The sequence below is a fragment of the Cuculus canorus genome, chromosome 2, assembly GCF_017976375.1.
Source record: "Cuculus canorus isolate bCucCan1 chromosome 2, bCucCan1.pri, whole genome shotgun sequence".
Classification (NCBI taxonomy): domain Eukaryota; kingdom Metazoa; phylum Chordata; class Aves; order Cuculiformes; family Cuculidae; genus Cuculus; species Cuculus canorus.
Window position 1 is genome coordinate 27,557,089 of NC_071402.1, and position 72,089 is coordinate 27,629,177.

The 72,089-nt window shown below is 39.6% G+C and overlaps 1 long non-coding RNA gene across 1 annotated transcript; it reads left to right on the forward strand.

The window, feature by feature from the left end:
- Nucleotides 1-1,405: 1,405 nt before the first annotated feature.
- Nucleotides 1,406-44,546, forward strand: LOC128851296 (uncharacterized). Its single transcript, XR_008448620.1, has 3 exons — nucleotides 1,406-1,535; nucleotides 1,984-2,057; nucleotides 41,715-44,546. It is a non-coding gene; the product is annotated as an uncharacterized LOC128851296 (long non-coding RNA).
- Nucleotides 44,547-72,089: the final 27,543 nt, after the last annotated feature.

Here is a 72,089-nt window from a genome sequence, read left to right on the forward strand (position 1 = left end):
GAAAAAAAAAAAACCTTCTGTGTCTTATTAGGAGATTCCTCATGTTGATAACCAAGTTCAGCTAATTAACAGGAGAGATCGATTATTGTGGTCAGGAGAGGAGTTCTTGTTCACAGTTTGTAATCTCCCTGACCCCCTCTTCCCAAACAGGGATTTGTGCAGGGAAACAAATGACTATTGATCTTTGTAACCTTGTGGACTCTGGTGGATGCAAGTAGCAAGGGGAATCACAGAAAAAAATTCTTTTCTTCTTTTTGCTTTCTTCCAGTAATGATTTATTTTCACTGCAGCTATCTGAAGAGGAGCTGTACAGTTTGGTAAGTAGGTTGACAGGCCATAATTAACACACAACTAGGCTGCAACTGTACTAATAAATTATGTCTCAACTGTTTGCTGGCCCTGAGATGTAGTGTTGTGAACAGTCCATGTCCATAACAGCTAAACCCTCTTGTCCTAAACAGGGTAGAAATGCCCAGACTGGATGAATTTCCCAGCCATACTAACTCCAAACACAACTTGAAAGCTTTTTAGGAGAGTGCCACTTAGCCAGGGTATCCTGCTGGGGACGATTTTAGTAATTCAGAAATATAGTTGACAGAGTGAATGCTCAAGATCACTCCGTATCACTTCTTAATTTTTCTGTTTTGAAAATCTATGTATCGTTTGCTTTACAGAAGTGAAAGGGTATTTCTAGAAGGACCATTACTGTGGTCAAGCTAAGGCAAAGAATCTGAAATAGGGGGAACAACTGCCAGGCTGGCGAATCATTCTCCAGCTGTGGAGTGGTTGAGGGAATACTAATGCTCTCAGGACAGTTACTAAATTTTCCTTCCCACGTATTACAGTCCCTTCTCCCTTCAGGCTGAACATCTTGATGCCAGCCTTTAGCCATCATACATGCCTACAGTCGTTCTCCTGGAGCAGAGTCTTTCCTCTGGGGACAAAGAGCAGCTCAGATAGTGGCAGACCCAAAGGGAAGCCCATGAAAGAGCTTGTTGCATGTGTATACAGCCTGGCAGAGTGTGCTAAACAAGAAGCAAACACAATTTCTTCCTGCTGCAGTTGTAGGTTACAGGAATACCACTGTAATCACAGATAAGTGATACCACACCCACGATAACTCTCATGTTAAAGCGACACTCACACACTTTTTCTTCTGCTGACTAACTCTTTATGTCTCGGTCTCCTGGCTATGTGGGCTTAAAATATTCAGGTCCACACAAAACTAATATATGTTTATTTACAAGCAAAGAAACCCGTCCTTCTGGAGAAAGGAGAACAGATCCATGGTAATAGCACTGCACAGAGAGCAAGAAATTTGAGGTTGAATCTCCCGTGTTTTGGGGGAAGTGTCTCTCAGCTTTTGTTCCTCATCTCTGAATAGAGAATGTTTCATTTTCTTATAGGCTTATGTTGTGTGCTTGTGTCAGTGTGGGCTTGCTTACAGTGCAAGCAGCTACCGACCCACTTTCAGGAAGTCCTGTAGCTGCGGGAGAACTCTACGCATTGAGAGAATTATGAAAAGTGATAACCAGGTATATCTAGCTCTCCAGATGATGGGGATTTGGGAATCTGCAATTTGATAGAATAAAAAGAAAACTCCCTAGAGGAAAAAGGATTTAATTTATGTTCCATTCTTTCAGTGTGTAAGGAATTTTCTCTGATTTAAGTAAGGAAGGCTTTGACACTAGAACTTGTCATATGACTAAATTGCTTGTAAGAGCAGGGAACTGCACTCAAGCAAAAGGGTGGGGGTAGCCATGTTTAGCCCAGCAAGACTGTGATTTAGCCATGTGTGTACGTAGAATTTAATCACTTGTCTACAGCTATGAAGCACTGAAGTCCTGCAGAAGTACAGTATCTGTATTGCCTCCAAAGAGAGATGCTGGCTATAAATGAAATATTCAGCATGCTTTCCTGCTGAAGAGAATTTGAAGGCATGCTGTTAATGTTGGTCTAACAATGTCCCATTTGATTTCACAGTCAATACGGTGCTAGAGGAGGATGCCACATGGACAGCTGATGTCTGTCAGTAGCTAGCTTGGGGACTGAGAATGGTGAGTAAAGGTAATTGGAAGAGTCATTAGATTCTAATTAGTAGCTGTTAAGGCATCTGCCTTCTCTGGCTTGTTTTCCCTTGCAATACTATGCAGTCTTCCTGGGTGACAACCCATAAACAGGTTTAATAAGCACTGTAGGTTTCAGATGACTCGCAGCTTCATGCTTTCACTTTTTGCAAACTAAAGTATTCAGAGCTTTGGCTGTGACACAGGAAGCACATAATCAATAATATCAGGTGTGTGTGAAGCAAAATACATGTATACTGATAGCACCATTGCCCTTCATGTTGTGCTATTGTCTTAAATAACCACAGGAATATGAAGGGAAAATGTAAACAGTTGCTCCAGCCTCCCTGACTTTCTGCAAAGCCTATGATGCGTATTCATGAGCACAAGATGCATTTGTTACTATCTGCCGGCTTAGTCCTGTATTATCTCATGTCTCCAGCCCTTTTCTGACCTTTCTATATGTGCCATGGCAGTATCTGACTGACCATCCTGAACTAGTGACTCCTGCAAGACATTGAGTGGTTTCAGCTATCTCTAGGGTCAATGGAGAGTAAGGTAACTATTTTGGGAGGTCAGCTGCCCAGTTGTGATATTAGCTGAGCATGTGTGTGTATCTACGTTGCAAACTCCAGTGCTTGAAAGGGGATGTCTTTGTGCTCATATGTGAGAAATCTCTTATATAAAGCACACCCTTCATAAAGCTATGAATATTTTTGGTTTTGAAATGTCTGAAACTGCTTTAGATTCCTGCATCTTCCAGTGCCCACAGTGATCAACAGGGTACCCTGAAGCTCGTGGATTATTGATCTGCTAGTCAAATACCTTTTCTGACTGTAGATTAAGTCCTTTAGGTTAGTACCAGTTAAACCAGATCTGTCATAAGATGGGAATTGCCTAACCCTTATGTTTTTCCTTGGTAGCACAAAGTGTGCTTTATTAGCTGAGTTGTTGCACTGAACTTTGTTGTCCTTATGTGTGTATACAAGTATATATAAGCAGGAGAGTAGGGGATGCTGTCTACCTCAGTTCAGCAAGGCTTTTGACGCTGTCTCCTGTCTCCTATAATACCCTCATAGGTAAGCTTAGGAAGTATGGTTTAGATGAGTAGACAGTGAGGTGGATTGAGAACTGCCTGGATGGCAGAACTCAGAGGGTTGTGGTCAGTGCCATGAGGTTTGATTGGAAGCCTGTAGCCAGCAGTGTTCCCAGGGGTCAGTACTGAGCCCAGTCTTGTTTGGCTTATTCATCAATGACCTGGATGAGGAAGCAGAGGGTATCCTCAAGGAAGTTTGCTGATGACAAAAAACTGGGAAGAGTGGCTGGTACACCAGGAGGCTCTGTTGCCATTCAACAAGACCTGTATAGGTTAGAAAGTTGGGCAGAGAGGTACCTAACAAAGTTCAACAACGGCAAATTCATAGTCCTACGCCTAGAGAGGAATCATTTCGTGCACCAGTAGGGGTTGACCAACTGGAAAGCAGCTGTGTAGAGAAGGACTTGGGAGTCTTTGTGCTCAACGAGTTGATGGTGAGCAAGCAATGTGCCCTCATAGCCAAGAAAGCCAATGATATCCTGGGGTGCACTAAGAAGACTGTAACAAGCAGGTTGAGCGAGGTTAGCCTCCCCCTCTACTCTGCCCTAGTGAGGCCACATCTGGAGTATTGTGTCCAGTCCTGGGATCCCCAGTTCAAGAAAGACAACTACAGGACAGAGTCCAGCAGAGAGCAACAAAAGTGATCAGGGGACTGGAGCATCTTTCTTATATGGAAGGGCTGAGAGACCTGGGTCTGTTTAGTCTGGAGAAGAAAAGACTGAGCAGGGACCTTGTCAATGCTTATAAATAGCTAAAGGGCAACGATGAGGAGGATGAGGCCGGACCCTTTTCAATGGTATCCAGCGACAGGACAAGGGGCAATGGATAAAAAATTGAACACAGAAAGTTCCACCTGAACATGAGGAAAAACTTCTTACTATGAGGCTGACAGAGCTCTGGAATAGGCTGCCCAGAGAGATTGTGGGATCTCCTTCTCAGGTGATACTAAGAACCTGCCTAAAAACGTTCCTGTGCAACCTGTTCCAGGTGAACCTGTTTTAGCAGGGGGGTGGACTAGAAGATCTCCAGAGGTCCCTTCCAACACCTCCCATTCTGTATTCTTTGGTTCTGTATGCCTTCTGTGACTCTGCTGCAACGACCCTCAACTAATTACTCTTGTTGAGCTCACCCAACTTGAAGTGCCTGGTTGGTTTTGTTCCCAGCAGATTCAGTGGCAAATAAAGTACAGTTCTTCTGATCGTATAGAATGTGTCTACTCCAGGATGAAATGGAGCAGTCCACAAGCTGTTCTTGCTGTTCTTGCCCCACTCCCTGCTTTCCACAGGACTGTGGAAGGATCCTTTGGTAACTTGGCTGAGATATATGTTAGGCATAACCCCCAATGAATCCCATCATTTACTGTCTGTTGCTTCGAGATCTGGAGAGTAAACTTCCTAGTTAACATCAAATACATGAGATCATGTTTCAGGGCTCACCTGATGACAGCATAAGGTAAATGTACAACTGGAATTAGAACTCATTGTGCTTCCTCTTAAATCTGACTGATGCAACTTAATTTCTACCTACATTCCTGAACACTGTCTTTTCTGTTGATATCCTTCACCAAGCCAAAGGAAATACTAAGCTCTGCCATCATCACAAGCAAGAATTCTTTAATGTTCTAAGTAAATGCATTGTGCTGTTTGTGTTTCACTAGTCTCTACTCTAAATAAGCTTGCATCCCTAACATAACAAGCCATCCTGAAACTTCGCTGATGGAGGTATATTGCTTGCTTGACAACCAGCTGTTCTGGGTACTCAGACTTTCCATTAGCTCAAGGATAGAAAATGCCGAAGAGTTAAGCACACATGGAACAAAACCTCTCACATGTAATACGAAGAACTGTAATAGAAATATAATTAACAAAAATTGTATTTTTCTAATGACTTTCAAGATGATTGTGATGCTTTTCTTCCATGTGATACCTACTCAATTTATTTTCTGATAATTAGGAGACTCTTTATTTTCCCCTTCTATTTCCAGCAATACACTCTTAGTCCATTGCCTTTTAGCTGGAGTGACAAAGTAAATACTGTAGCTAAATATGAGGCTTGCCAAGGAAGTTCTTGCAGGAGAAAACATTTTGCAGTATTTCTCAAGACTTCTCTGTCACTTGGACAGCTCATCGGTTCATATGCTGCTGCTGTTTATCAACTGCTTCTAAAACTCTGCAGGTGACATTCTTGTAATAATTTTAGATTCAGGTGCCTACAATCTGGAATATTTGGCTATGCCAGTATTCATAAACTAAACCTGTCTGGGAATGTTCCCCAGTAATAAGACCAACTGGCACTCTTGTCCAACTGTTAAACTGGTTTAGCCTTCAAAAGAGGATGATTGCATCCAGCTGCCTGCGGGGAATAGTTGTAATGTGAGACAACTCCCGAATCATCTCCACAAGTTGTTTGTGAAGGTGCTAGTTGGTCCAGGTCAAAATAACATTAGGAAATTTTCCAATAGTTAAGTATAGAGAAAATTGAGTTCTGGTGCCTGGAAATATTTCTTGGCACAGTTTAATATTTATCAGAAGGCCTATAGCTTTTGTTACTGTCAGCTTCATTACTTTTTTTTGAAACTTCAGCACTTCTTCTGTCCACTAACAAGGTGGTATTGAATCTAAATTCAAAATTTGTGTTTGCTTTCAGGCCCAAGTGTGGCCTTTGGTTTTTGATTTAGTTTGGTTTGGGTTTTTTTTTGGTTTTTGTTCATTTGAATCTTGACTGTAGATTGGATACTGTCTTTGATAGTATTGTGAGAGCCTTTCCCAGTGAAGTCAACAATATTTCTGGCTCTGGGGTTTGGTGTTTTGTTTTTTTTTTATCATTGGAGTTTTTTGTTTGTTTTTTCCAGGTCGCTTTCAGCACTTCTGATTCAAACTTGTATAGGTTAAATCAATATCAAGCCTCTTTCTTATCTGATGTTTATATATTACTTACGTTTATTACTTTTAAAAGATGAGATAACTTTCACTGTGGGTTAAACCAACATATCAGATCTTAATTTCAAACTCACGAGATTTACTCCCACAAAAATCTTACGCATGAATGTATTTACACACTGCAGTAATCTAATGCTCTGCTTTGGACATTTCACAATTTGTCCATGTCAGTGATTTAACGTTTTCTCACATTTAGCCCTTAGGCATATAATTTAGTGCCTGCTCTTTTACTTCAGGATATAAATTTTATATTTCCTTTTCCTGCTCTGAATCTCCTCTGTTCAGCTGTGATGGGACACATATAGCTTCACTGTTTGCATTCTCCAGTCAACATGAATATCAGCAAGGCTTGTTACAGCGCTTTCAGGATAAATGTCAAAGACGGAGAAGCCTGGCAAAGAGCAGTGAAACAAAGTGCTCCTACTGACTTTGAGTAGCTTTAAAGCAGAAATACTTGTGAGTACTTTTCCGTATGAGTATGCCAAGTAGTTGAGAGAGGGGAAAGTTTTTTTTTAAAATTATTGCACCTGGAGATGAAAATAAACATTTCCATCTTGCTGGTGTTAATTTAGAAAGTTCTGAAACCAAAATGCCAGTTAAGAAAATACCCAGTGTCCTCAGGAGAATTTCTTGTTTTGTATAGAAAGTAGTAAGAGCCTACAGCACAAATCTTAAAAGGTAACTAGTTTTCTACATCGGACTCCACTATACTGTCAGTCAGGTGTTGAAATACCTCTGAGTATATGGGAAGCAGTATCTTTTCTTAACTAGGACAAGGAAGAAAGAGCTTGGCCGTTACTGCAACATGAATTTTTGTCATGGTTTAATGTCAGTAGGCAGCTCTGCCCCACACAGCCACTTGCTCACTCCCCCACAGTGGGATGGGGTGAGAGTCAGAGTGGTGAAAGCGTGAAAACTCCCAGGCTGACATAAAAGCAATCTAACAGGTAATGCAAAAACTGTGCACATAAGCAAAGCAAAACAAGAAATTCATTTACAGTTTTCCATTGGCAGGCAGATGTTCCTCCAGGAAAGCAGGGCTCTATCACACCTAACAGTTACGTGGGGAAGACAAACACCGCCATTCTGAATGTCCCCCTTACTCCCAGTTTTTATTGCTGAGCATGATGTCATATATAGTATGGGATATCTCTCTGGTGAATTGGGGACAGCTGTTCTGGCTGTGTCCCTTCCCAGTTTCTTGCCCAGCCCCAGCCTGCTCGCTGGTAGGATGGTGTGAAAAGAAGAAGAGGCCTTGATGTTGCATAAATGCTGCTCTAGCGTAGCTAAACTAACTTCACTGTACTGTCACCACTGTTTTTATCAGAAATCCAAAACATAGCACCATACCAGCCACCATGGAGAAAATTAACTCCATCCTGGTCAAAACTAGTATAATCTTAATATTCTGCATAGGTAAAAGTTTGAATGCTCATAATGTAATCTATAAATTTATGACAATGCAGTGACAAAAATAATCCCAAATTCTGTTTTATTTAGTTTTTAGCTCTGCCTACGGATCAAAGCAATCTGGTGTAATAAGCAATGTAATGGTTATCATCTAAGAGACAAATAAGGATGGGGAATATGACAGCTTCTTTTATTAATTCTTAGAATTACCTTTTGGAAGTCTAAATCAAGAGGTTAAAGAGAAAACCATGAGAGATTTAAGCATTCAGGGATTAGGCAACTCAATGACAAACACATTGGTATCTACATAGGTCAGGCAAGTTAAGAGGAAAAAAAATTCATATATGGACACTGATTTGACCTTTGGAGTGAGGTTTAAATCAAAACATGACTTTTTTCATGTAGTGATTCAGCGATCTACTGGTTTTGTCAAACTCTAAGTCTATAATTGATACATTTCTTCCTGGACATTTTCGGAGTAATGATTTTAAGTTTTTTATTCTCAGAATGAAAATTTTTGGACCTCCATGTAGTGAATTTAAACATAAATTGCCTTCTCTTAATTAAAGGTCATGCATACTTTAGAATAGTTCTTGGATGTTGCAGAGGGAAAAAATATAGTTCCAGCTCGTTGCCTCCTAGCACTTCTGGAATCAGGATGTTAGTACAGATGTATTTTTGTCTGATCATATTGGTTTGGGGATTTTTTTTGAACTAAAGACCGTGCAACTTGTAAAAGCAGCTCCAGTTTGTAAGAGAACTTTTCAAGTGTGTTATAGTTTTTCCTCATGGTTTGTGGTATATTGGTCAATATAGGATACCCAGAGAGACAGGGGACCTGGTAGCTTCTTTTCTTATCTTCTGGAATAAGTCTGTGGGTGGAGGGTTGTTATAAAATAGGAGTATGAGTTGAGGGTACTTTTAAAGTACTTTAGTTTTTACTCAGGTGACCAAAAGTCTTTGCTTTCTTGAACTCCAATGGGAACATGCTGGCTCAGAGCTGAATTGCACGTGGTTTTGTCCCATCTCGGTATCAAAGCCTGAAAGAATAGGAAGATGAGCGCAGGGCAAGATGGATTTCCTATTGTGCAATTTCATCATACACAGAACTAAATTAACTAATCAGTCAACAAGGCACTGGACCAAAACTAAACATATTGGAAGCGTTTGCAGGATCAGAACTTAATATAGATTTCTGGAATGCATTAGTTGATTAAAGAGTGGCAAACAACAGGCAAAACAGAAGAGTATCTTCCTCTTAATACTATGCTTGTTTTTTTTTAATTTCACATCTCTGCTGATTTCTGTTTCTGCAAGTATTTATGTAGCTGCATTCTCCTTTCTGCCACATGAATAAGTATGGGCAAAGTTACACTATAAAACAATCATTGATATCTTCCCTGACAGAATAATTGAGTATCTGAGAACAGTTTGTGCTCCCTGTATATTCTGTGGAATTAAAGCTTAAATTTATTTTCTAAATATTAATCCCCACAAAATGGAAAAATAGGCCTAAAACGAGAATTAGAACAGATAGGAAGCTGTCAATAAGAATTATTTTGTCATTTTGTCATTTCCTCTGCACTTGTCATTGTTTAAGAATTTAAATGTGCACTTGTTGTTTCCAGAAAGAGATAGTAAATTAAATTTAGCAGTTTGAAGGTTTGGAAGCAAAGTTTCAAGGTTTGCTTTCAAACTAGTTTCATAATCCAGTGAGTTGAAGAACATTTGTGATGCATGTTGCTTAACACTTATGATAGAGAAATGCACTGAAGCAATACCTGGTTGACATTTCCATGAACTGTATTCCTATTAATTTTTTCAGATTGAGTTACCTGATGTCAGTTCAAATAAAGAAAAAAGGGAGCTGTATCATAACAAATATGTCTTCTTACCTTCGCAATTTAACTCATTCAGTGATCAACACATATGAGAAGCTGAGGGTCACAGTCTAGTAGTCCAGTTTCGATCATAAAAATTGACAGTAATTAGCAAAATAATATTACAGTTGAGGTGTAAAAATGGACTAAATATTGCTTTTCTAAATTGCTATATTCTTTCTGACCGACCTTATGTACATATTCTACAATAAGTTAAATCTCACATGGAATGAAATCTTCAGCTTAGTTTAAGAGAACCCCTTGATTCTGTTCATATGTGTTGCATGAACATCTATAACAGAGAAAGCCTTAGAAGTACACATCAAAGACCGTTCTTGTGCTGAAGGAGCTCAGTTTGAAATACAGGAGTATCAGGGATATAAGCTAAATGACCTCAGGTTTCTTCCATCTTCACTTTCCAACTCTCTATTAATGTTTCATCAATTCTCCAAGGCTTAAATTATTTATGAGTAAATAACTTTTCATTCCTTTCTCAAAAAAATCTTGTCCCTGTTTCCCACAGAATACTAGGTTTTTCTCCTGTTCCTACGTTGCAATTAATTTTGCATTGGCTATGGAGTTGCTGGCTGTGTAAATCCTGTGATGTATTTGCTGACTACCTGCAGAGTAGCTGGTAGGAAAACAGAAAAAGGCAGAAGTCAGAAGATAAGTCTGTGCAGGTATTTCTATAAACTTATCTTCATATCTTTGCTACTAAAGGAAATTACTTTTTGGGAACAAATTACCCAACATACACTGTTAAAAATGAACTGGCTGACTCTGATGAAGAATACTGATTTCTTTGTCCAGCTGCTGGAGTGTAGCTACTATTGTTATACAGATGCATATTTACAGTTGATGAGGCAGGACCGGGAGATGTGTCAAGGAAATTGGGGGAATAGAATCAAACTCTACATGCTAAGATGAATGTGTTTTTCTTTCCCTCTCTTTAACCACCCGTATGAGTCATATTTCAAAAGAGTTACAGCAAGGTTTATCAATTTCACCATATTCAGTCCTTGAGTTCTTTTTATGGTCAGTAAACCCCTTGGGTAAGATTTTCATCTCTGCTTCTTTAGTCTTTAAAGATGCGTAAAACAAAAACCCAAACCAAAAAAAGCATGAAGGTGCTCCAGAAACCTTGTTTCCAGTTCTGAAGGGGTGGGAGCAAGCAGAAGGTGTTTTCCCTAAGATAAACACTACAGATGGCTGCTTTATAGCTTGTCTTCCAGGTAACCCCTTGCAAACCATTGTGTCTCTGGGGAGGCAGGTCATACCAGCACACTTCCCAGTTCTGTCTGCCTTCTGCACTACCCTTGCTATTTCTATTTGTAGGTAATTTAACTCCCTGCCTGTGAGAACTGAAATAGCAGCAGCTGTTCTAACTTTTCAACATGAACAGTGTGATCAAAAGTTATATTTGTCATCCCTAAACTAGTCTGGGACATGCCAGAATTACAGTTTTAGATATTCATCCCATATACATAGTTATGAATACTGGAGGATATGAGAGGAAGTACTGCATCTGGAGACTTGTATATTCTGATGCAAGGCAAATTAGGCTGGTTTTGGAGGGAATATACAGACATTAGGACAATATCATGCATCAAGTAGGTGCAGGATGCTCTAATAACAAGGGCTTGCTATAACAAGGACCTTGTTTCATATCTATAATAGGACAGTATCCCCTTAGAACGACTCTGTGTTACCTCACACACAAAGATGCTAGTGAAGGGAAAATACTGTAGACAACTTCAATACAAAGTGAACCGCTGGCAGGGACGTACACACTTCTGTGCATTTCATTTTGGCTCCTCTTCTGAACAGCATTCTGGAAAGGTTTGCCTTTCTCTTTATTAACAGTAGGGGAAGACCAGCCTCCAGACTAGGCACCTATCTGACTCGCCTGAAGCAGAGCAGTGGCATAGCTCCCCTCTCCCTTGTGTTGTCATTGCCTATCAACCTGACAAAAAGACTGTAGTGCCCTTGGTGCCATTGGGACTTCACAACAGTTTAGGTACTGCACAGTAATTATCCTGTTATCAGAATGAAACTCAATCACCTTCCACACTGAAGGCAGAGTTTTAAAGTCTAGTGCAAAACAATTCCAGAAAAGAAAGACAGAAATTCTGAGCACCATCTGAATGGCATATCTTGGTCACCACCTCTCAGGCAGACACATTCAGACAGTTGGTCATAGTGTTCATCAAATCTTTGCATAGCTTACCACTGAAGCATTAGTGTTTGAACTGTCTCTCTTCCACAAAAGAAAACACAAGGGACGTGTCCAAAAACCCCAGAGAGACCTGCAGACCTCTTTTGTACTGGTGTGAAAAGCACTGCAGGAGTGCCCTGAGGCTGGGCAGCACCAGGTAACAGCATCAGCGCCATCACATCATTGGAGCTGCTGCACCTGGTGACTATAATCAAAACTAAAATAGGTCACTGTAAATCACATGTAATGTTATTGCTTGAATTGTTGGCTATGCTTTTATTCAGTGATTACACTCAGCTTACAGAAATTCCCCTTTCAGCTGTCACTAGATAGGTCCTTTGCATCTTGATACTTACTGCTAAGTTACTCTCTGTAAATGGCTGCTGTGACTGTCTCTTAGCTGAGTGACTTGACAATGAAAACAGAAGAAAGCCAAAAACCCCATTAGCACAACAAAGGATAATAGTAAAATGCTGAGTTACACAACTGATATCGTGTATGCATATTACAATTCTGATAAATTGTTCTTTATGTCAAATACAATAACAGGAACAATCCCAGCAACAAGAGAAGCTAGACTTGCAGTAAATCTTGAAGAATAGTGGGAAAATGATGTTTTCACAAAATCAGTAATTTCCCCATGTTTTCTTAATGCTCATGAGATCTTTTGCAATGTATCCGTGTTACACTCAAAGTACCAGAGTTGCTATGGTAGTAAAGGTTAGTAAGATGCTGGCGCAGCAGCAAACCATTCCTCTTTGATGTATCTCCAAGGTGCCGCACTCTGAACTGTTATGAGTGTTCTGCACAGTATATTCAGGTGTGGGATGTAGTAGGCTCATTCAGTGGTTTTGCTTTCGAATTGTCTGTATGTAAGTACATTACCCCATCTTTTAGGCAAAAAAAATAAATATACGAGTAAATCAGAAGACTTGGTTTCTCTAACTTCTTGCAGGTATGTAAATGTATCTACAATGATAGGCCAGTTTTACAGTGTATATTGCTTGGCCTACATAAACCAAATATTTCAGCAGTATTTTGTGGTTTGCCTGCAGTTTGTTAGCTGCAAATGGAATTTTGTGTTCCCTTTTAATTGCTCTTCCTTCAGTGAAGATGAATAAAAACTGTTATATCTGAACATTCCTTTAAATGTGCAACATCCTTTCTTCTTTAACACAGAGGCAACTTCAAGTGTACATAGTTCATAGCTGCAGGGAGTAGTCACTTTGTGACCAGGAAGGCTTCCGGTTTTACATTTTGTGTAAAGGCACAACACTCTTTGATACTCAAGAATTCACACTCTGCGAGTACTGCCTTCCCTCTCTGCTTTCCAACCTGTTAAGTCTCAAATGTGGGTTGTGCTCAAAATGAGGAGTAAAAAATTATTAAAGCAGAAAGTGTACAGTGCTGTGGGATTGTCTCTTTGAAAAAAAAAAAAACCAAACCACCATGTTCAGCATTTGTGGAGAGCTTTAACTCTCAACAAAATTCATTCAAGAAGCATTACGTCCCCTGGCTCTGCTTGGCATGCTGCGATGATAGAGACAAGTAGTTAAAGAATTGGCTTCTGACTTCAGACCCATGGTTCAATTTGCCAAGAGTCACAGCCTGGTTGTGGAGCAGCAGCTAAAAGCCAAATCTGCAATCAAACAAAATTGCTTCTTGGTCTTCAGGTTGCTGACAGCAGGGGCAGAAATAGAAACAATGGTCCTGTACTTATCCAAGTGATTAATTTGATGATCTGACAGGTCTTTTCCAACCCTTACTTCAATAAAGCTAAGCAAGCTTTTTGCTTCTTTGTTCCTCTAAAGGCACAAGTTTCCTACCAGCTAATTTGAAGAAAAAACTGCCATAAATAAAGCGTTAGTTAGTTAACCAATAGTAACAATAGTTAACAGCAAAAGAGAGTCATTGACCAGGCTTCCCAAATTAATGTTTCCTGGCTTCGCAAGTTAAAGCAATGTGAACTACTGTGAGGACTGAAATAAAGCGTAACAGTCAGCATGCATCAGCCTCATGCCAGAGCGAAAACAAAATGATTTTTAAAACTGGTACCAGAAACAAAGGCCTCAAACAACATGTAAGGTAAGAAATATAGCACAGGATCAGAAGAAAATCAAGTAAGTGTTAGACAGCAGGTCAGGTAGTGGGAGTAGAATTTTTCAGTTAGGTGCAGAGAAACAGAGAATGATGCCAGTATTAAAAAGCTCGGTAATTGCATACACAAAGTTCATAATAAAGTTTTTTTTCCCTTGGTAAGGTTAATCAGAGGCATTAATGATTTGCCATAGATTGTGAAGTTAACTTAAATATAGTTTATGTATACTATCTTGCAGAATGGCATATCTCTAAAGTAAGGGCTAAATCATAATAAAGCTAACATGTCATCTTGCAAAATCAACAAATACTAATGCATTTTCCAGACCAGTAGGAACTGCGTGTGGAATAATAGCTACACTTTTCAGCTCAAATTTTGAATTTTCAGGTTATTTTTTTCTGTTTCACCACTCAGGATGAAAGTCCAAATACCTGGATGTTTTTCATTCAGCTGAAATTAGATAGTACTTTGGAGTTCACACTGTAAGCATGTGCTGGTGTAGATGAAACAAAACATGCTCACATTGCTGCTAGGCATACTGAGAGGGCTTGGAAAATGGGAGCTAGAGCAGCTGATTGTGGGCTGGGAGAAGCCAGAGAGTTGAGGCTGATTTCCTGACAGATTTTTGAAAATTTCTAGCAAAGCAGAAGCAGAATTTCCCTTCAAACTATTTTTTTCCATCTTGGATCATGCTTATGGGAAACTCTTTTCCAATTTTTTAGTAGATATCAAGAGAATGGTCAAGGTTTTAGGCATTTTTATTGGGATGGCTTAATGCTCTCCAAAGCTTCCGGACTAATTTGGATTTTTTTTTTGAAGTTTGTTGTAATAAAATTCTGTTTTCCATGTGAATGTAGTTCACCCTGTTACCCACAGCTAGTTACAGTATGATTAACATGCTGGGAACCATGAAGAATATTCTACTCTCCCAGGCCCTGGACTACTGAATGCCATGGAGATGCAAATCTACACCATTCTGAATGCTCTGGAGAGTTATTTGAGATATGAAGTTAGAAATGATCTTTCTTGGTAATAGTGCCCTGTTGCAGTTCAGACAGTAAGTGCTGAAGGCAGGTATTAAGTTTGGGTTAGCACCTACTGATGCAGATTTTTAGCTGTTCTTGCTTTGGAGATTTGTCAGAAAAATTACTCTTGGATGGTAGGGTCGGAACTTTACATTGTCTTTTCAGATATGTATTTTCCCTTTGCTAGCTCAGATATTACTCTTACTCAGATCAACTAGCTGATAATCACCTATGAATGGACCTTTTCCAGCCAACTCAATGAAATTGTTTTATATGGTGAAGGACAAGGAGAAGTTTGCAAATGTTGGTGTTTGCAACTATGATCCCTCTCTATTTCTTCCAATGCCTTCAACTAGATGCTGCATGAGAATGGCCTGGGTCTGTTGGCTAAGCTGTGACTTCCAAGCACAATTGTCCAGGAACCCTTTAAGGATGACTTCAACTCTTTCCATTCCTACACTTGAGTCCCCTGCCCCCTCTCTTGAGCAGAAATACACCACAGTCAGCAATACTAAACCTCTCAGAGAAGGCCACTTGAGGATAGGTATTCTACCACTTCTTGGTCTGAAGCCAGGCTGTGCTTAGTCCAGAACATTGTGACTGGCTTTTGTTGGCCGGATCTGTTTGGGATCTGAGGATGGGGGTAGTGCATGTGTCCAGATGTGTTTTTTTTCTCTTGTTTTGGTTGTACAATGGGAAGTTTTGGAGAGGAAGAGGGAATTCTGCTGAATATGTTAGGGTTGTTACTCAAAGGCCAGCTGATAAAAAGTGAGGTGTGCTTAGCTTGCTTACAGTTAGCCCCTCTGTTACAGATGTGTCTTGAAGGAAGTTTGTGGAATCATCTCAATATAGAGCCAAGGATTGGGCTAACAGATGGACTGTCTGTTGCCTCAGGTTGTTCCTATGACCCCCCTGCATAGAACTGGAAGTATGGGGGGAAGAGAGCTGTTCTTTGGCTTGTAAAAGGGTTTCACATCAATGCACAAATGATACAGCACATGCTAAAAAGTTTGAAGGCCCACCTGATTTGCAGCCTGTAAGGTTTATTTGTAGACCTATGTAGGAAATTCCATAGCTCCAACTTCGTACAAGCAAACAGATATTTGCATACAGATGCATGTTCTTTGGTAACATAATATTTCTTTAGAACATGAATGCTCATCAGAAAATGTACATGTGAATGCTTAAGGGAAGTTTCTGGACAATATTAATTCTAAAGATAAAAGAAGGAAATGACACACTATGTACGCTCTGACAGCAAGGATCTGCACAGAGTGAAGGTCTCCTCTTAGAGGCAATGTGAGAGCCATTCTGCCAAATGCAGTGAGTTTGCTCCAGAATTTTGCTGAGAATAGAAATGTACCCATGAAATGCCTTTAAATAAGGGGCAACATTAAACATTTTATTAATTAAATAGTACTATACTAAAGCAGAACACAGAGAAGAGATAAACCACACATAAAGTTGCAGAGATTTTTCAGTCAGTACAAAATAGTTCCTGAAAATAGGAAGTAAGAACAAGGAAGCACTAAATAGATTTTCTGGTATAATGCATAGTCCCGCTCACCAGCAAGGTTTTTTGAGAACAAGCTTAACAAACAACTGGTAGGGTGGATGTCATTTGAAAACTGCATCCATGTTCCTGCTTTGGGGAGGGGAGGAGACTAGTCTAGGTGACCTCTTAAGATCTCTCCCAGTTCTATTTTTCAAACCTGTAATAGCTCTCTTTTTACCACCTGCCTTCTTATCAGCACTATAATCAAGTCATGACTCAGATTTATTAGCGTAGCTAATGTCTGTGAACAAAACTGGCTGCTTGTGTAACAGCCCACTAAGACATTTTTGCTTAGTACAGATTCTTTACCTAAGTGGACCCCAATACACGGCTGTGGGGAGGAGATGGTCACTTACCTGCTCTGGGCTTGCCCCATGAGAAGAACAGGCCTGTGGAACAGATTACGCTTGAGTGCCAAGTTCCCATTTTTCCTCTGTCCTACAAAAAACCTATTACGCCCTTGTCATTGTATCAAGTTATTCTATGCTGCAACACTACAAATACAGGAAAACTTATCATTATTTATTTGGATATTGCTTAAATCTAATGGACCAAGGTAGGAGAGAGCCCTCCTGTGTTGCAAGGCAGTGGAAACACTCACCACAGATGGCAGTTTTGGTTGCAAAATGGGGATTGGGGCACAGGTGGAAAATTTGCAGCATCCAAAAGCAATAACCTGTGGCAGGAAGCAATACTTAGTTAATTATTTATACTTGGTCCTATTACAAGATTAGAAGACTTAGGTATTCCTGCTGCCACAGATTAAACAAGAAGGTTAAATTACTGTGCCAGGTCCTGTTAGCCGGGTCCCAGAAGAATCGTCCTTAATACAGGCTTTAGTTTTTACAAATTTGCAAACTTAGAATTTCTTGAAATAGAACATTAGCAGATAAAATGGTTGAGGTAAAATGTGTTTGCAGAGTGAACTGTTAGCCCTTTCAGAGAAGCTAATACCCTTATAAACACATTTGGTTTTTTTTTCCCCTGGAAGTCTAATTGCCTTCATTCCTTATCAGTTGCCTGAGCAGCTGAGTAACGGCTACAGCACGTGCAGAGCAGAAGGAGGGCTTTCTGCAAACCTGTGGAAGTTACCACCACTGCAATCCATGGGACTATTTGTGTGAGTAACTATTTGCAGGATTAAGTCTTTGGAGTCAGAGAAGAGACAAGAAAATCCAACAGTTTGTCAAAGAGAGGGGGAGAGCTATATGCGCTGATTACCTCTGACAGCCTTGTTCTTAGTGGCAGCTCTTAATAGCATTTCTGATCATAAGAGGAAATAGGGTAGAAGATTAAATGAAGAAACAGAACTGCTTTTAGTGAGATAACTTTTTAGAGAGCTTGTTAGTAGCTGGCTGCCATTGGAAGGAGGAAATGTGTGCAATGTTTGGACAGGAACAGATGTAAAACATTTTATCAGTCCAGGCAATATTGAGTTGCTCTGCTCTGGAGGCAGCATAGCTACTCATTTCTAAGTTATCTTCCTGGATAAGGTTATACATGGATAATTAAACAGTTATATCCTGCCTCAGCTGGATCAGGGATATTTCCGGTTCCTTGCGGAGATTTTATATAACTTTTTAGTGAATGTTTTGTTTCATCTGTAACAGCTAGCTAGAGAGTTTCAGTGATTTATTTTCAATCACACCTTTTGAGTCTGAGGTTTTATGGAAGTTGTAAGTGGGGGATCCTGAGCTGTTTCAGCCGTTTTGATTTTTTAAAAAATTACCTGTTTAAAGTGATATGTTCAGAGACTCCAAAGTACAGAACAGTGCTGTTTTCAATCCACTTTCATGTTGGCCATTTGGCAATGTATTGTCTCTTTCTTCCAACTCTGCATTTATACTGCAAACTGGCATCTGTTAGTAAGGGGAGGTTAGGAGCCTGATGGAAACTCAACATAGTCTTGTGCTAAAGAAGTGAAAAGAGGCAGCTATCTCCTCATTTATGTGGCTTGAAAGGTTTTTGATTGGTGTTTCAGTCTTGAGTCTGGAATAGAAGTTAGGGGGTTGTGACTCCAAAAGATGAAGTCTTATGACTATTCAGTAGTACAAAAGGAAAAAAAAAGTATCTGTTCTTACTTACTGGGATTTAATGGTACGTGCTTGGGAATCTCTCTCTGGAAATGGAGGGAGAGTTTAGTGCATGCCCACGTATTGCTCTGATACAGACCTAGGAACTGGCTGAATGTGTACCCCGACTTTGAAAGGTATTTGGGGCAGCCTAAATAGAACGAAAAGCAGCTTTCTCTCCTTTTCATATCTTGTGCTGCATGCAGTCTGCTACGGCTGGATAATCTGATACAGGATATCTAATCAGTACAACTGATTGAATATAGCAATAAGGTGCAAACAAAGTGTTTTTATACACAGTTTGGAATTGAGTGAGACTGGGAAAAAAGAGGAAAGCCCAAGACTGAAATTGCTCATTTTTCTTCAAGAAAATTGTCAATGTTATCGATGTCATCAAGTTAGCTGTTGGTTTCCCAACTGTTTTGTATTATAGAACATTGGTTCTGAAGTAAAAGGAGCAAACTGAATCATTGCATCACGTTAATAGATACGCACTAATCCTTCTTGTTCAGCATCAGAGCATATTACAGCCTGATGTTTGTATTGCAACATGTATTTTTGTAGTGATAGAAATGTTCGAGTTTTAAAACTGTCATAATTTCAATATTAAACACAGACTTTGTGAGCAGTACCTCAAATTGACACACGATGGCAGGGTGATGACATGTTTAAAGCAGATAACTTTAAGTAGGTACTATGTGGTAGTCATAGCAACTTGTTTGAAATGCAGTCTATGTTTTGCAGAGGAAAATATTTTTCATTTTGCGTTTTGAGGTGTAAGTTATATCGTTGGGTTTTTGTTGTTTGCTTGTTTTTGGTTTTGTTTTTTTTTTTTTTTTTTAAGTTAACATTAATTCAGCCACATCATGCAGGACTGACTTTCCAAAGTTTGATTGGAAAAAACCCACAATTAAGAATATGGTATATGGAGTTCTTGCCGCAAGTCTTTAAAAGCATTCAATGCAAATCACTGAATATTTAGTGTTTTATTGCTGTTGTGATTTCACCTCCCCTTTATTTTTATATGGTTTTTTTTGCAAGTCCTTCTTTTCAGGAAGCCTTATCCTAATTGTATCGCAGATGACCTTTTCTTCTTCCCAGGAAACCAGAGAGCCTGAGTTCCTGATCAGTGAAGAGAAGTTGAGGGAGGTAGGGTGTGAAGTACTTTACATTTGCTCTTACTGAATATGCAGTTTCAGTCACTACAAAATACATGTTGCAACATAAACATCAGGATGTAACAGGCTGAGAGAGCTGGGCTTGTTCAGCCTGGAGAAGACTCAGAGGAGACCTTATAGCAACCTTCCAGCCTGATCTAGTGGGACATGTCCCTGCCCACGGCAGGGAAGTTGGAACTGGATGGTCTTTAAGGTCCCTTCTAACCCAAACTATTCTATGAGTCTATTCTATCATTCTATGATTCTGTTCTATGATGTAATTGGCCATTACCTGAATTCTCAGAAACACTAAAGACTGCCTATTAAATTCAGCATGGCTCTTTCAAAATCATCAAATCTACTTTGTTTACTGTTTCCATGTTCACTGTGAGAAAGCTACCCCTCCTTCAGTGAGGGTGCAATTGGCATAAAACTGTTGCCTTTTGTTTAAAATTTAGCTCAATGACTTTTTGTATGCACTAGATCAGGCTGCCCAAAGCCCCACCCAACCTGGCCTTGAACACCTCCAGGGATGGGGCATCTGTAGCTTCCCTGGGCAACCTGTGCCAGTGCCTCACAACTCTCATGATGGAGAAATTCCTCCTAATGTCCGGTCTAAATCTGCCCCTTTCCATGTTATACCCATTGCCCCTAGTACTATCACTACAAGCCTTTGTAAAAAGTCCCTCCTAAGCTTTCTTGTAGCCCCTTCAGGTACTGGAAGGTCGCTATAAGATCTCCTCAGAGCCTTCTCTTCTCCAGGCTGAACAACCCCAGCTCTCTCAGCCTGTCTTCATATGGGAGGTGCTCCAGCCCTTTGTTCATCAACTTTCAGTAATTAATTAACAGTCCAAAAGATGATGCAAATCTTAATTATTAGGTTTGGTTTCCTCCATTCAAACACCTGTTTGGGAGAAAAATGATCCCCTGTTATTATCACAGCACAGAGTCAGGAAAGAATACCACTTAATCATGCCTTGGGCCAAAAAAATAGGGACAGGTTCTTCAGTGAAACCGAAGTGTGTCTCTGCATTTACCCGTGGTGTTAATGTGGCAGGACTGAGATCTCGCTCTGCAGAAGCTGAAATTATTGAGGAAGGATTATTTTCAGTAACAAGGAATACATACATCAATGCAGAGCAAAAAAAGTTTGAAAAAAGTTTAAAAACATTTGAGTATGGAAAACTGAGATACTTAAGGATGTTGAAACAGCTGGTGATCTCAGATTTCTTCAAATCCCACATTTCCAACATTGTCACTTAAAATGACTGGAAATCACTTAAGAACTGCCCTTCGTGGTCTGGCATTGCTGATTTTGTTCTTTCAGAAGCCTGAAAATATCTACATATCTCTGTATTTTCAGGATGCTTTCGTTCACGTTCAGTTTGAGGGGAAAAAAGGAAAGTTATGAGTGAAGTTCTCCATCCCCCCCTCGTCTCCTTTTGCCCAGTTGCACTAGCCTTCACCATGTAGGACTGTTATGCCAAAGAGTCATGCACAGAGACAGATTGTCCTTTCACACAATGTGATATTGACATTATTTTTAACAAAACCATGCATTTTCTGAAGACTGTTTTTGAGATTAAAAGGTTATAATTTTGTGCCTAGCTGCAACAAAAGAAGAAGCAAACCAAAAAGTGCCAGCCACTGTGTTCAGAATGGCTGCAGAGGAATGATCCATCTTGCTTTTTAATGGAAATCTTCAACTCTGTGTATTCAAAACAAGCTGTAACAGCTTTACAGTAAAGCTGTTTTGAGGTTTTGTTTTGAAGTTTACTACTCTCAGTTTTCATTTATTCAATCATATGCATAAAACATTTTTTTTATTCAGATAGTAATTTGCATGATCACCAGGGCTTTATCTCAAATACTCATGAATAAGGCTGTTCTTATGTTATGTCAGCTGGAAGTTATTCTCCCTTACTGTAGGGCTTTCAGTAAATTAAATTCAAAGAATCTGACTGCTAATGCCTGTTATACTCCAGATAAGAAGAAAAAATATGCATTTTTCATCAGTTTGTGGGGAGAGACACTGCTAGCACACCTCCTGAGCTGTAACCACAATACACACTGAAATTTAGGAAGCACGTCCTGCACAAAGGTTGACGTAGTATTTTAGTGGGGCATACCCGTTGGTGATGAATACAGAATGGCTCCTCTAATGCATTATACAAAATGAGCCACATTTCAGAACTTATCATGCAAAGGGAGTTTGTCTGGAATATTATACTCTGCATGTGATTTAATGAACACAAGGTGAAAAAGGAGTGAGGCACAGTTGCAATAGAAGGGTCTCTTTACCTAAATTATCATTCCAGAAAATTGTTTGAGAAGCAGTAAGACATTAAGACTTTTTTTTTTTTTTTTTTTTGAGTCCCACTTTCTGACTGCAGCTTGGTTCTGCTAACGGGAGGAGAACCCCTAGTGGCTATTTTCTAACTTTATTTGTACTAGTATAAGAATTCAGCTGGAAAACTAAGTGAAAGAGTTGACCCTGAAAATGATATCAGGCAGGAATCCCTACATGTCTGACAGTTCTGTATAAATCACAGTTGATAAATACAAACATCTCAGCTTAATAACAGTGGACACATTTTTATTCTGTACTGTTGTTTCTAAAAATACTAATGGGCCACATTTTCTCAGATAGATCTTCCATAAATCTTTTTGTGAGTCTTCCCAAAAGGGGCTAAGATGTACTTTTTAATACAAGAAGGCTAGCCAGTTTATGGAAAGAAGTAATAGAAACCACATCCTTAAAGGTATTTAATAATGTTCACTGTACTGTCAGTAGATGACTTTACCTGGTAGGGAAAGCCAAATTCTTGAAAAACACTGAAACCAAGCAGCTGTGATTGAAATTGATTTCCCATCACAGAATCACAGAATCACCAGGTTGGAAAGGACCTACTGGATCATCGAGTCCAACCATTCCTAACACTCCCTAAACCATGTCCCTAAGCACTTCATCCACCCGTTCCTTAAACACCTCCAGAGAAGGTGACTCGACCACCTCCCTGGGCAGCCTGTTCCAGTACCCAATGACTCTTACTCTGAAGAATTTTTTTCTGATATCCAACCTGAACCTCCCCTGACGGAGCTTCAGGCCATTCCCTCTGAAGCTCCGCTAGGGGAGGTTCAGGTTGGATATCAGAAAAAAATTCTTCACAGAAAGAGTCATTGGGCACTGGAACAGGCTGCCCAGGGAGGTGGTCGAGTCGCCTTCCCTGGAGGTGTTTAAGGAACGGGTGGATGAAGTGCTTAGGGACATGGTTTAGGGAGTGTTAGGAATGGTTGGACTCGATGATCCAATGGGTCCTTTCCAACCTTGTGATTCTGTGATTCTGTGATTCAGGCCATTCCCTCTTGTCCTGTCCCCTGTCACTTGGGAGAAGAGGCCAGCTCCCTCCTCTCCACAACCTCCTTTCAGGTAGTTCTAGAGAGTAATAAGGTCTCCCCTCAGCCTCCTCTTCTCCAGGCTAAACAACCCCAGCTCTCTCAGCCACTCTTTGTAAGACTTGTTCTCCAGACCCCTCACCAGCTTCGTTCCTCTTCTCTGGACACGCTCCAGAGCCTCAACATCCTTCTTGTGGTGAGGGGCCCAGAACTGAACACAGTATTCGAGGTGCGGTCTCACCAGTGCCGAGTACAGAGGGAGAATAACCTCCCTGGAGGTTATTCAAGATTTTGATCATTGATCATTGCGTTCAAGACTGTTGTTCTGGGAGTTTGAAGAAGGTTGTCTTTTACACTGAATGGAAGGAATATAGACAGGATTTACTGACCTAAGATATTCAGTAATTAATGAATCATGGAATGGTTTGGGTTGGAAGGGGCCTTTTAAAGATCATCTAGTCTAACCCCACTACCATGGGCAGAAAGATCTTCCACTAGATCAGGTTGCTCAAATCTTCATCCAACCTGGTCTTGAACACTTTCAGTGATACGGCATACACAACTTCTCTAGGCAACCTGTTCCAATGTTTCACCACCCTCGTAATAAAAAATTCCTTCCTTATCTCCAATCTAAATACACTCTATTTCACTTTAAAACCATTGCTCCTTGTCCCGTCGTTACAGGCCTTAGTAAAAAGTCTTTCTCCATCTTACTTATAAGATCCGTTTGTACATTGAAAGGCCACAATGAGGTCTCCCTAGAGTCTTCTCTTCTCCAGGCTGAACAACCTCAACTTTCTCAGCCTTCCTTCATGGAAGAGGTGGGGACTTCAGATCTGGATACAGTACTCCAGGTGGGGGGTCTCAGGAGAGAAAAGTAGTGAGGGAGAATCACTTCCTTCCACCTGCTAGCCATGTTTCTTTTGATGCACCCCAGGATACAATTGGCTTTCTGGACTACAAATGCACATTGCCAGATTAGGTCCAATTTTTCATTCACCAGTATCCCCAAGTCTTTCTCCGCAGGGCTGCTCTCAAAAACAGTTATTTAATTTTGTTCGGGGTTCTTAGTATTCAGATTTTTCTTTGCTTTAGACATTCCACAAAAATGCATTCATATTTACTATTAAAACTATTTTTTTCATCTCTAAATCTTTTACAAAGTTAATTGATAACACCAAAAGCACCCAAGATCAGAGAGTGAATTTGTACAGATTTTTATAGACCTGAGGACTTGAAAAGACCTGAGTTCTGTCTTTGTTTCAAAGAGAGAATTTGAGACATTGGGTAGGTAGAAAAGGGATTGATGGATGTAGATAGTGTAAAGGAGAAATGAGCTTGAAAGCCTAAGGAGGAGAGAAAATTTGAAAAGAAAAAATATGATACAATCCGATTGAGCAGAAAGAGAGAACAAAAAATCATCAAGAAACTTCCCTTAAAAGAGACAGCAGAATGGAGCTATATTTTACAGCTGCTATATTGGATTGAAAGAAGCCTAAAATGAAAATCTGTGTGCAACAAAGGCATGAGACAGACGGATTTCTCCTTTTCTTTTTCTTGGCTGAGTGCTTTCAGCACTTTTTGCATTTGGTTGATTGCAAAGTATGAAATCTCAGAGGGTTGCAGTCATCTTTGGCTTTTGTTCATCAGAGGTGGGCAGTATACCCTGTTGCATATTAGTTCTGTTATAATAAAACACATTTGTTTCAGGAGGAGCGGTTGAAAAGCCAGACAGACTCTTTTTACCCAAGTACATGGTAGAAATACAAGAGCCAAGGAGTAGACCATTATCTATCCAGCAGGCCAAATGCATCCTGGAGTCACTAAAGTAAGCAGAGATATACTGAAGATTTTATCCAATACAAAGTTTGATGCAGTGTTGGTGGTCCTCTTTTTCTCTGTTATTTTGTGTTTGATTCTAGCAAAAATCAGCTTTTCTCTCTCAACTTTTCTACAACATCACTAGGCATGATCTTTTGAAATCTTAAAATATAAAATGACTTACATCTAAATGATACCTCAGGCATAGTATGGTCCTTTAGAAAGCCAAGCTCACTGGGCAGTGTTACCTGACTGATTTGCCCTCAAGTAGCTGGATCCTCACAGGATGGCTATCGACTGATGTGGACAGCAGTGTACTGGGGCTGTTGCTTTGGAGACATCACAGGGAAAGCCTGAACTGTGGGCGAGGCAAGGAATAAGGTATAGGAATTATTCTAAATCAGTTCTGCCAATAACATGAGATTGTAAACTGTTTCCCTTACAAGAATTTCCCTGCATCTGGAGCCAGCTTCGTGCACAGGCTGATAGATCCAGCACTCACAAGTTCATGTAAACAGCAGTTCAGCAAAATATAGTGAGCTTTTGCTTTTTAAGTCCATCCTATGTACAGTGAAGGTCCCTTTAAGTTGAAGGAAGCCTAGCAACTTGGCCGATATAGTTGCAACTATTCTGAGTTTGCTTCTAAAATCTTTGTCCCACCCTTCATTCTCTCAGTTTAATTATTGTATCCCTCTTTCTACCCCGGTTTCCGGCTTTGCACTTTCTTCTCATGAGCTATCTGCCCAGATGCTGGTTTGTCCACAGCCTACTGATGCCTCTTTGGACAATCAGCTGAAGCTTCATTGAGCTGTGTTTCACCTCCATCTCATTTCCCCTCTTCTGTTTTCCCCTGTTCCCTCAGCCAGTGTGGGTTTTGCATGTTATAGGGATGCTACACTCAATGCTTCAGTCGGTGCCTCTGCCCTCATTCTGTTTCATGACCTCATTTGTGTTTCTCTGTACTTCAGGAGTGCTGAGACAAAAAAGGCTGGAGCAGAGTACATCTCCTTCACTCTCTTCCTGGGAGATCATTTATGCCAAGAAAACTGTTCTATTGTTCTCATCTATCTTTGTTCAGTTGTTTAATATTAAGCACTTATTCAACAGTATGAATGGCAATTAGTATGAATTATATGACACGACAGTTTCCGCCCTGATTTTCTCTCATTTACGTAAGTGCTAATCTGTAAGCATATTTTGTCTTCCAAACATTTCCCAAGCATAAAGGTCAGTGTTTTTTAAAGCCTTTGATGACTAAGGACACCAGACCTTTGGAGAGAGATGTCAGCACATAAAAAAAGTAACAGTTTTTTAATATCTAGACCTTGCTTCATGGCCATTCATTACATTCTACTGTACCTCGGATATGGGTTGGTAAAGGGCTTGGAAAACTTAAAGTGGGCAGTTAAAGATGAGCATATGCAGCATGATGGTTCGCAAAGCTGAAACCCTGGTGCAATTGTGATTTTTCTTTCTGCTTGCATTGCACGTGCCAGCTTTCAAGAAATATAAATATGTTGAGACACATAGCTTGTCTGAGTTGGGAATCTTCTGCCTAAATACAGCATCTTTTTACTATGCTGCGCATTACTGCGCTCCCCAGAAAACATCCTTCAAGCAATTTAAACACATTATTTCAAATCCATTTTCAAATCCTAAGGCTGGGTCAGTATTTTCCTTTCTGACTTTAGGTGGTAAAAATTCTGTCTTATCCTTTCCTCTACCTAAAAAAGCACAAATTGCACTCTAAAATCTCTCATTCATTCCTGTAAAGCTGAGATGGTGATGCTGTTTTTGCCACCCTTGTTCCCAAAAGTCATTACTGATATAAGAAATGTGCTCAGCTCTGGCCTACGTGATGCTGCTATTTCATCTGGAGGCATCCTTCTCTCCAAACCATATAAATCCATAGTTCTAATGCTACGCTCTCTTCAGGCTTTAGCTGACTGCTTAACGCCTAATGAGCGAAATGTGTTTTGTATATCGTCTGTGAAATTACTTTGTGAAACAATTGGTCTCTTTCAGAAGAAGAGTGCTATATAAATGTAAGTCATTAATGTCGTCCTTACCCAAGGACAGAAAAGGATGAAAATATGCTTATATATTTTAGTGCTAGTGTAACTACAGAATTCTGTAATTCTATTTAAATATTATTTGTTTGAAATAATGGTTGCCATTTAGTTTTAAGCAAGAATAAATGCAGATGGTTTATTCTTCTTTTAGTTCCATTTTAGTTCGGTGCTATTAAACTATGGAAATGTCAGTTTGGAGCGAATGAAATAATAGGATGTTTTTAAAAAGAGCAATGACTTAAATGAAAATAACTGGTTACTTAGAGATAGTACTTGCTTAAAGAAGCAAATAGCAGTAAAACTGTACCTGCCTCTGCCTTTTTCATCTGCTTCTATGTTTTTCATTCTGAGATCCTAGAATCTTGAAAGTAGAATAGAAAAAAAACTTATGAAAAGCCTGTGAGGTCCATCTACTTCTACAACAGGATTATTCATCGCCACATGTTTTCCCCATCTGGCAGTAAATGGCCAAAATGCTGAGACCACCACCGTCTTGCAAATTGTTCCACAGACTAACCAGTCATGCTATTGAGAAGATATGCCTACAGTTCAATCCAAATTGTCTGCAATCATATTACTTCCTTTCCGTTGTTGTCCTGAGTAGTTCCTCCCCACCCATGCATTTAACCTCTCTGAAATATTTGTGGATGGCAATCAGATCCCTCTGAGTCACTGCTTAGCTAAGCTGTATGCATTTTGAGTTTCATTCTTTTCCCATGTAAATCTTTTAGACATTTAACAATTTTTCTCCACTTTCCTGTGTAATCCTCAACATTCACTGAAGTAATTAGAAAAATTGCCACTGACTGAGCATGGGAATCAATGGCAAGCCTTACACAGATGGTCTTTTTAGTGGCCTGTGTGTGGCTGGACCTACTCTATGAAGTTGTGTTTTAGCCACGTAAAATCTCAGCTCTACTAAAAGCCAAAGCCCACATTCCTAAGTAGGAGCAGCATGGCCTGAATTAGTCACACAAGGTGGCAGAAACAGTGTACAGGAAATAATGTGTCTTCCAGACTTTGGTGGTAGACCCACCATTTTATAAAGATTCTGGTCTGACTGACTGTGTGTTACTAGATGCACAGGGATGCTTTTCCATTTTCAACTTATTTATCATTTTGATTTGGAACAAAAATTTGGAAATGTGAAATATCCTGTGGAATAGATTTTAGATTTTTTTCCTTGGGAGAACTAATGTAAAACAGCATTTATGAAAAATACAGTGGTCAAGGAATTTGATCTTGCCCAGAGAAGGAGCCCAGGAAGCCAGGCAGCGGGTCAGCGCTTTTTACCTCTCCCTTCCCTGGGAGCCTGGTGACCAAAAAGCTGTCCATCCTGAGAGCTAAGGAGCCTGGAAGGGAAGGCAGGTCATGCACCCTGCTTTCTATCAGTAATTCTGATGGGTCCCCACAGAGTGTTGTCGTTAAGTCAAATCAGTACTTACAGCCAGAATATGTCTGTCAGAATACGTTTTTGACAAGCTGAACTGCAATTCTTCAGTTGTCTGCACGGTTGGCATGTCCTTTATAGGCAAGTTTTCATTCCTCATTCCTAAGGTGTTTTCAGTTTGGCAAGCCAAAATAACACTTTCTCAAAGAAAAACAAAAAAAACTCCTTGTAATATATCAAATAGATGTATAAAATAACTTATTACCCTTAGCTCCAAAACTAGTTTTAAGGCAAGAGTAGTACTTAAATGCCTAAGCAGATTGTTGGAGCTTACAGGGTAGTGGATCCTACCTAGATTTAAAAAACTAAAAATAGAATACATAAGCTAAGTGGTTTGATATCTAGGATTATTATATGACAATGCAAAGGCCAGTCAGATGATACGTAACTCTGAATGGTGTGAGTTCAACAGTAATCTAAGTTTCTACCAGCTTTTTGAGCAGTGATTCTACAATATGCATGCTCTGGCAGGACCTATCACTTTCATCTTACAACCAGGACCTACTTAAGTTGCTGTTCTCAAGAGCGTTGTCAGCAGATTGCCATTTGCCTTAACAAAGGGGAAAGGAGAATGAAGTAAAAGACGAGTAATGGAGTAAGACTGTCTGCATAGATAGTTAAAAAAGCAACAATCAAAGGCAGAAACTGTTTCGTAATTTTCTTCACAATAACTGTTCCACATAACCAGATCCTTTCATATAGATAATGGCTGCAGCATTGAAGACCATTGCTGAGCGATAATTCACACCCATAGACAGTTTTGCTAATCCAGGAAATATTTATTTGAAAGTGAATACAATTTAACATGTATTGCTTTCTTGACTGGTTTTCATTTTTTAAGTAATGTCCTCACCTGATGGATAGAGCATTCCCCTCTTCCATTCACATGCACAAATAAAGGCAAGACCTAACTCCTCTTCTTCTATCTTGAATTGTGTGTTCCTTAGGACAAAGTGCTCTTTGAAAACTTTAGGGTAGATAAATTACAGGCTGTTCTGACAGCTCTGCCAATACAAGTTTTCATTGGTTTCACAAGATGGACACTACTTTACTGAAGCTTTATAAAACATGCAAAGTTATCCACTCAAAATCAGTATCAATACAACATGATCTGGAAAAGGCTCTGCAGGAGAGTTTCATAAGCTGCAGCCTCTACAAAGGCTCAAGGATACTTGTAGCCTTGGACTACCTCTGGTCCTCCACTTCCTTTTGACCCTTCTCCCATTGCTTTTCACTCACTGCTTTAGGTGATATGAGGTCAAGCCTCCTGATCCAGTTAGCTTTCATAGCTACATCTTCCAGTCTTGTCCTTTGGCCCAACAACAAATGTCTTCTCCATTGTGTACACCCCGAAGTCTTTTCCACCCTAATTACTTTTTCTAAACTGGAATAACGGGAGGGGGAAGGCAAAATGTTGTAAGCTACATAGGGAAAGAAGTATGAAAACTAATCTATATATACATAAATAATGTGCCACAGCTACAATATTTCATCATTTCTGTTCATCCTTGTGTGTGATTGTTTTTTTTTTTTAAATTTTCTTTCTACGCTATCAGTAGGTGATACTGATCTAATTCCAACTAAAAACTTGTTTAGGTATTTTTCATCTTATTTGCTTACCTAGCTACAATAATAGGGATCCAGCTGTGGATGGACCTCAGAATGATGACCTCAGAATTCAAACGACTGCTAATTAGAATATCAGTGAATGTTTTACCCTCAGACCATCAACGCCCTTTCCTAAGAATGGATACTTCCTGCTCACAAACTCCGTACACCTTTAAGGTATTGAATCCCACTGCTATGAAGTCACCTAACTGTTAGTGTATACACTAGTCTCCCTAGGTCAATTGAAATAGGATTCAAATTAATGGGTCCTTCCATTCGTAAGAGAAGTGATTAAAAATTTGTTAAGGAAATCTTAATTTCAGAAACAGAGGTATTCTATTTCTGAACTATCCTGTTTTTTTCTTTTCTTTTCTGAATAGGCTTGAAGTGCCTGTGTCTAATGAACATAGGGCAGATTTGAAATTAATTGTAATTGGTGTACGTTTTTGGGATAGTAGACATAAAACTGCATGAATTTGTTTGTTTCCATTAGCAAAACCAGCTTGTTTTCCCTTACACTTTAAGAACTTTATGGTTACTGGAGTCCATTTATACATTTAAAACAGTCTAATCAAGCCTTTCTCTTTTCTACATGTTTGTAAAGATATCAAAGCTATCTCAGGAACTATGCATGCAGATAGGTGAGTTAAACTGGCATTGAAACTAGTGAAAATTATATAATAGCTACTAATGTAAATAAAAAGGAATATAAATATGATGAATGAAGAGCTGTGAATTAACATTTTGAAATTAAACAGACTGGGTTTTCTAAATGAATGTGCATGAAAGGTGAAGGGAGATATTTTAAAAACGCTTTTGTTGTACTTCAGCAGAGTGTGTGTCAGAAAGAAATCGTTTTGAGAACAATTTAATATCACAGCTGTAGTAATTAGCCATTAGGTATGTTGAAGGGGCCAAGTTTTATTTTTTTCATTGGGAAAGTTTTCAGAACTTCTCTTTTGCTGCCTCTAGACACGTACCCTGAAGATAAGAGAAGGGAAGATCATGGCTTACTTAAATTATCTATGGAACCCTCTGGTTCCTGAAGTGCTTTAGTGAAAAAGCTGAAACCAAGGCTGTGATGTGCCACATAGTTGTAAGTTTTGCGGTGAGGTGATCATGGGTAGCTGTAGTGGAAGAACCCATATATTGAAAAGGCAGATACAAAAACTATCCCCGAAGATAGAAGTTATTGAGGCTTATACAGGCCTTATAAAAGATACCACAATATAAAAAAATAAAATAAAATAAAATAAAATAAAATAAAATAAAATAAAATAAAATAAAATAAAATAAAAACAACCCTAAAATAGTGTATCTGCTACATTCATAATGATTGTGATATCTTCAGGTTTCGTCCTAGAGGATCTGGCGACTGGCAGACATTCTTCGGTGAAACAGAGGAAGTTTGTGTCCTGAGCAGCTGCAGGGGCAAAGCTAAGCAATGCTCAGGCTTTGGTCACTAGCTTAAATTCCAAGCAATAGTTACACCAGCTCATTGCCTATGGACTTGAAGTGGGCTGGGCTCCAAAGCACGGAGTATATCACTACAGCTCAAGTGAAGCAGAGAATGAGTGGGCAGATGCTTACTTAATGCAATGGCAGATGTAAAACATGCTTGCAGAAGCATTGATTGTCTTTGCTTGATTTCTACAAATGGGGTGGAACTAAAAAACTTGAGTCCCTATGGTCCACAGCAGCAATGGCATGACTGTGTGGTACCTCTTCTACCCTGAAAAGATCTGGCTAGTTGGCATTCACAGATCTTCTTGACCTTTCTTGAGAGCAGTAGAAGCTGGTCAGGTGTATCTTCTGAATGGTACAATTCTGTAATATAGTTGATTCTATCCTTTTCCTTAATTTAGTTGGTAAAGTAGCATTTGTTAGCAGAGGTGATTCCTCATTCTTGGACTGACCACATCTGAAGATGTCTTATTTCTCATGTGAAATAAACTGGAATAGAAAAGATGAACAATCTGTCTGGTACACAGTGTGTGCAGTTTCATTGACTAAACCATGTTTAATAATTCTTACGTGAGGCACAAAAACATCAGTCTTTGAAAAGTCACAAACATTACAGTCCACATAGACCTTTTCTTTTTGCCATTCTATTGCAATGATAACAAAAATGAAACAATGCTTTGGGAGATCTCCAGGCTAACGGACAGACAAGCTCTAAATGTTAATGGCAAAAAGAAGAAATACTCTATATCTCTAAACAAAGAAACGATAAAAGTGGAATAACTAAGTCAAAGACAGTATAGTCTACCAACAAACCAAGGTCTAGGAAACAGCAGACTTTAAGAAATGGTCATACTTTGCCAAAAAGGTCAATGATGGTACTCAAGAGCACAGAGAAAATATATGATATTAATATGTTGAACCACACACTGTTCAAATCCTGTGAAAATTTGGGAATCTTGATGAAAAGACTTCTGTTTTCTGACTGAATTTATAAAGTTGGGGTATGTAGAACTTTGGTGAGTATTTTTTTGCACCTGGGACAATGGACCTTTCTGTTTCCTCCACTAGTTTTCCTAAGGCATTTAAGTCCTCAGGATATAAGAGGAAAACCAAAAAGCAAGGTAGAGGCAATTGCAGGTTAGCCAGAGCTCTTATGTTCCACTCTTCCAAGCTGTCCTCAACTGTGGCATATTGCAACCCCTTAGAGAAGAGAGAGCATACAAATTAGGCTTCCTACTGACTTCAGTGCCTTCCAGAAAGTGCTCTGCAGAGACAGATCCCAAGAAGTTCTCTGAGCCTAGGTAGGGAGAAACAGAACAAGGAATGCACCAGGACAGATGAGGCTAGGGCAGATGGGAATACAATGCTGAGATATACAGTCTATCTTCCCTGACCTAGCCTGAAAGAGAAAATCTCTAGGAAAATAAAATCAGTAATACGTTTCCATTTTGTGAAATAGAGGGAGCATTAGGCCTTCTGGATTCAAGGGGGGAAGAGCTGCTGTAAGAAAAGAGAGAAATTTATCTTCATTTATGATCCTGGCAAGGAATAATGAATGAACAAGGAAGCATATTAACTCATCATTATGTAATATTGATGCTTGAGAGCAGATGGTGTACAGATTTCCAAAATCTACCAGGTGCCTTTCATTGAGCTAGTTTTGTAGCACTCTTCTTGCCCCTTGTGAAAGCAGGCCTTTGCATATTTATATAATTCAGAGAATAATGTGGTCAAACCATTGTCTTTGTCTACTTATAATCAGAACTTCCTCCAGAACTAAGTCAGGTCAAATAATGAAAACCTTTCCCACGGCAACGGAGAGAAGCAGCAAAGGGAGACATGCTGTTAAGTTTCTTAGTCTGCTGAACTATACTATGACTGAAATCTCTGACCAACTTAACTTACATCAACTTAAAAAAATAGTGAACCCTGGGTACCACAACTAGGAAAGTAGGTGGGTAGGTTAAACTTGTAGATAATGAACCAGATCCCTCAGATGCCTGGGTAGACTGAAGGCTAGAAGAAGTGGAGGAGTTGCAGACCCTTTAGTAGGGAGTAAAGGAAGAGTGAGGGGAACTGGGAGAGTGAAAGGATACCAGTGGCAAAAGTTCCCTGGTCTTTAAGGGAGTTTGGGTGCATGTGCAACCCATCTGGAAGTAAAAGAGAAGCCTGAAGGAGTCATGTCCAGATGCCGGTCCATGAGACTGGAGAGTGTCCAAGAGATAACACTCCTCAAATATGGTGATAGAAGTAGTTTAAGAGAAAAGAAGGCCAGAACATACATTCTTGACACTCTTTAAAGCTTAGCAATATTTTTATCAGTTGGTGGTTCATTTGATCTCAGTGGAAAACATAACCTGTTATCTTTTATTATTTGAGATTAAAATCATCTTCCATCAAGGCTGGGGGATGTGCTAGATGTGGGTTTTGTCATATCAGGGACTTGGTGAGTTCTGCAAAAAGGAGTTCATGTGAAATATCCTCTCACTTCAGCTATTGTCTTTGGCTGTAGCAATGACACATGCTCTAAACTGAAACCCAGCAGCATCAAGCATAGCTATTCTCTTTCAAACTAAAAGCATGGTGCTTGCTTCTATTAAAGGCCAAAAATTTCACAAATGGCTGCAAGAGTTTTCTTGTGCTTCCAGTGGCCAATTTGACAGGGTTTTTTTTAAAACATTTCTGAAGAAAGCTGATTTTCTCTTACAGCTCCTGCAGTCTATTTCCAATACTCATCTTTAGATCCATAGGTTTGTCTGTGTTGTGATAATGTGTTTAGAAATGTGACTTTCCTTATCTATGTTAGGCAAAGAGTCCTTTGCAAATTTATGTTGGTGAGTTCATCTTAGAAAACAACCTTCTGTCCTAGTTGAAAAATGGCCTCTCCATGAGGGGAGAAGCAACAGAAGGGAAATTAAGCTATAACTATTGTTCTGGTCTGGCCAGTTTGATGGACAGGAACAGCATCCTGTACCTTCCTTGTGGGAGGTGTGACATGCTGTACAAGACATGCAACACATGCCTCCTTCAGATACCCTTCAGAAAAGGATCTAGCACACAGTATTGACCAAAAAGCTTAAACTTGATCTATGACAAATGTTGTCTTCTAACAAGACTCTGAAAGTAGTAGCCATTGTTGGGAATAGCAAGAATGTTTCCAGGATGTGTATTTGCATTTTTCTTTTCTCCTTTTCTAGCAAAGAACATTTTCTCAGCATTGAACATTTAGAGAAGCAGCCTAGTAAAAGAGAGTCCTTTTCTCATTATCTCCAGAGCCATTTACTCTCTATTTCCTGCTGACTGTTAAATATATGATGAATGTAACATGCATAACTTTTTAACAATTGAGAATTGACAAATATATTTACCTCCCTTTTAGAAAGCAAACAAAACCAAAGCCTCACCAATTTCTCCAAAAACTTCAGTGGATGCAACCACAGAATAATAAATATAGTGCAGGAGAACAACTGGAAAAGAATCTATTTCTATTTACTTCAGGAATGTTCAGTTTACTTCAGGAATGTTCAGAAGATTTTTCTGAAGAGTATTATGGCAATGAATATACTCTTTGAGGGAAACAGTCTTTTTAATTAGTTACAATGGCTGTCAGCACAGCTCTACATAAAATGGTGGACTATTTAAGAAGCAAGCGGGAAAGCAGATCTAGATCAGTAAAAGTTGATCCTTTTGCTGTTCTTGAAACATTGTTCTTCGTAACTAAGAATCTATGTAAAATCTTGAGGGACCTGCCAAAAAACATGGTAAATAATTCCTTTTCATCCATTGTTCTTGATGGAGAAGCCATGAGAGAATAGATAAGCTGTGATCATCAGCTATGCAGACTGGAAGTTGCTGGCTGATGCATTCAGAGAAACACCTTAAAATATCAATGCACTAAATTTAAATGATTGCAAACATCCTGTATCTTGTGAAAAGAAACTGGTGTATGCTAAGGTGATAATGGGGTAAGAACTTGGTAAAAGACAGCCTGTAAGAGAAGCCACACTAGAGTGTCAGTGAAGAGCTGGGAATTATTCAGAGCAACTGACCTGATGTATTCTGCAGAGCTATAGAAACAGACAACTGCAAATCTAGATCACCAAAGAAAATAAGAATCCACAGTGGTTGCTTAGAAACTGTGATTGTACTCTTTTATGGATAAAGGTCAGTACTAAAGTTATGGCAAGAGAAAAAATTTTGAAAGACGTTTTCTCTAAGGTGTGGAACAAAATTTGGGACCTCCCTTAATTTTTATCATAAACTGGGTACCAAGAATAGAAATTTAACCTGAAATGCTTTGAAAGTGAACTTATTTATAGGTCAGTAATTTAAAGGCTTAAAAAGCTGAGTCCCAAATGCTCAAAGGTATGGAGCTATATACCTAAATACCCTTGAGGATGTTGATTCAAAGGTACAGCTAAACTACGTGCTCATGTAAGATTAGCAAAAACGCGTATATAGGACATACATGTTCTTAATTTTATTTTTAACTGAAAGAATGGTTTCTTCCACAATGAAGTCCTTTGGAGTGCTCATTTCAACCTCAATCTATAATGCTGTTAAAGAAAAAAAGAGGTAGAGGTGTCTTAAGGAAGAATTTGTGATTTAATTCTCATTCTGTTGTTGTGTGGCTGTTTATTTTTATCTACTCATCAAAATGAAATAGCAGATCACTCTGGGCAAAATTCAAGCTTGCGAGAATCAAGCTTGCTTGAGAATTCAAGCTTGCTTGCGAGAATCTCAGTCTCCTAGAGAGAACCTCAGAAAGCTATGGACTTTAGAAACTGGAGGATTATTAGGAGTATAAATGACCACCACTTCTGGGTGGAAGTGTGGATCTGCTGGAGGGTAGGGAGGCTCTGCAAAGGGATCTGAACAGGCTGGACCACTGGACTGAGGCCAATGGTATGAGGTTCAACAAGGCCAAATTCCGGGTCCTGCACTTGGGGCACAACAACCCTATTCAGTGCTACAGACAAAGAGAAGTCTGGCTGGAGAGCTGCACAGAGGAGAAGAACCTGGGGGTTATGGTTGACAGCTGACTGAACATGAGCCAGCAGTGTGCCCAGGTGGCCAAGAAGGCCAATGGCATCTTGGCTTGGATCAGAAACGGCGTCATCAGCAAGTCCAAGGAGATTATTCTCCCTCTGTACTCGACACTGATGAGACCACTCCTTGAGTACTGTGTTCAGTTCTGGGCCCCTTGCTACAAGAAGGATGTTGAGGCTCTGGAGCGTGTCCAGAGAAGAGCAACGAAGCTGGTGAGGGGTCTGGAGAACAAGTCTTACAAAGAGTGGCTGAGAGAGCTGGGGTTGTTTAGCCTGGAGAAGAGGAGGCTGAGGGGAGACCTTATTACTCTCTAGAACTACCTGAAAGGAGGTTGTGGAGAGGAGGGAGCTGACCTCTTCTCCCAAGTGACAGGGTACAGGACAAGAGGGAATGGCCTGAAGCTGCACCAGGGGAGGTTCAGGCTGGATATCAGAAAAAAATTTTTCACAGAAAGAGTCATCAGGCACTGGCACAGGCTGCCCAGGGAGGTGGTCGAGTCACCTTGCCTGGAGGTGTTTAAGGAACGGGTTGATGAAGTGCTTAGGGACATGGTTTAAGGGAGTGTTAGGAATGGTTGGACTCGATGATCCAGTGGGTCCTTTCCAACCTGGTGATTCTATGATTCTATGACCTTAATGGAGCAGATCATAGCAGTTGCTGGGCTAGATTCATTACAGATATCAAAATTCCTTCCTTGAATTGAAGATGTTTCTATGACTTCATATTCATTTAGGAAGCTTCCCAGCATGTCCCCTGAAGGCTACCTGCAGCTACATGGGTGAGCAAGCAGTGTACATTGCTCACATGAACACCTGTGGAGCTGTTACTTTTGCCTTACTGAGCCCACACAAGACAGACTCTCCATGTAAAGCCAGAACTATGGTTTCCATGGTACTGTCATTCCAGATTCCAACATCAATGTGTTTTAATGTATTTTTGAGGCTCCAATCTTTGCTAGAATATGTGTGAGGAAAAGAGATGGGGCATTTGTGAATGATAGCAAAGGAGAACAGTGATTCAAAACTATTCTGACACCATCTCACTGAAATAATCTTTTGTGTACTTTGAGTATAAAAATATAATCCTTGCCAAAGGACAGAAACTTTCATGCAAAGCAAAGGCAGTTCTGCATGCAAACCCCAATAAATATAATACATTGGAGACTACTTTCCTCCTGAGTTCTAAGAAAATGCCAATGATAGAGAACTAGAGGACATTGGAAGGAATGAGATTTTCTTTAATGATTAGCACTGAAGCAGTCAACATTTTGGCTCTGCCCTAAATCCTCCCATTCGCAGGCAAAGAAATTATTTTTCTCTCAGCAAATCCTTAATTTTTGCCCTTCACATTACCTAATCTCCCACCTTCTGTCTTAGCAAACACAAGCTGTCCCTTGCACCTGTGGATTTTCCTTATACCAGTCCTTCTTATTCTGTTAAAAAATAGGGAAAATATGTTTGAAAAGGTATTGTAAGTTTGGGGAAAACATATTTGAAATGCTATATGACATTCAGAACTATAAATGGAATCATATGGATGGATGTGTGCGTGCAATTTTACAAAAGTGTGACAGTGGTGAAATCAGCACTGAGAGCTCTTTTGATTCTTGTTTGTCCTGCTTGGTAGTTATTCACGTATACCTGTCATATTTGGAAGGCACAAAGGGATGGGAAGCAGTTTCATTTCAATATTTCCTTTCTCTGTACTGCGTACCCATTCTGACATAAAAGATAAGTTAAAATCATAGAATCACGGAATCATAGAATAGTTTGAGTTGGAAGGGACCTTAAAGACCATCCAGTTCCAACTCACCTGCCATGGGCAGGGACACATCCCACTAGATCAGGCTGCCCAAGGCCCCATCCAGCCTGGCCTGGAACACCTCCAGGGATGGGGCATCCACAGCTTCCTGGGCAACCTGTTCCAGTGCCTCACCACTGTCATTGTGAAGATATTCCTCCTTATGTCTAGTCTAAATCTGCCTCTCTCCAGTTTATACCCATTGCCCCTAGTCCTATCACTACAAGATTTTTATAAACCATCCCTTCCCGGCTTTTTTTGTACTGGAAGGTCACTATAAGATCTCCTCAGAGCCTTCTCTTGTCCAGGCTGAACAACCCCAATTCTCTCAGCCTGTTCTCTTATGGGAGGTGCTCCAGCCCTCAGATCATCTTTGTAGCCCTCCTCTGGACCCTTTCCAACAGTTCCATATCCTTCTTACGTTGAGGAGTCCAGAACTCAACACAATACTCTGGATGAGGTCTCACAACAGAGGAATAGAGGGGCAGAATCAGCTCCCTCGACATGCTGGCCACCCTTCTTTTGGTGCAACCCAGGATACGGTTGGCATTCTGGGCTTCGAGCGCACATTGCTGGCTCATGTCAAGCTTCTCATCAACCAGCACCCCCAAGTCCTTCTTTGCAGGGCTGCTCTCAATCACATTGCCCCCCCATCCTGTATTGAAACTGTGGATTGCCCTGACTCAGATGTAAGACCTTGCACTTGGCCTTGTTGAACTTCATGAGGTTCTCCCAGGCCCCATTTCTTCAGCCTTTCCAGGTCCCTCTGGATGATATCCTGTGTTTCCGGTGTAGCCACTGCACCACTCAGCTTGTTGTCATCTGCAAACTTGTTGAGGGTGCACTCAATCTCCTTGTCTATATCATTGATGAAGATATTAAACAGCACTTGTCCCAGTGTGGATGCCTGAGTGACACCACTTGTCACAGATCTCCACGTGGACTTTGACACAAAAAGAGACAAAAGAAGAGGCCCAAAACAAGCCAAGGTGGTCTGAGGAAGTCAGTTTGTTACTGATTGTTCAGAGCCACTGCTATGTGGCTCTCAGATGATAATTGGGGTGTTGCTAGTTGCTCCCCCAGCCAAGCCTAAGAAAGCCCTGGATACTGCTGCCCCCTCCCCAGAGGCAGGCGGGCGCTGCGGCCGCTAGAGCACCGCGCTGCTTCTTTGGCAGGGCCTCTACTGCCACACTGATTGGCTGGTCATGATTGTGCTGACATCAATCAGCCAATTAGAAGCCAGATAGTGCTGACAGCAGATGCAATGGGGAGTCCAGGCTAAGGGTGGATGAGAAGTCTCTGGTCAGGGCTGGCCTGCTGTGGGATGGTATCTCTTTTGCAGACTCCTAAGCGCAGCTGAGGCAGAATACGCACACTGTCCTCTTAGTGATTAGTTGTGGCTGCGCTACCTGTTTTGCCATTTTACCCTGACAGTCTCAACTATGGGAGTTCTCTGGCAAACTATGGCCAGGACTCAGTAAGTTACTAGAACGCTTCTTTCAAAACAACGTGTTATATATTCGATTTCCGCAGTAGCACAAAGGATAAAATCAAGCTGATCTAAAGGACTGATTCTTGGGCCTGATTTTCACTGTGAACTTGTTTTACTTTCAACTTGGTCTTGGCTGGGAGAAAGAAACTTGTAGTTGGGTCAGTATAGTGTAGGATTTTATTTTTCTCAAGAGTCGTCAACAGACAGAAAAGAGCACTTGTAGGTAAATGCTTTTGCTTGCACACATCACACCCCCTCGGGCATAACACATAGTCGAACAGTGGGAACAATGCATGGCATGTCTGGTTGGCTTGTAGAAGCTAAGAAGTGATGAAACACAGAGCAGATGGTGTCTCTGGAAACTGCCTCTGTGTAACAAATCCCTAGTGACCATACTGAGATTTTTCAAAACCTTCTTGTTTGGTCAAATTTGGGTGGATTTTCATGGGGTTAAAAAAGGGCATATCCTTGACACCAGGATATGTTGAAAGGCAGATGTTTGCTTCAGTGTGCAGAGCAACTTGATTTTTTCAGTAAGCAGTCATGAATTTGGAAGATTTTATAAGTGCTTTCCTTTAGCTACATCAGTAGTTCAGTCATTTAAGTGGTAGCTTTTCCAACAAAATCCAGACTGAGGAAGGAGACTGATAAGATTTTTTTTAATCTGAACAGTTAGAATTTGGCAGAAGTACAACGAGAAGAGGATCTGGTGAAACAAATAACATACCTGACTCTGGGATTCACTGTCAGTAGCATCTGTAAAAGTATTTCACAACATTAAAAATGTGCAGTTGTATATTTTGTTTTACTAGGAAAATTAATGTGTTTCAGCATTTGAGAAAATTTGTTTCATCCGGAGAAGCTGAGGGTGAGGGAGACCTTATCACTCTATACAGCTATCTGAAAAGAGGTTGTAGTGATGTGCCTGTTGATTTCTTCTCCCAAGTAATAAGCAATAGAAGAAAAGGAAATGGCCTCAAGTTGTGTCAGGGGAGGTTTAGATTGGATATTAGGAAAAATTTCTTTACTGAAAGTGGTGAAGCATTGGAACAGGCTGCCCAGAAAAATAGTGGAGACATCATCCCTAAAGGTGTTAAAAAAATGTGTAGATGTGGCACTTTGGGACACGGTTTTGTAGGCATAGTGATCTTGTCTTATGGTTGGACTTGATGATCTTCGAAGACTTTCCAACCTTAATGATTCTATGATTCCATGGAAATACTTCAAATATTAGAAAATAACTGCTGAAATTGTCCGTGAATTGGCACAATACAGATGAGTTTATTACCATTGGATTCCCTTCTTCAGCCAAGTGTTTGAATTAGGTGTGAGATCTGAAATGTCCAGTAGCAAGAAAAACTGATGGTTGAGACTCACATTTCCAATATTCTGGAATACAAAATATCTACAAAGGTAAATAAAATATATATATATATTTTCCTATAAAAAACAGAAATATTTTTCACTTTCAGAGTTCTTGATTGTGCTTCACTTAGGATGTTATGTTAATCTTGGATAACTGTTTGGAATTTTAAACTAATTGCAGTAAAAAGTTAACATGAATGATTTCTGATAGTAAGTATCAAATCAAGAAAATAAACTAATAATTTGATTTAATTGAGAAGCAATATGTCTACCTACACCACCTGCCGAGCATGCTGCTTCCTAACTGAAATGTCTCTGTGTCTTATCTCTTCAAGGTTTTCCTTTCATTGGCTGTTGGTTACGTGATTTCTGGCAATAAAGTATTTCATAGTATTATTTCCATCTGTCCACCTGGCTCATTTTTGTAGTAACATGTTGGAGTCTGGTGTTTTTTTGACAACAATTTAAATAATGACCTAATTGTTCATACAGTCTACATTAGATTTCTTTATTTAATTGGAAATATAAAGCATAATCCAAATCTTTGATCTTATTTTATTTCTTTTACTAAAATTTAATATAAAGTCATAAGCACTGATAGCATTTTTGGTTTCTTATCTTAACAGAAGGAATGTAAATATCAGAATAAGGATGAATTTATACCTTTCTTACTGTAAATTTCAGAATTATTCAGAGAAGAACCAGAGCTCCTGAGTGATTCTGGATCACTACAGATTCAACTCTACAATGAGCCTCAAAAGATGATTTGTCCCATCTTTCTTCCCCAAGGACAGTTGACTTCTCTATCAGCAATTAACAAGCAGATGATTGTGGAACATTTTATTAATACTATTAGTGATGGAGATTCCAGAGGCTCTTCAAGCTATTATTCCAGTGTTTCACCACCCCAACAACGGAAAGTTTCTCCTTGTGTTTTATCCAAACCCACTGATAAACTGAAGAACTGTGAGCCCTTATACTATTAGCATGGGTAACTATGTTCTTTTTATTGTTTCCATTAATATGTTGCATAGAAGATAGTTCCAATAGTAGTAAAAAGACTTTGCAGGTTTTTTATTTTCTCACATCTTTTTTGTTGGAAGAGCGTCTTTAGTAGATTTGAGCTTTATAACTATTGATCTATTAAACTGTTTGCACTGTGTTACTATGATAAAAATTGAAGGAAATAATGCACTTTTTTGTCAGGTGGCTACATATAGTAGGTTAAGCAAGACTTCTGAGCTCTGGGGACTAAGTGGGTGCTGGTCATGTACGAGTCTTCTCTTGGCTGTCCTATGATTGCTTGGTGACCTGCAAAAAGCACTTATCTCTATCTCTTAGACACTTGTACAGCTAATGTGATAATATCAGGAAACTTCATTTTTCAGTGCGTTGAGAAGAGAGATTTTATTAATGACACTATAATTATAACTGGGTTTGTTTCTCAATTTTTTACATTATTTATTAAAATAAAATAAGACTATTTATTCAAAGCGTTATTTCTATTTTGTAACTTACCATTTTCTGGGTTTTGCCATTAAGCATTAAGAATTTCCATGCTAATGGAGTTGCTTAGGTACTTGGAAAGTTTTCCTGGACCAGCTAATTTCTCGTTGACAATTTACATGTGTCTTATTGGGTTCTTAACTTATGAGCTGTTATTATTGTGATTAGTTCACTCTAGGCTTTTGGTAAAGTTAATCAGGGGAAACTATGTCTGTGGTTACAGAGAAGAGCTTATATATGCCTGATGGAGTGCCACAGTGGACAACTTGTTTTCCAAATACGAGAATAAACATAGCTCTAAGGAGCTCACATTCTCAGCTAATGCAAGAGGTGATAAACAAGACACCACAAACTTCTGTCGGATGAGCAAAAGTGAATCACTTTCAAAGCCTGCAGTTATATAAGAGGGGTGGGGGACAGGAAGGGGCCAATAAATTGACTCCAAAAATGCAAAATTAATCATTATATTGGAAAACACTAGAAATTTGAAGAGTGATCTCCTGTCTGACGTGAAGCTGCAGAAGCTGCTTGTTCTTGAAACAATTAAGTAGTGCCCCGGAATGTGTGGGAAAAGAATTACCAAGGTTGACCAAAATGTCTGATTTATATTTCCCCAAAATTTGTTATTATGTCCTTAAAACTGTGGTCCATGGGAGATGATTTGATAACAGTGTTCTAACGCTCTGCAAGAGATTTGGAAACTGGAGGATGATTATCTGTAACCAGCAGACAGTGGAGCGCCTCCAGATTGACAGCAATGCAGTTAACAATCAGAATGTAGTCCAGTATATATGTGTGAGCAATGTCTTTTCAAAAAAATGTAACACAGTAATGGTTTGTAAGAAAGGTAATACTTTTTCCTTGATGCTTGAAAAATAATAACAAAAAAGGATGGTTTGAAAGACATAAGCAAAATAAGTACATTCAAAACACCAATATAGCTAATTTAAGAATACGTATTGTCTTCTTCTTACATCTCTGGGAGAAACCAGAAATAATTAATTCAAGTGAAGTATGGCGCTCTCATAAATTTCCAACAATTCACAACAGTAACATTCATTTTCTATTGATGACAGCTAACAAAGATCTTGGCAGTGAGGTTTTTCATGTGGAATGAGGGCTAGGAGTATCTGATAAGGTTGAAAAATGTGTTTTAAGAAAATAGGTTTCAGTTAACTTAGTAAATCCCTCCCCGGCAAGACCCCTAAACTGTCCCCAAGGACCACTGAGACCCTCAAATTCCCCTGAATGGCCCATGGGACCCCCTTGAGACACCCAGATGACATATATTGACCCCCAATTCCCCCCAGGATCCCCAGATGCCCCACAGGGACCCCAAATACCCTGGGACCCTCAAATTACCCTGGGAAACCAAATCCCCCCCAGATGCCCCATAAGGACCCCAAATCCCTGACTGCTAAATGTTTTTTTCACCAGTTTTACACTACCAGTTAGGTGGAGACAGACCCAAGTCAATGAGACTTCACATGCCGAAGAGATCTTTGGCCACAATCCTTTCGAAAAGACCAGTCAAAATAATAGTAGCCATGCTGTATGTATTTTTGTCTTTCCTGAGCTTTCTTTAGCACATCACATGGCATACCTGACATTGATGTAAAGAAGTGGTTGGATTACAGATCTCCTGAGGTCCCTTCTAACCTGAATGATATACAAACTAATAAGCCCAAAAATGTTGAAGACTTGTTCTTTTCATATATGCTACTTCACACCAAACAGAAATGTAGTCTTAGATTTTACAATAAAGTTCACATCACTAATAGTTAATATTTAGCAGCTGTTTATTTTTTAATCAATTGCAAATAACTGTAATCATGTACAAAATGTTCTGGATTATGACCAAGACCAGCTGGACAAGATATTGTTTGCATATAATACCAGTATATGTTCAAATAATATGTTTAGAATACCATCTACTTTTGTCATTACTTCTTTTAATTAATATATCTCTCTATAAGGAAATTACAAATAAAGTATGAACGTTTGAGTTTCTGTGAATGGCTCTCTGGGATGATGCAAACCAGTGAAAAATAAAAATATAGTTAGCCAGACATTGTGCTTGCTTTCGTTCAGCTTTACTTGCATGCTGGCTTTTTCTGTAAAATTTCTAACTTGGCAAGCACTACTTGCCACTCAAACATAACACCTTGGAGACTGTTCTGAATTATTTATTGTTATACATTTAAAGTCAAAATCCAAAACAGTTGTCAGAAAACTTGATTTCCATTTCTTAGCTTCTTAAAACAACTCTAATAAGTCTAGGAGAGCTATGATCCCAGGCAAGCTAATGGTATAGTTTCAACTTTTCTGAGCTATCTTAGCTTATTCTTCCATTCTGCTCTGAAAAAATACTAGTTCTGACATTCTTGCCTGCAAGGTATCTTGAAAGCGTAGCTACCTTTTGTTTTGTGGTATGTGTATCTGCAGTCTTTGACTCTTGTTTACAACTTGTTTCTTACAGCAAAATTTTCAACTTTTTTATTCTATGCCTTATTAAATGCTTTACAGAGACATATATATATCTATGTATACAGCACCACTTTTTGACTCCAGAGAACTACGCTAATTACTACTAACAGAAACTTTAATCCTTCAAAAGCTGTGAGTTCAGAATTATTTTATTTCAAATCAATTTATGTATTTAGAAAGTAAATTGAACAAATATTATGAGAACTTTTGTGAAATGAAAGCAAGAATTATAGTACATGTGCATCACAAAATGCTGTGGTTCATCCCTCTCACAGACCTATTCTGTGTGAGGAGTCCTTATAAAATTAAATTTCTATGTGAGACATATTCAGGCTCCTATTCGCTAAAACACTTTTTGATTATTTAACTTTCTTAAAGCTGAAAAAATTGCAGAAGCAGAGATTTTTTTTAATATGAGTTTCTGTTCACAGCAACTGCTATTGCAACAAAGCTACTCGACTGGATGTATTCTGAGAGGGAAAATGTCTATACAAAGGGACTGCAAAGGAATATGTGAAGCTTTCATCCTACTGCTGCTCTGAGGAGTGAAAATGGGAATCTCAAATGTTTCCAACCCCTCTGAGCTCCAATAAGTCAAATTGTAGGGGCACAACAAGGCTGCAAATTTTATGCTAGTGATTCTTGTGTATGAGTAGAAGTCAACTTTGAAGCAAATCCCAAGTTATAGCTTGAGCTAACTGCAAAGCAGAAACAATCTTTATTGAGATGTTGGTTTCATTGTTTTTCAGTAGCCTTAATTCTGTTTTCATGTTCTGCAATTCATAGAATCATAGAATGGTTCGGATTAGAAGGGAACTTGAAGATCATGCAGTTCCAATCCCCAGCCATGGGCAGGGACACCTCCTACCAGACCAGTGTGCTCAAGGCACCATTCAACCTGGCCTTGAACACTTCCAGGGCGAGGGCATCCACAACTTCCCTGGGCAACCTGTTCCGGTGTCTCACAGTATCCAATAAGAAGTATTTATCTTTTAAAGGCATTTTCTATCACAATTCAGGTCACGTTATAGATGGTAAGTGCTGCTTCTTGAACTGCAGGACTTGCCTGTATTTCCATCATTCCTAACATCACCCTGGTTTTCCACAGTTATTTTGAATTACTGTACTTCTGTCTCATGGTACTGCGTGTTTGAGCTCTTATTCTGAGCTAATTTGCTCCCAATAAATCATTGTCTGTGGCAGAATCTTTAAGGTAGGCTCTCCTCTTTGGACATAAATGGTCTATATATTAGATACTGCAGCACCTGACCTAGGAGCTCTTTGGTCTTAGTGAAAGATATAAGGGAACTTGGAAGATTATCCACTGGCATATGAGACGTGGGGAGTGGGAATAAAATTAATTATGGCTGTGTCCTGTTCTTGTATAACACTTCAATAGGTGGAGTACTGAAGTGGAATATATGGAACAGCTTCACCTGTTTCTAAAACTGGTATCTATTGAGTTGTTTGAGACTGAACTCATATAAAATGCAATCATATGATCTCTCCTATTTTATATATGCCTTTATGCATGTTCAAAGACTGAAGTAACCAGTAGGTTTCTCCAGGCTGAGAACCAATCAGAGCCTGCAACAGAGTCTTGCAGAGAAAGAAAATAGTTCTGTTCATATGACTCTAATTTTATCACGTATCCTGATGAGGAAGGGTGGAAGGACTAACCTGAATTGTCCTCAAAGAATAGTTTCTCTGTAAGAAACAACAGAATAAAATGTAACAGGAGAAAGTCAGTAGTCGGGTTTACAAAGTGTTAGAAACCTAACTTTTAGTCTTCTGTGCCGTTTCAGAAGAGACACTTCCTTGTCTCATCTGAGATCCCTCTGGGAGGAACTTTGCACAGTCAGAAATACTACTTTGCAGATGCTGTGATATTATTATACTTGGTGAGGCACCATTTCTTTTTCCTGAGTCAGCTTTGTTTTCTGGACAAGTGGAAGACGCTGTGGTTAAATGGAAGCATGACTTTGTTCATCTGCTTCTCAGGAACCCCCAAAGCAAAACAGAGCTTCTCAGCAGACTGCTCTTCATCTCCTACTTTTGCTTCACAGTGAGGAAAGAGCTTTTGCTGAACGAAACACTTCTGGCTGCCTAACTGACTGACTGACTAGCTAGCTACCTGTTTTTACTTGCAGAGTAACAAGCCTTGTGGTAGGGTAATGGTGCTATTTTTCTCCCCAGCAAGACAAATTATTTTGAAAGAAGAGTTAATAAGTGTTTTGCAATATTATTTTTTTTTTGGTGATTCCATAACTATGTCCAAAAAGAAGCACCTTCATGTTGCTGGAAAGGCTTCGAGCCCCATCTATTGTCAGCATTGCTTGCTTCTTTTTGTAAGATAGTGTTAAGATGCTTATAATTTAGCCAAACTTTCCCCTGGGTTGAATTTTCCGGTTTTGAGTGACTGCTCACGTTGATTATCTTTTCTTATTAAATTTCAGTCAAAATATTTCAGCTGTTCTAGTCATTTAGATCATAGGGAAAATGAGGTTTTAGTGCAGGTGAGAAAAAAAAAATGTTCTAGCTTCTCTCTGTCTTGGAATCAAGATGCAATTCGGAAGAGCAATACCTGCTTTGGAGACCTTTCAGTCAGTTCTTGTATAATACTGCAATAAGTGAAGTGTTGAACTAGAAACTATAAATTCTTTAGCTGAAGATACAAATAGAGGCACAGGGACTTATGCTGTATAAAAAAGCTATTTTTCTTACTTATTGTAATAGCAGCTTTGAGATATATTAAAATGGGTACCCCAAGTCAGTTGATAATTCTCCTTTTGATCTCTGTGCCACAGGTCTTTGTTGTTTCTGTGATATGATAACTGGGCTAACTGAAATCTCCCATCTGTTATGTAAGTTTAACTGAAGTCTCTCATCTCTTGAGGTTTTTTTGAAAATCCATCTATTCCTGGAAGAGAGGAGAGAAGAGGAGAGGGAAGAGATGAGAGGAAGATGCATTCATATCATTAAATTCTCTAAAGTAAGTATAAGCACAATGGGGCAGATTTTAATCCTCGTATTTCCTCATCTTTTTATAACTGATTTGCAAAGTTAATGTGTTTTCAGTGCATTTTTTTTCATGAGATCTGTGCAGACAAGCCTAGAGCATCTTAGAAGCTAGTTAAATGCATGCAAGGATAGCAGCAATGCCCCATAGGCTTGATATTTTAACACAGCCCAAATCAGTGCAGTAACTGATGAAAAGGTGAGGAAATGCCTGCATTAGAGGAAGAGGAGTGTTCAGCTTTAGGGCATGATAGATTTTCTGTTAAGGATAAATCAGAGAAAATTGTTTACTCCATATATTTTTCCTTTAGTAGTTAAAGTTCTTTGGATTGTGGATTAATATGAAAAATGTCAGTAAACTGTTGAAGAGAGACGCTTCAACAGACACCAGTGACTGCTTAGGTACAGATGCACTGCTAATAAGCTGGCTTGAGGCAGCCATAAGGTAAACATTGGTGGTTCGAACAGGGAGATACATAGTTGATCTGTCCTCCTATTCAATCAGCTCTGAAGGATTACTTCACAGAGAGCAGACTTACTTTCCAGAGCATGCTGTGGCTTACTTTTATCTCCTGAATACACCATAATACTTTAACTCAGACAGAAGCTTCAAACTGTCTACCTTCTTGGAGAAGATTTCTTCCATGGCCTGTTCAGTTATCTCTGAAAGACCACATGCTCTTAAGGAAATCAGCTGCACTTCCTTCTCCAGACCTGGCTGAATGTGCAAGCCTTCAACAAATGTCAAAGGATTATCCTTTATTCCTAAAGGCAAAATGACCTTACACTTCAGAGAAGGCACTGTTGATAGGCACAATGCTATAATTTTGTGAAGAGCATCAGATAAGCTGTCAGAAATTCAAAAACTACTGTCATTTTCACTACCTATATAGGGAAATTGTTTTCATACATCTATTTATAGCCCTTCTTTTACATTGACGAGGTCATATTCATCCTGTCACCTTAAGTTAGAAAGCAAAATTCCATCTTATTTTCTGTATTTTTTTACTTTCAAACTTTCTTATTTTCACTCCTCTCAACTTCTGATTTAAACCTCTAAAAGTTCTAAACCTCTAAACTTCTTGCTTCCAACTTCTGTTATAAGTAATCTTTATTATCTCTGTTGCCCAAATGTGTGCTAGGCATGTAACCAAGTGCTTGTCCCTTTTATATAGGGCAAATGCAGCTTGGAAGATTGAGCACAGAGCTCACGCTAGGAGATTTTTGGTAACATCTACAATGTGTAGAGGGGACCAAGCTAGAAATTCCCAAGACAAGCAATGGATTCATGTGGCTTCTTGTTCTGGACTAAGATTTACTGACTTGTCTCCACTTCATAGCAAGTTGTAAAATGGCTGTTAGTCACCCAATGGAGAAAATAGAAGCATTGCTGAAAGCGCAACATTAGGAGTCCATCACTCCAAATACTGAAAGGTGCCTAACAAAAGTTTTCTTAAAAGGAAGGCTTGGGAGAATGAATCATCTAATTTCAGGTGAAACACAATATTTTTATTAACATAATATATAGTTTTCTGATTGTTATTTTGCACACGAGGTATATTTTATGTGTGAATTTGTTTATTGCTTTCATTCTGCTTTAGAACATGAAGCATTTTCTCAGTCCAGGACAAAAAAATGAAAAAACTTGCATTACAGGACAGAAATTGTACTTTTCATTTTGCTGGTTGAGTTCAAAGCATTTTCTGCTCCAAAATGACACAAAAAGAAGAGGAACCTAAGGACTATCTGGATGTCCAGGAAGCTATAAGGGCAAGATTTGTTGCTTTGTCTGGGAATAGGATATTGTCAGATCTCACACTTTAGGCATGAAATTCACTTTTCTAATGCAGAAAAGGTAGGAGCCTCGTATGTTGCTCTACTCCATCCTCAGGATTCCAAACACATGCTGTCCAGCAGAATCAGTATCCTGCTGTAACTTGTGGGAAATCCCTTTGAGTCTGGTGTGCCCAAGCCACATCTGCAAGGATTTCTGTGTATAGGTCCAACTTCAGATCTTCCTGCAACAGCACAGTTCTTGCGCAGAGTTATCAAGGCCCATGAATGGAGTGTAAGACACACAGTCTGAAATCCTTTATTACCCTGCCACTCAGTGCCTTATTACTTCCTCCTCTCTTACTATGACTAATTCATCGAGGCTGAACACCTGTCCCTCTTTATGGTTTGACACACAAGTCCCTGTGGGTGAGGCACGTCAAGGCCCTAGAGAAGTCAAGAAGCTGAAATGGAGCTCTGAGGCAGCAGTAACCATGAGGGAGGTCTGCCACCTCTTGTAAGTGTCATCGCCTGTGTCTTGATCTGGGCCTCCTTCAGGGACTGCAATATAAACCATCATAATGTCTGCACTGTTGTCCTCCTAGGCTATCAGTTTGTGGTGCACACTGCATCACAAGAATATCCTGGGGGATTAAAGCAGGCTTGCAGAACTGCCCCTCTGATCCCAGAGCTTGTGTCAGATTGCCTGAGACTGCATTCTATATTGGCTCTTCAGTATATAGTTTTCAGTTTTCCCCCTCCCGACACTGCCTAAGTCCATAAGGTTTTTAATACTATGCAAACTCCTTGTTTCCCACTTCAAATTCACCTGTCATTCCTCTTTGTGGTTGTTTGGTCCTGAGCAGCCAGAGTCTCTCCAGTCTAAAGTCCTGCTTTTACAAAACTATGATTACTGCACATCATTTATTGTTCATTGAGCTACCCTGTTGGTTCTACAAAAGAGAAGGATGCAATTTCCTCCCTGCTCCTCTCCCTGCTGCTGTTGAGGGCACTGGGGCACATGAATCAGTTGTGCTCCATGCCACCTGAAAAGTCACTTCCAGCTTTGGGGATAGAAGTTAGGTCTCTGTCTTTACAGCACAGGCCAGTGTTACTGCTATCAGACACTACAATATGAAGTAATGGTTGGGGCCGACAAATCAAGCTGAAGGGTGGAGGCACTTCAAAGTGAAGAGTGGACCGGGTTTTGGGTTGGGGTTTGGCTCTACTGGCCTGGTGCCATGTTGTACCTTTACTGTTCATACGAAGACATGCTCTAAAGTGTTGTTACTTTAAGAGAGAGATGGAGTTTAGGAGGTACTTGAAACCTGGAGAAGGAAAAGCTCAGAGGAGACCTTACTGCAATTTTTCAGTATCTAAAGGAGGCTTATATGAAAGATGAAGAGAGATATTTTGACTGTGTACTAGAAAGAAACTTTTTTTTCTGTGTCCTGTACTGACAGGACAAGGAGTAACAGTTTTAGACTGTTTAGATTAGATGTAAGTGTGATGAGACACTGGAAAAGCTTGTCCAGAGAACTTGTGCATCCCTGGAAGTGTTCAAGGTCAAGTGTAATGGGGCTTTGAGCAACCTTATCTAGTGGATGATGTCCCTGCCTGTGGCAGAGAGATTGAACTGTACGATCTTTGAGAGCACCCTTCCAACCCAAACCACTCTGGGATTCTATGATCTTAGACAAACACTGTAGCAGGCTTGGGAAATTGCTTAGTATTGTTTCTAATTCTTTGCACTATTGTGGCACCCAGTCTTTCTGACTTCTAGGGCTACTGTAATCTGGCTTCTTCTTTCTCCCTTTAGGATGCCCAGTGCCTTCAAGTGGCACAACAGATGTCTAACTTTCCATGATGTTTAATGAAAACAGAGCTTTGCATATAAGGTGGTGGTGGGGATGGTGGTGGTTGGCATAGGAGAAAGAGAGTCTGAAGAGATATTTGGATATATTGGAAGACAAAAATTACTCCAAAGAAGGTAAAGTATATTACAAACAAGCAGAAGAGGCAGTTACTTCTTACTTACACAGCCATGGTTTTAAGTTTATATTTCTAGAATTTATTGTTTGGGTTATGTCACTAACACAGACTGTTTTGGAATTAAGGAAGCAATGAGTCCTGGTATTGATTTTCTGATAGATTTGCATTAGGGAATTTAACTTCTGCTATTGATTGTCCCAGGTATCCAGTCTTTGTTTTCAAGCTAGGTATTATACAGTTTCTTCAGCATAACTGAAAAACAGCAGCATTTGCAGGCTGCCTGTCAGATAAAAGTCCCCTAAGATCATTGAAACTTTCCTTCAAAACACAGCCACAATTAGGCCTGGGAGACATGCTCTCTTCAGTGACAGACCTACTCTACTACTGGAGTGGCTCTGTTAAGTCAGTTGTATAATTATTTACATAAAACATATTTGCCATAAACTCTTCCAGAATACTCTGTAGAATTAAATAGTACAATTATGTATGGGGAAGCTCTGCTGTCTTGTGAACCAGGTATTGATTTCACTGATGAACAGTTTGCAGTCCTTCTCCAGAACATTAGCCAAGTTTCAGCATCCAAGGATAATCAATATCTAAACAAGTTAAAAACACAAACAACGTAGAGATTTGGTGTCTGCTTACAAAATGGAAAGCTGGAAGTTTCCTAAGCCAAATATTACAAAATAAAGACATAGATTGTTGCCAACAGGATACTGCCAACCCATATACATTCCAGATCATCACCAATGATCTAGGCTTGATCTCTCAATTCGCTGCAGTTCTCTCTTCCCCTGTCAGCATAATCACAGTACACCACTGCTTAAAAATGCATTTAGTTACTTATTCTCTCCTCTCACTTCCTCTATTAATGTCCAGTTTCTTTTAATTGCCTGCAAAGATCTGCTTTGTTCACAGCTCTCAGCTCTTATTCATGCTCGTTTACTTGTCAGTTTACTAAGGGACTTTTTTTTTTTTTGTAGTGTTCTCATAGTCTTGCTGTTGTGACATTCCCTGCAATGATTTCTATAGTAGCTGAAATTACTTACTACGTAGGTCTAATTGGTGTTAAAAATGCGTTTCTGCGAAGCACCCTTAACATCCAGCACTCTGGAAATGCATTTCAAATGAGGAAGTCTCTGTAGGTTGTAAACTTCCCTTCAAACGAAGAATTTGGGCAGTCTGACTTTAGGTATCAAACTTGGACAGCAGAATTAAGATCCTCACCTCTCTGTACAGTAAATGAAACTTCCTAGTGGTGCTTCTGAATCCTTGTGGTTCCCTGGGGAAGTGTTATGGATTTGAATACTTAAAGCTACATTTGAGTAATCCCCTATAATTCCTACGTACTTCCACATGAAGTATTCCACGTTTGCATTTTTTGGCATCGGAGAAAGAACAGAGCAGAGACTGTAATTCTGTTCATGACTTTTCCATACCCTGTTCATTTGGCCTCCTATTTCTTGAATATCCTATGAGCATGACAGTGATATAGAAATTTGCAGTAAAAATAAATTCTATAGTATGTGCAGATGATCAAGTTCTAGAATGAAAAGTCATAAAGCGTCTAGACTGATGATTAGTTTAGAGACTGAAATCAAGGACTATCTTGCCTGTTACAATATTATCTCCTTTTAATTAGTACTGTTGAAGGACTAGGATAGAGTAATGTGGAGAATTTAGAGACACCTTGTAAGGTACTATATACTCAAAATCAGATAGTAAAGGAGAAAGGTTTCATTACAATCATCCATTCTCTGACGTTTGTTGTCATTGTGAACACATTATGAACAACAGGTTCATAATTAAGAAGGTGTAACTGCTTTTGCAGTGTGACAGCACTATAACAACCATTATAAGAACCACTGTCATCTAACAACTAATAGTTAAACTGCAAGCATAACATTTACAGAAAAGAATTTACATAAAGTACCAAAGAAACCAACTAAATTTCACACAGTCCTGAAAAAGTAACTAATAAAATGATCAGTAGATTATCATTAGGTAGATTAAATCTAGAAAAAAACAATACAACCACCATCCAAGACTAAGGAAGTGCAGAAGTCCTCAAGTTTCAGCATATCTTTAAAAAATAACTGGTTCTTGCTCTTTAATTTTCTTTATCTTCCTGGGAGGACATTGAATTATTTCTTCAGTTAAAGATCCATTTCATGAGAGTAGGACTTCATTGGTGGAAGTATCCTACAGGCCTTTTAAGGTAAGAGTGGTTTGGGAAGGGTTTAATGAGGACACCTAACAGGAGGTTATTTACCTCAACTATTCTGAAATTGTGTAGATTGAGCCTTTTATCCAGGCTTAGTGTCAGATTTATGAAGGAAAAATAAAATTATTCTGAAGAGTATTTTGTTCATCTTTGGGATTGCACAGCCTTTCTGGAAATGTCAATGGATTTTCAAAGGTATTAAAGAGATCTGGCAGTTCTTTAAGAAAATACTGCTAAAGGCAGAAGCACAAACTGTCTCAATGCAGAAGGGAAAAAAATGTAGTAAGAGATCAGGTTAGTTAAATTGTGAACTCTTCATTGACATCAAGCCCAAGAAGAGACAATATATAAGGTGGAAAGTAGTTACATCACTAAGGGTAGATATAAAAAGACAAACTGAGCAAGTAGGAACATCAGAAGCAGAAAGCGTAAAAGAAATGTAATTCTGAGGAAACATCAGTGAACATCAGTGAAAATAAATACTCAGTGCCTTTGATCACTGTTTTAGAAGCAAGAAGACCATAGCCCATACTTTTCTGTTAACTAATGGCCAGGAAAAGTAACTGACAAAGGACATCAAGAAGAAAAAGTACATATGTGTTTTCTGAGCCTGTCAGCTGTAGCCTGATACAGCTATGGACAAAAACAAAGGCATAAGATCTCAGACTGGAATATGGAAAGAAAAAATTAGAGGACAAATTAGGTAAATTGAATGTTTTTAACTCATCTCATTCTGACAAAGTGTCTTAAGATGCATGAAGACCCTTAGGGGAAGAAAGCCCCTTGGAACCGTTAACAAGTTTTTGCCATTGGGATTATTTATCAGGTCTTGTCTTTAGTGAGAGGAGGAAAAGGGTTCCATGAGATCTTACAGTAACTATTCTATAGTCAGTTAGACTTCAATCCCTGGAAAAAGAAATAACAGAAAATAAAAATATTAGAAGCTTAGAACACTAACCAGGGGATGAGTAGCAGCAGCAGACTTGGATTTCTTCAGAGCAAATCATTTAACACCAGTATAATTTTCTTCTGTGGCAGTGTAACTGGCCTTTGGGTAGACCAAAAAATGATTAAAATCAAATATTTAGCCTGCTTAATGATGATCACTTAAGAAAGTTAATGATATCTGTCTCCTCTTACAGGCAATGACAGACCTAACAGATTGGCATGTTTGTTTATAGTTAATTTATGCAGTTCTTTGAAATACTGTTTGTCCACTTTATTTTCTTGAACTTTTCAGTGTTGCACATAGAACAAAAAATGCGCTATAAATTTTAGCTAATAAAAACATTGATCTGAAAGCTTTGAACGTATTTAAAGAACTAAACTCGTATTTCAAAACAACTACAGACAACGGGACTGAGGCTATCGAAGTAGTTTAGGATTTGGCTTGAGAAATACTGAACATGCTGCCAAAATCAGTTTACCTTACAGTAGATTTGCTCCCTTTAAAGTAATGGGGACCAAGCCTGCACTGCTCACCAAAATAAACACATGACAATAAATCACAAGGTAAAAGCAAAAGCTCAGATGAGAGGGAATTTTTATTAATATTACTGGCCACACAGAGGTGGGATCCCCAATATATGAGTGCTTCAATCAACAGACAGCTAAATATGAACACTTTAATGAGTATGCAACTGAAAACAAAAAATGTATGAGTGTTAGTTTCTGTGAGGCAAATGAACAAGTTAATTGCCTTGAAATAGAACTTACAAAATTCAGTGGGACATAAAAAAAAGATCTTTTTCTTTCTGAAGAAACAAATCCTCCTCAGTATCCCACTTGCTTGGATACAAGAAGCACATTTTTGCCCTTTAAGACCATTTCCTTTTTTAAGCCTTATTGCTTGGTGTTACCATGGCTACTGATCATGAACTGAAATCGCTGTGTAATATAGTTTATTTCCAGCCATAATTGTGCTGAGGCTCTAGCAGTCAGTTTGTAGCAATTAAAGGAGACAGGCTCTAAGGTGGACTTGCCAAAAGCCTCTAACCTTGTGGATGGTAAAAACTGCTGGGATTTATGGGATGCTTGGTTTTGCCTTGCAAGATCCATTAGTATATACAGTGCCATTTCAGATGTAGTCTAATGTGTTGTACGTCTTGTTATAAATGTCATCAATTCATGGAGTCAAATTTGCTGCTTGTGAAGTCAAAGGGCAGAGAGTCAACCTTCATCCTTGAAATAGTCCCCCCTGCTCAGTCCTGAAAAAATTAACTCATTTGCTTCCTATTTTCCCAGTTACATCTTTGTTTGAATGAAAGTCCTTCATTTGTTTTGGCATTTGAACAGAGCATGTTCAGCTTCTTCAAATATTAAATCTAACCTCCACACAGAAGTTACACCTTTCCCAGTAAATGGTACCAGCACAGTAGGAAAACGAGAAACAATGTGAACCAGCATCCCGGCAGCAAAGTAATTACAGCATTTGAAAGAGCCAGGACTTTGGTTTTAATTGCAAATCTTTCATATTATACAAGTTCAAGTTGTATTGCTTTTATCTAGTACGTTGTTTGCTGTGATGTAGGCAGGAACAGGTTTGACTCGAAATGAGGAAGACATTATTACTTAGTGCTGCCCTGTGACTTAAAAGATCATCATAATTTTCTTGTTTGCTTTTGTTTCGTTGATAACAGTCCTATGCAAAAGGCTTCCCAGCAAATCACCTTGTTCTCTGTTCCAAAGATGAACATAGTCAGGCTAAAATAAATTTGCTATTATACAATAGTGAGTCATTAATGTTCCTCCTGGGTAAGAAATGAGTCAAGGCCTCACCACAACATCTTAACACAGTGGAAGATGCTGCCCTCTGAGTGTGTTAAAACACACAGGAGCATTGCCGGTTAAAAAAAAAAGCAGGGTAGCACCTGGCTGGCAGAGCACTGATGTGGGTGACCTGCACAAACTTCTGCTCAGTTCATTGTGTTCTAGAGCCATCCCCTTGTGTCTGTTATGATTACAGCATGAGTCCATTTCCTGCGGTCACCATGTCCTAGCACAGAGTAGCTTTGGTTCAGTAGGGGTGAAATGGCCTCTGTTTCAGACCTGCTTCTCTTCAGAGCACTGTTCTGCAGCTTGAGAAGATAATGGTTGTAAGAAACATGAAGACGATAAGATGAAAAGCAGATTAATTTTTCATGTTTTCTCATGGTTTTATTGTTTTTTTCCAGTGCTTACCTTTGTGGCTGGTAGAGGTTTTGCAGCTGATTGAAGAGATTTTTATCACTAGTATACATCATGGCAGAGAGAAAAGCTAATTCACAAAATTGACTAGAAAAAGACTGTTCTCACTAAAGTATCTCTGAGTAATTTGACTGTGAGGAACTGATTAAAATGGGCAAATACACACAGTATAAATTAAATGAACTCTGGATTTCCAAGATCCAGTGAGCTAAATCTCAATACCACTTACCCCTTGTTTTTCTAACAGGAGGGACTTGTGGACATCGTGAAATTCAGATAGGTGCTCAAGGTAAGTGCAGGAAAGGTCCCATGAAAACCTGGAATGGTATTGCTCCCTGTTGCTCTTTCATATACCCTTAGTTCATGCCGTTACTTCAAAGTAAGAGATGTGGGTTCTAGGCTCTCCTTTATGAATGTATGTATGTATGTATATATTTATTTATTTATTTATTTATTTTCCTGTGTTGTATAGATGCCTTACTAATTAAAGACCCGACTGCAACACTCAATCACTTCCCTAAAGTCAAGTTCAGACAGACCGTTGTGTTTCCTATGGCTATTTTAAGCGTTACTCTAAGAAAGAACTAGGCTTTTGGGGTTATTATTCATGGAAGTTGTGTCCCTTTGAAGCTGTGTAGAGTAGTCGTGTACTTAAGTAGTCTAGATCCCTGCTCTGATGCTAAAAGATTACACTTTGGGCACTGCAACATCTGATTTATGCACTTAATCAGGCAGTCTGGATTTTTTCCCAAATGTTCAGCTAAATGTAAGTACAACATGACAGCTTCAGCAGGTCAAAGCAAGCCTAACTCGGGAATTACTTGACCTCTTTTGTTCCTTAGGCTATTGGTTTTGTGGCACCTTCAGAAGTAATTTGTCTGGTGATATCACTTGGGTTTGAGGAGAGCCACCAGTATATCTCAGGTCTGGATATTATTGCCTTTGCTTCAGAGCTCTTCTGACTTCCAACTCTATTTCTCCAAAACACCTGAGAAATGGTTTGAAACAAGCCAACTATGGAAAGTGCCCCATTGGACATGCTCTTTGTAAACAGAGAAGGCTTTGTGGGAGATGTGACAGCTGGAGGATGCCTGCGCCATAGCGAAGACAGAATTCTAAGTTCTAGGAGAAGTAAGGAGAGGGATCAGTTGAACTGCCATCTTGGACATCCGGAGGGCAGTGTTTGGAATATTCAGAAGGCTGGTTGATAAAGTTCCATGGGAGGCAGTCCTTAAGGACACAGGAGCCCAAGAGGACTGGATGCTCTTTAAGAAGGAAATCCTGTCAGTGCAAGAGCAGGCCATCCCCATGTGCCAGAAAATGTGCTGCAGGGGAGAGAACCAGCTTGGCCGAGCAGAGAGATGTGGGTGGATATTAAAAAAAAAAAAAAAAGAGGAAAGTATATGAGTTTTGGAAGAAGGGGCAGATGTCTTGGGAAGACTACAGGGATGAAGAGAGATAATGTAGACAGAAAATCAGAAGGGCTAAAGCCCAACTAGAACTCAGATTGGCCAATTCCGTGAAAGATAATATAGAATCTTTCTACAAATATATCAAATACAAAGGGAGGGCCAAGGAGAGCCTCCATCCTTTACTAGAGGCAGGGGGAACATTAATAAAAAAGGACAAGGATAAGACTGAGGTACTTAATGCCTTCTTTCCCCCAGACTTTAATAGTAAGGTAAGATGTTCCCTGGATACTCAGCCTCATGGGCCAGAAGACAGGGAGTGAAAGCAGATGAAATCTCCCAGGATCCATGAGGAAATGGTTAGAAACCTGCTTGGCAAAATAGACATTCACAAGTCTATGGGGCTTGATGGGATCCACCTGAAGGTATTAAGGGAGCTGGCGGAAATGCTTGCAAACCCCCCTTTCCATCATCTACCAGCAGGCTTAGCTGACTGAGGAAGTTCCACTTGCTGGAGGCTGGCAGATATTACACCCATTCACAAGAAAGGCCAGAGAGATGATCCAGGAAACTTGTTTTGTGGCCTGTCAGTCTGACCTTGGTGCCAAGGAAGATCGTTGAACAGGTTAGTTTGAGTGCTATCACACAGCACACGCAAGACAACTGGGTGATCAGGCTTCATCAGCATGGGTTTATGAAAGGCAGGTCCTGCCAAACTAACCTGGTTGCCTCCTATGACGAGGCGACCCACTAAATGGATGAGGGAAAGGCTGTGGATGTAACATGCCAGGACTTCAGTAAAGACTTTGATAGCGTTTCTCACAGTACTCTACCTGAGAATCTGGCTACCACTGGCCTGGACAGGCAAACCAGCAAAATATGGAGCAAGATATGATTTCTCCATGTTTCCTGCCCTGCCCCCCCCAGCCATTTTGACATTGCAATTTTAAAGCTAATAACTTGATGACAGGGATCAAAAGCAAATCAGTAAAGTCACTTTCCAAAGGCAGCTTTTGATAATGATTTTTCTATGTTCTTCTCTGATTAACAATATTAATACATTTGGTTATCTAAATAGAAAGAAGTAGGAATGGGTGGAGAGTTGAGAAGTATTTTAAGGCAGAATTTTTTTGCTCACATATGTTGAAGACTATTACGGAAAATAACGTTTTATTTTATAGAAAAGATCTTAGACAGACTGCAGATAATGTATCACTAATGTCAACATAGACAACTGTCAGTCTTTCTTCTCTAGACTAAAATAAACATTTTACAGCCAGGTTGACATGACATTCCCATTCCAAGCATAAGCATTAACAAGGGAATCACAAGACCACAGAATAATTAAGTTTGGATGGGCTCTCTGGAGGCCATTTGTTTGACTTCATGCTCAAAGTAGTAGCAAAGGCCTTGTCAACCAGAACTTTGAATATTTCCACACTTGAAAGTTCCACAGCCTCTCTGGGCAACCTGTTACAGCGTTGAACCGCCCACACGGAGAAAATCTTTTCTTGTATCTAATTGGAACTACCTTTGTTAGAACTGTTTTCATTTACCTCCAGGCTACCAACAAAGAACCACATAGCCTCTTGGCTTAGCCCCAAGCTGGCAACAAAGAACCGTGGTGACTGGTTTCTTCCCCCTTCCACTTCCAGTGGGATCAGAAGGGGAATCAAAAAGAAGAGGTACTGCTCATGGGTTGGGATAAAAAACAGTTTAACAAAGCAGCAAAGGATGTGAAAATACAACAATAATAATAACGATAAAAGAATGTACAAAACAGGTGATACACGACACAAAATTGCTCACTGCCTAGGAAGAGATGACTGCGCATGTTCCCAACCTAGTATCCTCCAGCAGTGCTCTGCAGCCACAAAAAAAATGAAACCACCAACCGCCCCGAGTTTGCCTCACAAACTGAGTCTTGTGAATCCCACCTTGTGGCTAACTACCTCTTTATATGGTGAACATCACATCATGGTATTGAATATCCATTTGGACAGTTTGGGTCACCTGCCTGAGCAGTGTCCCTTCCCAGGTTCTTGTGAAAAATTAACTCTTTCTCTGCCAAATCCAGGAAATTAACCCTTCGTCATCTGGAACAAGGACAGGAACCTGTGCCTGTTGCCCCTCATTCTTGTGCTGCCTGCCTCTGAGCAGAGTCAGGTTCATTTTCTTTACAGCAAAGTTGGAAGTTATTTTCACAGGACAGTGAATTCATGTACCTGTTCTAAGGAAAACCAAGAACCCTGACATTTTCCCTGGCAAAGATTTCCTGAGATGGTCTTTAAAGTGTCCAGTAATGAGAGTGCCACAGCTTAGATTGCTTATTGATGTTTATTGATCTTTGTCATTACGAAAACATTCCATAATATCTACATTATAGCTTGTCCTACAGAAAATTAATTATTATTATTTTCTTTCACTCCCTGGAAATGAAAAGTCATGCATTGCCACCCTTTCAGCTATATTTTCAATACTGGAAGTTTTATCAAGTTCCCCCATAATTTTTATACCGAAAATAAACTGAATTACCTCTGCATTGACGGATAGATCACATTTTCTGAAGTCTCTCAGCATTCCTGTTATTCTTCTTAGCGCGACTGCATCTCTCGTAAAGTTTAGTGCCTCGAAGCTATATGGAGACAAAAAGATTAATTGCTTCATAAGTTCTGCAGATGACACTCCTGTTCATTTGGGATGGCAATTTGATTTGTTTGTAACAACATTGCATTGTAGCCCTGTCATATAGTCTGTGGTCCACAACAGACTTTAATGCCTTTCCTCCAAGGTACTGTTTCACTCATCTGTCTTTTTTGGTCTTTTTTTTTAATATATATTTGGGCTGCTGCCTTCTTCTTTCTGAGTTGGTCTTTGCTGTTTACTGATTTTTCTTTATTTGTTATTGTTTTCAAACACTTCTTTTCCAGTCTCAAGTAATTATCCTGAATTCTAATTCTGTTCTCAGTGGTGTTTATGGTTTGTTTTGTGCATTGATGTCTGCACGCATTGTAAGGGCTTCTGTTGTACCAACCTACCCATTAATCAAAATGCTCACTGACACTCAGGAACTCAGGTGAGTGCCTTGTTAGACTGCATTAAAATGCTGCGCCAGTTTGGTGTGATCTACTAATGTTTACTCTGGAATAATTTACTGCAAAGCCACCTTTTGACAATTTAATAACTTTTCTCCCTTTTCCTTGAAACCATGTTAAGGAATGTGGGCAGATAAAGCAAGGTTTTGGGAGATATGAACTGAGACACTGAGCTTCAAAACATCAGTCCAAACTGTTTACTAATACTTCGACGTTACAACGTTCCCTTGCACCTAGATCTTCCCATATTCAAACACTTGCATTGCATAACTGAGAGCTATCTTATGCCTAAATCCATACAGGATCCTGAAAGTAGACAGAGATTCCCGCTTCTGAGAGGCCTATTGAGGCAGGAGCACCCCAAACATGCAATGATAAAATCTTACCCCAAGGTGTTTTTCTTTTCGTCAGCATAGCTATGTCCTTTCCCTGAACAGCAACAGCTTTTTAACAAACACTCTTCTTTAAGCCTCCCTGTGTCTTCACCATGGATTTTGCCAATAGACCACTGTCATCTCTGTGGGCGATTTTCTTACACCTCCAGACAATACAGGTATGCCAGCAAAATCCTGTGGAGGAGACCTGGCTTCAATTTCTTCAGTTTCCAACAATGTGTTTGCTTTTAAAAGCCTCCTCCCTTCCCCTAGGCACTAAATTTACACTTGTCATTTGAGTGGTGACTCACACCCTTCTGACTCAGACACATCTAATCAGTGGCCTATTGAAAAAAATTATTTTTCTCTGACTTTGAAGAGCCGTGTGTCAGCATACTAACCACCAATTCATAAACTAACAACCAAAATGAAGAACAATCTAGACCAGACTGTCAGCCCCACATCACGACTCCAAATAAACCAGTGACCAAACTACGTATTTGCTCTGAGGTTGTCCAGTTCAGTTTTGCAGAACTGAAAAGAGTTTCTTTTATCCTTCAATGGCTGTGGGGAAAAATGATGCTCACATTTTTCTTGCTGAGAGCTTCCTCCATGCTAGGCCAACAGATTCAAAGAAGCGATCATGCAGTGTAGCTCTGGGAGCAGAGTCCTGCCCAGACATTGATAATCTGCTATCTACCTGTGTGCAGATGAGCACTAGGTGTGTCTACACCAGCATTTTAATTCCAATCAGGACTAGGGGCTTTAAACGAATCCTCTCTTTTACTTCCCATATTTTGCTTCATGTAACAAAGCATTCATAGAAGACAGAAAATTAATTCCTTCTGGCTCAATACAGAATGGAAGTTGAATCCTTGGGCATGTGCGCTTATTTCACTACAGCTGCTAATGGGTATCCACTCCGGGGAAACAAGCTAGAGAGACCCTGAAAAACATGCAGTGTGGACACTGGGTTTTTCATACAAAGTGTCACCCTCAACAGATCCATTTATGTCAGACCACACTACTTGCTAATGCAGACACACTTTGTTGATCATGCTACAGATCCCTTCCTGCCCAGCTTCAAATTCCTTAGGCGTGCCTATGAATTTGTTGCCAGTAACACGTTTCTGCTCTTTTCCTAGCAATACTTTAAGTACCTTAATAATACTAATAATACTAGTGCCTTGCTAAGTGAGTCCTTTCCAGGAGCCAAGTCACAGAAAAGTTACTTATTGTCTTGGGGTGTAATTTTGTGTAATCATTGTATAACCACTGTGTCAAGGTATATCACCGTCTTGAAGTCCTCCGTATTCCCTCTGGTTCCCTTTGGTCTCATACTGAACTGGTCTGGCCTCTTAAGAAGTCAAATTATTCTCCAAAACAGCTAATTAGACTGTTCAGTCCTTGCCCAGTTACAAGCTTTGTTTGTTCTCACTTTCCTTTTGAAGTTTGTGCAAATGTGCCCTTCACAAGTTTCTTCTTCAGCGGGAGCTCAGATGTCTTCAGCATCAGTTATAGAGATTCAACTCTTCCTGAAAAAAACAGAGCTAATATGGAATCACATATTGGTAGAAAAAAAAAATCTTTCTGAGTTTTCTTTATGTTGTAGAACTGATTGTCAGTGATTCAGGATGAAAAGCTCTTTTAACATTCTCATGTTATCATCTCTTCCAGAGAGTTACAGTTCCAGTGTTGATTTTTCTTGCTCCCATTAATTTTTACATGGAAAACCAAGTCATGTCCAGTAATCACAGAGATTTTCTTTCATTCAATGTGTAAATTCCAAATATTCAGCCTTGTATAGTGGAAAAATCCCTACAATAACATTAGTTCAGCTTTGGCAACTCTTTATTCCAGGTACGGATTTTATGCAGACCCTTACACCTATCCTATCCTACATAAAGTTTCAGGAGCTGACACATCTAACTCAGAACAATGGATTTCAAACCACAGAATGCCAGATTTCTCTCCATTCAGGAAGACCTGAAAAAAGAACTAAAATTTGAAACTTCACCACTTGATTCTCCCAAGAGTGCTTGAAACAAAAAACTCTTTCTTTCGGGCCATTGACGGAGAGAAAAAGAACTAGTTTTGTTTAATGACAAATAATAATTAATAAGAGGCTGTGCATTCTTTCTCTTAGGTAGCATAATTTGGAACACATATCATATTTTTTAAAAAAGAGAAAAGTTTTAAATTAGCAGAAAGGAAATATCTTCATTAAAATATCTATTTCAGAGTATGTCCACTAAAAAGGCAGAAGGAGATTGGGACAAGTTTTATGCCTGCTTGGAAATATATCACAATCATAGAATTAATTTTAACTCCATCCTTCATTATAAAGAGTGGCCAGCCATGGCTGCCTTTTGCCATATTCATAATTTCACAATCCTTGCAGATTGCTGTAACGCAACTGTGTGGAATTTATGAACTATGACAGGACAGATGGGATTCATTGTCTTGGTAAAAAGGAGCCCATTGAATGTAGATATGTCAATCAGATTATGCAACAACGAAAGAACAATTTATTTTCTGCCTAAGGAGGATGGCAGCATAAGTGTCTAGAAATTCAGTAGGCACTTGACAGCATCAGGATTTCCTACTCACAAAAAATGTAATAAACCAAAGAAAGATAGTGATAACGTCAATCACACACAATTACCTTGATATAATTTCAACATGTCATCATCAGCATGCTGTAAAATGCAGCAGGCTTAAAATAATTGAATAGTTCTCAAAAATTTGAGCTAATAAACTAAATGGATGTTAGAGGAAAACAAAATAATACTTAGAGCTGGGGTTTTTTTTCCTGATAAAAGCTGCTTGCCTTAAAATTCTGAGATTTTTCTTCTTTTTACTTAAAGTCTTACTTAAAACAACAGCACAAATGAATAGTACAACTGAAAATTAATATCATACAAACCAAAATTCTATAATGATGTTATTCTTTGGTATTGGATTGAAAGGACTGACCCAGGAGCCCTTTGCAATTTTTTTTTTAGTATTTTCAGAAGTTATTTATTATTATTATCTTAGAAAAAGAACAAGAAAAATAATAAAAATAATGAAGGTAAGACATCAGGAGAGTTTAATTAGAGATACAGAACAATATCTCACAGTTTAATAGTTCAATGTTTTAGAATACCACTTGGTGGTTTAGAATTTTCAATTTCAAAGTGCTTGCCAAAGCCCTTTCCATCATCTACCAGCAGGCTTGGCTGAATGGGGAAGTTCCACTTGCTGGAGGCTGGCAGATATTACACCCATTCACAAGAAAGGCCAGAGAGATGATCCAGCAAACTACAGGGCTGTCAGTCTTACCTCGGTGCCAGAGCAGATCATTGAACAGGTCAGTTTGAGTGCTATCACACAGCACATGAGAGACAACTGGGTGATCAGGCTCCACCAGCATGGGTTTATGAAAGGCAGGTCCTGCCAGACTAACCTGGTTGCCTCCTATGACAAGGTGACCCACTAAATGGATGAGGGAAAGGCTGTGGATGTAGCGTGCCAGGACTTCAGCAAAGCCTTTGACAACATTTCTCACAGTATTTTACCTGAGAATCTGGCTACCACTGGCCTGGACAGGCAAACCCTGTGCTGGGTAAAAAACTGGCTGGCTGGCCAGTCCCAAAGAGTGGTGGTAAATGAATTTAAATCCATTTGGAGGCCAGTCACAAGTGGTGTCCCCCAGGGCTCAGCGCTGGGTCTAGTTCTGTTCAATACCTTTCCAGTGACCTGGATGAGGGGATTGAATGTACCCTTAGTAATTTAGTGGATGACACTAAACTGGAAGGAAGCGTCAATCTGCTGGAGGGTAGGGCTGCTCTCTGAAGGGATCTGAACAAGCTGGACAGATGAGCTGAGGCCAACGGTATGAGATTTATCAAAGCCAAGTGAGGAGTCCTGCACTTGTGACACAACAACCCTGGGCAGTGCTACAGGCTTGGGGAAATGTGGCTTGAAAGCTGCCTGGCAGAGAAGGAACCTGGGGTGTTGATTGACAGCTGACTGAACATGAGTCAGCAGCGTGCCCAGGTGGCCAAGAATTCCAATAGCATGTTGGTTTGTATCAGAAACAGTGTGACCAGCGGGACCAGGGAAGTGATTCTGACCCTGTACTCAGCACTGGTGAAGGCGCACCTCCAATACTATGTTCGGTATTGGGTCCCTCACTACAGGAATGGCGTTGAGGTCTTGGAGTGTGCAGAGATGGGTGAAGAAGCTAGTGAAGGGGCTGGAGCCTTATGAGGAGCGGCTGAGGAAACTGTGTTTGTTTAGCCTAGAGAAGAGGATGCCGAGGAGAGACCTTACCATTGTCTACAACTACCTGAAAGAAGGTTTTAGGGAGGTGGGTGTTGGTCTCTTTGCCCAAGTGATAGGTGATAATACAAAAGGGAATGGCCCTTAGGAAAAACTTCTTCACTGAAAGGGTTATGAAGCGCTGGAACGGGCTGCCCAGAGAGGTGACAGAGTCACCACCCCTGTAGGTTTTTAAAATATGTGTACAAGAAGTGCTTAGAGATATGATTCAGTAGTGGACAGGTATGGTTGAACTTGATGATCTCAAAGGTCTTTTCCAACTTAAGGATTCTAGGAGTCCATGATTGTTCTTCGTCTTTTACTTTTGAAGATTGAAACCTTTTCCTGCCTATAATGCCTCTAAGACCAGTGTGGCAAACGGCAGTTTTGATTTATGTGTATGTGTTTTCATTTCTCTAACACTACTATTACTACTTCCTCAATTTCAGTGTTTTCAAAAAGATGTTTTGACAGTGTACAGCATTCACTGGTTAGTATTGACTTATGAAGAATCTCAAGAGATAGATTCTTTCCACCTGCCTTGCAGAAATTTCAGAAATTGAACAACACAAAGAGTGATACACTTCCGTGATACACGGAATCTTTTAGGCACTGAGAGCGAATTTTCAGTCCTAGAAGCTCTTGAAAAATTGTTGCTTGAGATGACCTCTGGAGACATGTTCAAACTTCACTTATTGTAATATTCTGTGGGGTTTTTTTTCCTTAAAGGAGGAAAATACTGGAAAATATATTTTTCCTTCTTAGACTGGAGCAAGCTCTGGAGATTATGCAAACCTCATTAGGAGGCAAATAAGCATTTTCCATCAGCTTCTCACCTATCAATATGTCCTAGTGGCTCACAACTCTCCCTGCTCATTTCACTGTGAGCCTTGAGTCCTAATTTGGCCTACAATACAGGAAAAATAAAGCTATAGCCCTACCTCACACTGTTTTGATGAAGATGAACAGAGTACAGGTTGTGAGAGAATGTGGTTATAAGGACAGCTGAACAAGAATAGCAATTCCATGACATATCCTGAGTGCCTACAGTAAAAACATGCCTAACTAGTTTCTCAGAATTTTTCTGAGTTAAGTATTGTCCCAGGTGCAGTGTGAACGGCATCCTATGTGTCAGGGGCATCTTCCCAGCAATGTGTTTCATTTCCTTCATCTGTCTGAAGGCAGTATCCCATTATATGACTGGGATCATGGAACCCATGATAAATGATGCATGGGTTATCTTGGTTTTCAGTCATGCAAAACAATTCAAGAGTTTCCTCAAACAGTTCTCCTTTGTTCACTCAGAGGTATGTAGCAGTGTGAAATAGAGTAGAGTAAGGCCTATATGCCTGAGTTTTATGGTGAAAACTTCTTAAATTCAAGGTGGGGATTGATCCAGCCACCTAGAACATCCTTTACAGCCTAAGTCTCAGTCAGTTTGTTGTCCCTAAACAGTCCTATAGGCTAATTCTCTTATCTGCCCTTCAGGAGAAGTCCATTACCTTTTTAATATATTTTTTTTATTAGATCTTGACAAACCATATTACTTTCCCTAGTACCTAGTAAAAAAACTTTTCCAATGAATGTTCAACCTGTGGTTCTCTTTCTTTCTTGGAACTGTCTACCTTCTGACAATCATTTTTCTTCTTTCTGTTTCCTTTAGTGTTCCTTTGCTTTGACATTCATGTGACAGAATAATATCAAGTGATAGACTAAATTCAGTTATACATATTATTCCTAGAAATTATATACATATAACTCTCTAGTCTGCAATTGTTCTCTTGGTGATGAGAGGGCATGCTGTGGGTAAAACCTAATGCACTGATAAATAAATTGCAACTGTCATACTTAGATGCTGTGCAGATATTGGCAGCATCTTCCAAAAATGAGATTAAGACTATTTTCAACAAGATATTGAAGGTGGGGGAATTTTAATGGATCGCTGCATATCAGATAGAAAAGATGGGAATTGATTTTGTCGACTGAAATATAGAGGGTATGATAACAGAATGTACATTACAGGCACTTCAATCAGATAATCAGCCTTTTTGTCAAAGCATAGATGATACCAAAAACTCACATCAAGCCCACAATTTCTAAAGGCAGACAGTAAAACTGAGAAAATGGTGATGTTGTGTAATGGACAGCGAGACAGGATCTCATTGCAGAGGGACTTATTAGTGGGGTCCATAGCTGATGCCGTATGTCCTCTCTACAAGTGCAAGTTAGTTCTGAGAAAAATAAAATCATGAAGGCAGATGTGAGGGAGAAAGATATGAGATAATATTGATTCAATATTTAAATTACTGCTCTATCTTTTTTTAAAATTCAATTTATTTAGTTTTCTCCAATATGAGCTAAGGACTAGAAAACAAGAGGTAAGGAGTAAGGAAAAAGAAGGGTAAAGTGATAGTTTCTTCCCATGAGAATTTTCCCTAGCAACACTGTCAAGCTTTCCAGGTGCAAGGCCACAGGACAACATAAGAATAAAGGCGGAAAAGTATCACTACTGAGGCTTCTAAAAATGTGTGTGAAAGGGTGCAAAGCTGAGAAGAGCATAAGGCACTATGCAGTCATAAGTGCCATTTTGTTTCATGTATTTTTCACACACTTGTTTGGGAAATATCAGATAACTCAATAAATGTTCCTATTCCAATATTATTGGACTTTAAAAATCATCTTTATCACTAGACAGCAATCATTGCCAGGTCCCATAAGTGCCATTTCATCTCCAGGTGAATGCAGAATCTTATATTTACTATGGTGCCTATTAAAATTACAAATATATTACTTCCAGAGTAGTTTTTTCTGACTTGGGTTAACTACTTTTACCCTGATATCCATGTGTCTGTCTCCTATAACCTGTTGCTATTGTTTTTTTCCTAAACTTAAAATGCCCTTGAGGCAAGGAATATCATTATTTGCAGGGTACAATGACACTCAAGGAAGCAGGCAGTACCACAGTAAAAATAGCAAGCAACAAAATGAAATGTTTGACTTGTTTTCACAATATTTATGGAAGTTAATGCAACGCAGTCAAAGTTTACACGGTTGAGCATGTCGTCTACTTAAGAATCTCAGACAGTCTTTCCAGTCATTATACACAGTCTCATTTTTATGAGGCATGAATGAGCTCTGGTGAGACTGATGGGTCTGCTCTGGACAGTGCAAAAGTTGGGTGCTCCATCAAAGTACAAGAAATGCCTTTAAATACTTTCTGGGCCATTATTTTGTCATGCTAAACAATCTCAGTTGAAAACTGTGGTCAATAGACACACTAGCTTTTATGAGAGGCAAAGTGCTAAAAACTGATGAAAAAGCTGTAATTTCAAGAAAAAAAAAATACTTTAAGTTCTCCCTGAGATTCCTCTTCAAAGGGATGACTTCTGTATAGCTTGTCATTCCTTGCCAGAACTCAAATATTGATTATGATGTTCACAGTGAGGTGATGCCAGGTTCATGGTGAAGTTCATGCTACGATTTCTAACAAGTTTGACATTTGGAAAAGAATGAGGTTCAAGTGTAAAGGGGTGAAATTGGCCACAAATGAGTATTTGTTAGAAGGTTTTACCTTAACGGACTGTAATGAATGTAAAGATATACAAAAATATTAGACAAATGAATCCAGATGTGACAAATTAGAATAAATTAAAATATTGTTCAACAGAAAATTAACCTTTCAAAATTTCAAAAGAGCTATCAGTTAGTTTGATAAAAGCAGCTGTAGCCCTGAAAACCAGTGAGGGCTATATTTTACACTCAATTAAAATTTTGCAGATTTTATAAATTTGGAGGAATTCCTCTGACTTAGCAGAGTCCACATGGAAATTGATGTAGGAGTCTTATTCACTCCTTCTTCCCTAAATTCCTTCTGGTGTGGTCTTTACAACCCCAGAAACAACCCACAACTTCCTGTTCATGCTTTTTTTTCACTAAACCCAGTCATTTAAAAGCCCAATCATTTTCTGAGCTGGTTCATGTTACCAGTAACAAAATTGCAAGTTTGCTGTGCATAAAAGCAGAAAACCCAAACCTAGCCTTCTTACATAAGTAGTTCTTTAGACAGAAAAAACAGTCCAGCACCCTGTAATCAGGGCTGAATGTTTTATAAAGACTAAGCACTTCCACAAAGTAAGGAAAAGGAGATGAATGAGACACTATAGAGAATTTTATCTCAATGATCCTATAGAACTTCATATATTGATTGGGTTTTTCAAAGTGTCTTAAGAGGTTCATCTCTCTCCAATCTGCACTGGATTTTTTCCCATTTCGTTCTCTGGCTCTTCCAATATTTTCCCAGTGAGTGATAGATCACTTTCCCGTGGTCAAGTTAGGCTTCTTCCTCTTCTTCGCATCCAGGGCACCAGCAATTAGAATGTTGCAAGATCAAATAAAGGCCCGTTCCCTGTGTCTGAGCTTTGTACCACAGTGCCCCAAAGAGCAAATGTAGAGTAAGTTTTATTCAGTGCTTGCAGCCCTGGTGTGGTGTGTGCTCCCTGCAGGAGGTGCCTGCAGGTTTTACCTATTAATCAAATTCCAGCCAGGCTCTATTGATCCCTGGCATCTTTAACATGTTGTAAATTTAGAAAGTTGCTGGTGAAACCATGAAGGAAACTGACAGCAGAAAGTTGCATCTAAAATTTCTTCTCCAAAGCCAGAAATTATGTGTTAAGGACTAGCAAGATTCCTTCACTCACAGCATCACAGACTTGGGGGTGGGGGGTAGAAGGAGATCTTTCAAGATCGTTTAGTGCAAATCCTCTGCTCAAGCAACATCAGCTAGAGCAGTTTGTCCAGAACTACATCCAGATGGGTTTTGAATATCTTTATGAACTGAGACTCCACACATCTCTTACAGTAAATATGTGTAATCATGTTCAGATGGATTTTCATGTTTCAGGTTTGTGCACATTGGTTTCTTGTCCTGTCAGCAGGCACTAGTGAAAATACTTCAGCTTCGTCTTCTCCATTCCCTCTCATCAGATATGTCTGCACAAGGATAAGATCTACCCCAAGCCTTCTCTTTTCCCAGATGAATAATCCCAGCATTTTGAGCCTCTCCCTGTGTGGGAGATACTCCCTCAATCATAGTGGCCTTTCTTTGGACTTGCTTCAATAAGTCCATGTCTCTCATCCTGGGGAGTCCAGGACTAGACCTGGCACTCTAAATGTGTCTAACCAGTGCTGAAAAGTGAAGGATTGCCTCCCTCCACCTGCTGGCAATGTTCCTTCTAATGCAGCCCAGGGTGCTGTTTGCCATCTTCCTGCAGAGGCACATTGCTGGCTTCTAGTCAGCTTTAACCACTTGGACATCCAGGTCCTTCTTTGCAGAGATGCTTTCCAGCCAGTCAGCCCTCAGCCTGTTCTGGTGCGAGGTTACTCCTCCCTGGGTGCAGAACTTGACATTTCCTTTTACTGAGCTTCACAAGAATCTGGTTAACACATTTTTAAAACCTGCCCAGGTTCCCCTAAATGGCAACACAACCAGCTGGTGTATCAGCCGCTCCTCCCAGTTTGGGGTTTTGTGGATCATTAGGAACCAAACAGGAAGCTTCTCCATCAGAAATAGCCAGACCACATTAGGTGAAACTTAGAAGAAGGTAACCCAGAAGCAGTAAAACAGTGGAAAACTTCCACATTAACTGTTATAGGTCTGCAAGGATTTAAGCAACTGAAAACACAACATGGAG